General features: G+C 43.0%; 1 protein-coding gene across 1 annotated transcript; it reads left to right on the plus strand.

Moving 5' to 3' along the window:
• Positions 1 to 20511: 20511 nt before the first annotated feature.
• LOC132225566 (melanoma antigen preferentially expressed in tumors-like) lies at positions 20512 to 23454 on the plus strand. The gene is made up of 3 exons (XM_059680662.1): positions 20512 to 20810; positions 21196 to 21801; positions 22899 to 23454. Exons 1-3 carry the CDS (start codon positions 20512 to 20514, stop codon positions 23452 to 23454), a joined length of 1461 nt encoding a protein of 486 aa, XP_059536645.1.
• Positions 23455 to 72089: the final 48635 nt, after the last annotated feature.

Genomic DNA, 72089 nt, shown 5'->3' on the forward strand with positions numbered 1-72089 from the left:
GTGTCTGAGGCTGCCTGTCACTACTTGAGCCAAGTTAAGCAGAGACAGGGTTGAGCCACACAATGAGTGTTTATCCAAGGATGCGGTCAGTATGGGGAGAGCAGTCGCTCACCCTGGAAATTCGGCTCTCAGCCTCTTGGGGGAGAAAATAGCTACCTGTAGCTGCCAGCTGCAAGTGTCACATGCAAAGGGGAGGGGAGGGCCTGCTGTCTGGCCTTCAGGAGCTCAAAGGCAGACCACAAGGTGGCTAATCTGTTACGACTTTAGGAACAGCTCAGCCCCTTCCTGGGATGAGATTGGAATGGTCAGCCTTCCTGAGAAAGACCCCAGGAGGGGGTCAGGGTGGGGACACAGCTGCCAAACGAAAGCATGTCCTGTGCATGGTCTCTTCCCAAAATGCAATTCTTTTCTGGGCAATGGGCCATGGAGGCAGCCGATGTTTTCAGTAGAGACTGTTTCATCCTCCAGTGTCCCAGGGCCTCGTATTTATAGTTTGCAAGTAATGATTAAACAACTGCGGCTCTATTCTTATTACAAGCCCTTCCCCACTATCAGAAGCTGATTTTCAAAGACCCCCAGCAGATGCCTCAGGCCAGCTTGGATGACAGGGATGGGCCTCAGCTTTACTCTTCCCCTCTCCCTCTCTCCTCACAAGCCTGACTTTTGTCTCCTAAAGAAACTATGGACAAGCAGGCAGCAAAACCTGTCAGACTGAGCATGCCAGGCCCCCTGTACCCCCTGGAGGCACCACCTGTGAGGAGAGCCCTGGGTTAAGGTTCAGCTAAGGGGCAGCTCTGCCAGCGCCTGAGCACGAGGCTGTGGCTGGTGCCTTCCCACCTCTCCTCAGCTTTGTTGGCCTGCTCCTCCTCAGGAGCATCCTGCCCACTCCTTCTGCTTTCAGGCCCAGGTGTGACTTTGCCAAAGTGATTTGTTGGTGAGAGGAGAACCCCTTCATGAGGGGGGGTGAAGGCAGGTAGGCTGCCATCACCTGAAGGCTTAGGGGAGGTGAGCAGAGCAAAGGATACATTCGGGGCTTGTCAAAGAGCTCTGGTGACCCAAACCTCAGGGGAAGTCTGAGGAGAGCGAGCACCTGTGGAGAGAGACAATGTAATTGCATCTGGCCAGCTCTTCTCTGTCCCGGGGTTTACTAAAATGTCTGTATCCAGACAGTAGGGAGAGTAGACTAGCCCAGGGCAGGGAGCTCTTTTCCAGACAGAGGGCTGCGGTGGGTGGGAATGGGGCGCCAAGCCTGGCCCAGGGAATGAGGTAGGTCAGTGGCAGCCACAACCACAGAGGGAAAGGGGTCCCCAGAAACACAGACCAGGGGTGGCGAGTGGGAGTTTAGCTGGGGGTCATGGTCTCCTGTTTTTCCCTCCACATCCGCGACCGCCCCCACCCTCCTGACTGGAAGCACAGGGTCCCCCTAACAGCCACCCACCCTCTGCAACCCCTTGCAGCCTGCTGGGTGTGGCACAGGCGCCCCTGTCCTCACCTTCTCTGGGCCTGTTAAAACACGCCCCCCCCTCCTGCCCCCTGATCTTGGTTTGTTCCTGATCTCATGATCTCGCGAGATTTCACCCCCAAAGGAAACAGTGCACAGTCCCAGGAAGCTTGTGAGGCCCCGCACCCTACCTCTTCCTTCCCACCAGCCCCCCTGCTGTGCAGGAGTCCCAGTGGTGAGGAGCACAGCCTGTGGAAAAGGTAAGCACACACTCTGGGTTCTTGCTGTCTCCCGGGTGAACTTGCTGTCTCCATGGGTGAACTTCCTCTAGTCACTGGTCACCCGCAGCCCCTCCCCCACTGGCTTTTTCCATCTGAAAATGAGTTTCCACCTGGTTGGAGTGAAGGTCTGAGTTCCAAACCTGGCTCGCAGGCGTGAGGCCTTCCGCTTGCTGCGCCAGAGTGGGAGCTCGCTGAGGGGACTTACACGCAACAATTCATGGAACTCCGGCGTCGGCCCTTATTTTGTGACCTCAGCTGGCCGCGTTTGCACTTGACCAAGGGCGCCCCCACAGCCCCAGGCGCCAACTCCCCCGGGATCTGGCTCCTGAAGTCTGTGGGCTCTCAGGCCAGCCCAGCCCTGCTCAGCGCGTGGGGCACAGAGAGGGGACAGAAAAGTGGCTGCTGGACGGTGGGCTGTGTCCAGGAGGGAGAGGTCGCTTTCCGCAGAGTACCCGGCCCGTCACTCATCATGGTCCTCTGGTTCAGCTGGTGAGAAAGCGGTGGTCAGGCTGGGAGATAAGAGGTGATTCCCACTGAGAACAGCAGAGCCCTCTCCTGGTGTGAGTGTGCATGTGCCTGAGTGTGCCAGAGTGTGTGTGAATTCTCACCTGATGATATGTTCCTGGGTTCCTTTTCTTTCTTTCTTATTACTGATTAAGGTATTACATATGTGTTCTTATCGCCCACTCTACCCACAACCCCTCCCCCACCACGCAAGCATGCCCTCACGCTCACCCCCTCGTGTCTGCGTCCATTGGCTAGGCTTATAGGCATGCATACAAGTCCTTTGGTTGATCTCTCCCCCTTAGCCCCATCCTCCCCTACCTTCCCTCTGAGGTTGATGGTCTGATCCATGGTTCTCTGTCTCTGGATCTGTTTTTGTTCATCGGTTTATGTTGTTCATTGTAATCCACAGATGAGTGAGGTCATGTGATATTTATCTTTCTTGGACTGACTGACTGGCTTTGCTTATCATAATGCTGTCCAGATACATCCATGCTGTTGCAAATGGTCAGTGCTCCTTCCTTTTTTGCGTCAGCATAGTATGCCAGTGTGTAGATGTACCATGGCTTTTTAACCCACTCATCTGCTGACCAGCACTTAGGCTGTTTCCAAATCTTAGCTATTGTAAATTGTGCTGCAGTGAACATAGAGGTGCATGTATCCTTTCTGATTGGTAATTCTAGGTTCCTGGGATATATTCCTAGAAGTGGGATCATTGGGTCAAATGGGAGTTCCGTTTTTAGTTTTGTGAGGAAACTCCATCCTGTTCTCCATAGTGGCTGCACCAGTCTGCATTCCCAGCAGCAGTGAAGGAGGGTTCCTTTTTCTCCCAATCCTCACCAGCTCTTTGTTGATTTGTTGATGATAGTCATTCTGACATCTTTGAGTTGGTACCTCATTGTCCATTTGATTTGGTTCTCTAGCAAATTGCATCACTAATTTGAGTTAGATTAGTGACTCTGAGCATGTTTTCATGTGTCGGTTGGCTTTCCTTTGTCCTCTCTGGAAAAGTATCTGTTTAGGTCCATTGCCTATTTTTGTGATTGGTTTGTTTATCTTCCTTTTGTTAAGTTGTATGAGTTCCCTGTAAATGTTGGAGATGAAACCCTTATCACAGAGAACATTGGCAAATATGTTCTCCCCTGCAGTGGGCTTTGTTGTTGTATGTTGATGGTTTCTTTTTTTTTTTCCTATGAAGAAGCTTTTTATTTTGATGTCATCCCATTTGTTTATTTTAACTTTATTTTCCATTGCCCCAGGAACTGGGTCAGTGAAGACATTGCTTCAGCATATATCTGAGACTTGCTGCCTGTGGCTTCCTCTAATATTTTTAGTTTCCCGTCTTATGTTTAAGTCCTTTATCCATTTTGAGTTTATTTTTTGTGTATGGTGTAAGCTGGTGGCCTCGTTTCATTTTCGACATGTATCTGACCGAATTTCCCAGCACCATTTATTGAAGAGACTGTTTTGTCTCCATTGTATGTTTTTGCCTCCTTTGTCAATATTAATTGAGCTTAGTGGTTTGGATTGGTTTCGGGGTTCTCTATTCAATTCCATTGGCCTATATGTCTATTCTTGAGTCAATGTCAGGCAGTTTTGAGAACAGCGGCTTTGTAAAACAGCTTGATATCTGGTACTGAGATACCTCCTACTTTGCCTTCTTTCTCAGGATCGCTGCAGCTATTTGGGGTTTGTTAGTTTTTTAAATTTATTTCATTGATTTTATACAGAGAGTAAAGGGGAGGGATAGTGAGTTAGAAACATCGATGACACAGAAACATGGATCAGCTGCCTCCTGCACACCCCCTACTGGGGATGTGCCCCCAACCAAGGTGCATGCCCTTGATCGGAATCAAACCTGGCACCTTTCAGTCTGGAGGCAAACGCTCTATCCACTGAGCCAAACCTGTTTGAGCTCAGGGTCTTTTTTTTTTATTACAGATGGATTTTTGGAGAGTTCATTCTAGGTATGTGAAATATGCTGTTGGTATTTTAATGCGGAGTGTATTGAATCTATAGTTCCCTTTGTGTAGTACAGCCTTTTTCATGATGTTGATACTACCAAGCCATTAACATGGCATGTTCTTTCATCAGTTTTGTCTTCCTCTATTTCTTTTTCAAAGCCTTGCAGTTTTCTGAGTAGAGGACTTTTACCGTCGTAGTTAGGTTATTCCTAGGTATCTTAATTTTTTTGGTGTGATGATAAATGAGATTTTTTTTTCAAACTCTCTTTCTGTAAGTTCACTATTGGTGTATAAAATGCCATAGATTTCTTGGCATTAATTTTGTAGTCTGCTACATTGCTGAATTCACTTACTAAGTTTACTAATTTTTTGAAGGAGTCTGGGGTTTTCTATGTACAGTATCATACCATCTGCAAATCATGACAATTTACTTCTTACTTTCCAATTTGGGAGGCATTTATTTCTTTTACTTGTGTGATCACTGTGGCTAGCAGTTCCAGTACCATTTTGAACAGAAGTGGTGAAAGCAAGCATCCTTGTCTTGTTCCTGTTCTTGAGGGAAATGGCTTTAGTTTTTGCCCATTAAGTATGATGTTGACTGTAGGTTTTTCATATAAGGCTTTTATATGGGGAGGGATGATCCTTCTATTCCCACTTTGCTGAGTGTTATCAGGAAAGGCTGTTGCACTTGGTCAAATGACTTTTTTGCACCAATTGATATGATTGTGTGGTTTTTCTCTCTCAATTTGTTTATGTGCTGTATCATGCTTATTGATTTGCGGATATTGTACCAGCCTTGAGTCCCTGGGATAAATCCCACTTGGTCATGGTGTATGATCTTTCTAATGTAATGCTGGATCCAGTTTGCTAGAATTTAGTTGAGGATAGCAACATCACTGTTCAACTGGAATATTGGCTTGTAAGTCTCTTTCTTTGTGGTGTCTTTTTCTGGTTTTCAGATTATGGTAATGCTGGCTTCATAAAAAGACCTTGGAAGCGTGCCTTCCTCTTGAATTTTTCAAAGAGTGTGAGAAGAGTTGGTTTTATTTCTTCTCTGAATGTTTGGTAAAACTCCCCTGTGAAGCCATCTGGTCCAGGGCTTTTGTTTTCTGGAAGCTTTTTGGTTACTGTTTCAATTTTATCACTAGTTTTCGGCTTATTCACATTGTTTGCTTTTTCCTGATTTTGTATTGGAAGCTTGTATTTTTCTATGAATATGACTATTTTGTCCAGATTGATGAGGGATGTTTAATGAACCAAAGACCCAGAGGTGAGACAAGCACACAGGATGATTGATGCCAGACAGAGGGCTACACCTCGCTCATGCATGTAGCAAACTATGCCCTCTCACCATTGTTTTTATTGGGGTTTGGTACAAGGTCAGTGCATCAGCAGTTAATCAATTAAATCTTGTTTTGTTCTATATTATTACAAGAGCTTATTGAGGACAACTTGCAGCTTTGCCCTCCCTTTCTGTTCTACACCCATGACGATTTAATCCTAGCCTTTCTTACGGAGGCAAATGTTCCTGGAACTCAAGATTTTGTGCAATGTTGACCCAGTGCGAATCACTTGCAAGTCACGCTGTGCTCCTGATAGAACATTCCCTTCTTCTTGGCAGGATTTCAGATCCTCGTTTACAAATGTCCAGCTACGAATCCCCCTTTTTTTCTTGCTTCATTTGATGGAGGATCAGAGATAACACAGCTGTTTTTCTCTTAATTAGTTGCTTGGTTTTCCCGAGTCCTTGGAAGACTAAATATAAAATGATACAGAGATGGAGTATTAATAATAGTATTCCAGCAGAAGCTCCTAAAGTGGCTTGTAAATGGGGTATAGGATTTAATTGTTGCAACCCCTTAACCATATTTTAACACATTTTGCCCAGTTAATTTATGCGATTTCTTTTGAAATATTTTTTGTATATGAGATTGTAAATGTAGACTTTCTTTTGTTAGATTTTTATGATTGAACGAATGTTTTGTAACCTTTTTCCATGGAAACAAACTTTCATTCTAAGGTACAGGAGTAATGCAAATTGATGAATAATTCTAGTTATATTTCATATGCATTTGTCTTTGCAGACTTACAATTTGATCTTCTATCATTAATAAAAATGGTAATCAAACACGGGCTTGTACAAAGGCGGTTTTATTAGCATTGCATTGTAAGGTGTAATTCCCAGAGTTATTTTTATAGATTTGCTCATTTTATGCAAATCTATGCTTTCAGAGAGTGTAAGGCAGACCCCAATTTCCATAAGTCAGATTGAACAGATTGTCCTTCTTGATGATGTGTTTTGTGGGTTGAGGGGGGCAAATTCTCCATCAAGCCATACAATGCTCTCATTTTCTTGCATGGATATGGACTTGTTCTCTCCTCTATGCCATCGTAGATCAGCTCAATTGGCTTTAGAACGGGCAGAACCTGAAGGGCTCCAATCAATGACGCTTCCTAGGAAGTATTAGATAAAAACTGAACTGTCTCTCCTCGACAGGAGTCCCAATGGACCCAATCGGACAAGATCGTAAACGTAGGAACATGACATGGTAGAAGTAATGGAGGAGTACTCTTCTTATTCCAACTAACCTTTTTAAACCCATGGTCCCTCAGAAGAAACAAACGCCTGTTTTTTTTTTTTTTGTTTCAGTAGTAGTGTTTTCAAAATGTTCAGCAGGGCTTGTGCCTGTATTGTTGAACAATGGTCTCCTTGACCTAAGCATGTTGGCACTCCCTGCGTTTCAGTGGTATGATTTTCTATGACTCTACGGTCCTCTTCTGGTTTTAATGGACCTCGATCATCATAAGGTCCGGGTAAGCAATTTGAGTCATTAACATAAATTCGAACCTTTGAATCCAACCAAGAAACACCTCTATTCAGTGGGGTATTAGGAATGTAAGCCCAGTATGTATGATTCTCAGCATTTACCTGAGTGGTTCTTAGTGCAAGCATAGCAAGGAACAAAGTCTATGGCGTCACTTCTTTTCCATGACACCAAACCAGTTGTTCTCCCTCTTGGGTAAGCTTCTTCAACAGACCCAAGGTTGGTACAGATGAATGTTGCATTGACCATAGAGCTTTTCGGATAGGACGCCCCGTCAACGTCATCTCTGAGAATCCTTGGTCAGGTCACTTAAGTAGAACTTCCTTTTGGTTCCCATGTCTCCGCTTAAGATGCCTCTCAGGAAGCCAGAACTTTTCTTTACCTGTGGAAATATAAGCATAACCTTGCCCCCATCGTAGGATCCATGCAGGATCCCACGACTGAGAGGACTCATTATGATAAAACACAGGTTGATTGAATTCTTGTGAATCCTCCTTTTCCCAATGTCGCTGAGCAGCAGTCCTGTCAGTCTCATCTTGATTTAAAAAAATTAAAGTAAATAGAGCAGTTAATAGTCTTCATTTAGGGGATTCTCCCTCTTTTTGTTCTTTGAGCATATCCTTTACGGTGTGAATTTGTCTTTCAATAATAGCTGGTCCTGTATTGTTACAAGGGATGCCAGTGATGTGAGTGATATGATGAAATTGAAAAAAAATGTTTGACATTTGGTAGATAGATATGCAAAACCATTATCAGTCTTAATATTTTGAGGTATTCCCATTACTGCAAAAGCTTTTAGTAAGTGAGTAATTACTGCATATTGAGAATCAGTGACAATATTTACAGCCTGAGGAAAATGTTGTAGTAATAAAGCAATGGAAAATAGTTCTGCGCATTGTACTGAAGTGTATGGAGAGTGAATTACCTTTGTTAGCTGTTGAAAATGAAAACCCGAGCTATTCCTAACTTGTTAGCATTGGTATAAACAATAGGGCCTTGAAATGGTTCGTTAGCTATAATATGATGAGGCCATATTCATTGAGCTTTCCTAAGAAATTGTAACCTTTTATTTGTAGGATAATGATTATGTATTATCTCTAAAAAATGAGCACAAGCAGTTTGCTAACTGTTGCATATTTGAAACAATTTTTGAATTTTTTTGACAGTAAAAGGTACTATAATTTCTTCTGGATCTAAACCACATAATGGTCTTAATCTTAATCTTCCCTTGTAAATAATTTGGCAAATTGTTTGAATATAAGTCTGTATTTTTTCTGTGATTTATGAGGCAAGAAAATCCATTCAATAACATTACTATCTTGAACAAGTAACCCTGTAGGAGAATGCTCAGTGTGGAAAATCACTAATTTAAAATTGTCTGTGGAAAAATTCTATTTAATTGTGTTTGTGGAATATGCTGTTCTATCCAAGTTAATTATTTTTCTGCATCAGGGATTAAAACACGTGGGCTATTTAATTCAGATGGCCCCTTTAGTATTTGAAATAAATTAGTCAATTGATAAGTAGGTATACCAAGGCTGGGTCTCAACTAATTAATGTCTCCTAATAACTTCTGAAAATCGTTCAGAGTCTTTAAACTGTCTCTTCTAATTTGAACCTTCTGTGGAATAATGGAGACATCTGTTAATTTTTGTCCCAGATATTTCCATGACTCCTGCCATTGTTTCTTTTCTGGGGCTACTTCTAATCTATAGTCTTAGAAATTTTCAAGGAGGTATTGGTAAATCTCCTGTAATTGTGATTGAATTTCAGAAGCTATTAAAATATCATTTATGTAATGATAAATTAGAGTATTAGGAAAACTTTTTTGACTATTTTTAAAGGTTGATGCACATATGCCTTACATACAGTGGGGCTGTTGAACATTTCTTGTGGTAAGATGTTCTATTGATACCGTTGAGTGGGGTGAGCCTGATTGAAAGCTGGGACAGTAAATGCAAATTTCTGATAGTCTTGAGGTTGTAAAGGAATAGTGAAGAAACAATCTTTGTGCCTCTTCCTGAGAGATAGCCTTGTTAACAGCTGTTGTTAATCTTGACAGAAAGTCAGTGTAAGGCTCCCCGCTTGTTGAGCAATTTTAGTAAAAGCGGGAGGTGCCTTTCCAGGTGTATCCACTCTCTGCCAAGCTCTTAAACAACATAATTTTATCTGAGTGATATGCAAATCTGAAAAAGATGCCTGTGCTTGCAATCGCCCATCCTGTCCAGACCCAGTTAATTCCTGAAATGTTGGTCCTGGAGGCTGTTTTGCTGCATTTTCTCTAGCCATAAAGTCTGCTTCCCCTCTCCACTATGTTTTAAATTGTAAATATATTCCTGGATCCAGTAGAGTTTTGGCCAAAGCTTCCCAATCTAGGGGAATTAGCAAAAATTCTGAGGCATACATAACTAGTAAGTAATCCCATCACAAAGGGAGAATGCATGCCATAAGAGTTAATTGATTCTTTTAAAATTTTGAGCAATTTAAATTCATGAGGACAATGAGCCACATTAACATAACCATTTGTATATTGGGGATATTGTTGCAGGTCCTGTGGCATTTGCTGCCACTGTATCAGAAATGCAAGGAAATCATCATCTCTTCTCCATGTGGGAGGAACAATCTCATCTCCAGGTTCTAAATCGAATAATATTTTGTTTATTTCAGTAGGCAAGGGCAGCTGGAACTGCCTCTGTGCCCCAATGAATAATGTGGTGAGTCTGGAGGAGGAGCCGTGGGAGTTACTCCGGGCTCCTCCGACAGTGGCTGTTGAACTGGAAAAGCATTTTTGATTAATTCCTGTAACTTATTAGTGGGTTTAACATGAGGCAGTGGGATAGCACATATTAAAGCCCTTATATGAATCAGCAAATCTTTTAATAACTCTTGTTCGTCATCCCTCGTATTGCTTTTCTTTTTTTATCTCTCCTGTTCACTAGAACTAGAATCAGTGCTACTAGTTTCACTTTCTGACAAATCCTGGATGCCCTCTTTATCAGTCTCTTCTATATCTTCATATCCCTTCAACTTCCATTCAAAATCTTTCCTTTTTTGGTCCGTATTATTTTCATGAGGCAAAGAAGATAATGGTCTATTAGGCATGTCTTTATCAGTTTCACAAGCAGAGTGAGAAGGAGAGCTAGTAACTTTAACTGGAGTGGCCTTATAATCTGATTTTGACTGCAAAGATTTAAGAGCCATAGTAATCAAAGTACACAAGGACCAAACTTCCTTTCCTATAGGATCTCCATTCTGATGGGCGTGACGTAGTGCATAAACAATCTGTTTCCAAACCTTTAGATTTACCTATTTCTGCCTGTCGGCTCAAACCAATAACAATGCCTTTTTATTTCTCTAGCTAATTCCCTAAAAGTGTCTTGAGACAGAATAACCCCAGTGCTTTAAAGCACTGAATGCAGCAGAGTCATATATTGAAACTCTGCCGTTGGGGAGTTCCCCATTGAGCTGCCTGGCTTGCCAAAGGTTTTGCATAAACCTTTGTGGACGTCTTCCCTTGCAGTCTTGTGCATTCCCTGTACTCACCTTAAGGTCCCTGTTCCGGCGCCAAGTATTGAGGGATGTTTAATGAACCAAAGACGCAGAGGTAAGACGAGCACACAGGATGATTGATGCCGGACAGAGGGCTACAGCTCGCTCAATCATGGAGCAAACTTTCCATTCTCACCCCTATTTTTATTGGCGTTTGGTATGAGGTCGGTGCATCCGCAGTTCATCAATTAAATCTTGTTTTGTTCTATATTATTACAATAGCATATTAAGGACAACTTGTATGTGTGCCCTCCTTTCTGTTCTACACCTACAACTGTTTAATCTGAGCCTTTCTCAGGGAGGTAAATGTTCTTGGAACTCAAGATTGTGTGCAATGTTGACCCAGCGTGGCTCGCTTGCAATTCCCGCTGTGCTCCTAATAGAACATTCACTTCTTCTTGGCAGGACTTCAGATCCTTGTTTACAAATGTCCAGCTACACAGGTTGTCCATTTTGCTAGAGTAGAGTTGTTTGTTGTAATTTTTTACTATCCTTTGTATATCGGTGGGGTCATTTGTTACTTCACCTCTTTAATTTATAATTTTGTTTATTTGGGTCATCTCTCTTTGTTTCTTGTTGAGCCTGGCTAGCGGTTCATGATTGTTGTGTATCCTTTCAAAGGACCAGCTCTTGGTTTCATTGATATTTTGAAATTTTTTGGTCTCTTTGTTGTTCCTTTCTGCTCTGATCTTTATTATCTACTTCTTTCTGAGGACTTTGGGCATTTCTTCTTGCTCTCTTTGTAATTGATTAAGTTGCAAGGTTAGATACTTCATTTCCATTTTTTTCTTGTTTTTGGAGGTAGGCCTTTAGAGCTATGAACTTCCCTCTCTGGACTGCTTTCATTGTGTCCCATAGATTTTGGATTGTGTGTTTTCATTGTCATTTGTTTCCAGGATGCTTTTCGTTTCTTCTTTGATCTCTTTGGTAACCCAACCATTGTTTAATAGCATGCTATTTAGCCTCCAAGTGTTTGATTTTTTCATTGTTTTTATTGCAGTGGATTTCCAGATTTATGCCATTGTGACCTGAGAAGATGCTTATTATGATTTCTATGCTCTTGAATTTGAAGAGACGTTGCCCGTGTCCTAATCTGTAGTCTGTTTTTGAAAATGTCCCCTGTGCACTGGAGAAGAATGTATATCCAGTAGCTTTGGGATGAAATGTTCTGAAGATATCAAGTCCATCTGAACTGAGAGTCAATTAGGGTTGCTGTTTCTTTGGAGGCTTTTTGTTTAGAGGATTTATCCAGTAGTGTCAATGGGGGATTAAAGTCCCTGACTATGACTATCTTGCTATCTGTACCTTAATACCTTCCAGAAGTGTGTATTTTATGTATTTGGGTGCTCCTGTATTGGGTGCATATATGTTTACCAGAGTTATATCTTTTTGTTGAATTGCCCCCTTTAGTATTATGCAGTGGCCTTCCTTATCTCTTGTTATGGCCTTCACTTTGAGTTCTGTTTTGTCAGATATAAGTATTGCCATCCCAGCTTTTGTCTCATTTCCATGTACCTGAAACACTTTTATTTTCTATCCCTTCACTATCAGTCTGTGTGAATCCTTTGCTCCGAGGTGGGTCTCTTACAGACTGCAAATATATGGGTCATGTTTTCTTATCCATTCACCTACCTTGTGTCTTTTGATTAGAGCATTTAATCCATTTACATTTAATGTTGTTATTGATATGTACTTGTTTGTCATCATTTTTGTTCTTTTATTTTTGTTTCATCTTGCCTTTCTGTTTCTTCTTTGTACAGCAGTCCTTTTCGCATTTCTTGCATTGCTTGCTTGGTGTCAATAACCTCTCTTAGCCCTTTTTTGTCAGTGAGTCTCCAGATTCCATCTTCAATTTTGAATGGTAGACTTGCTGGGTATGTATTCAGTCCCTTGTTTCACATCACTTTGTATATTTTATTCCATCCCATTCTGGCCTGGTGTGTTTCTGTTGAGAAATCAGTTGATATTCTAATGGGAGATCCCTTGTAGGTAACTTTCTCTGTCTCTCTCTGACAGCCTTTATGATTCTTACTTTGGTATTGATGTTTAATTATAATGGGGCTTGGTGTTGGTCTTTTTGGGTTTATCTTGTTTGGGACTCTATGTGGTTCTTGCACTTGCATAGTTTTTTCTGGCCAATATCAGGGAAGTTTTCTGTTATTATCTCTTCCAACATGTTTTCTATTCCTTGCTTCACTCCTTCTCCTTCTGGTATCCCTATGATGCGATGTTGTTTTGTTGGGTGTTATCCCAAAGCTCCCATAGGCTCTCCTCTTGCATTTTAAACTTTCTTAATCTGACATGTTAGTTGCCTCCATTTCATTTAACTCCTTTTCTGTTGATTGCACTTTATTCATTCCTTTGGGGATTGCTTTTTTTGTCTCCCTATGTATTGTTGTAATATTTGCATTGTATCTGTGTGCTAGGTTCAACTGCTTTGCTACCCAGATTCTTTTCGGTGTGTTTCTACTGGTGTGATCTCTCAGGTCTTCTGGGATAGGTAATCCAGTGGAGCTCCCTTCTTGAGCTATTTGGATTCTCTTGAGGTAGTTGGATCTGGATTGTTAGTGTCTTATTTGTGGATGAAGTGTTATCATGGGTTAGCAATGTGACTAACCCCCAGCATTGTTTTGCAAGGTGTTTTGGATGTGATTATTGCTCCGGCTCTTGTGGAAAAGGTTGTCTGAAGTCTACTTGGTATGTGCTCACTGTTTGTTCCCAAAGACCATTGCCTGGGATTAAGGAGTCATGGGGCCTGCGGCTCAGGAACTGTGACTTTAGCTGGTGTGGTGTGACGGTTGCTGGATTAGCATGACTCTGAAACTCACCTTGTGGGCCCAGTGCCCATGAGTGTGCGGAGGCGGGTATCTCGTAGTTTGTGGTTGAGGCAGTGGGATTCTGGCCAAAGTGATTTCCCTCTCTGAATCACGAAGGAGTTTAGGATCCAGCAGCAGACTGTCCTGAGGTAGGAAACCCGGCGCGGATGTGGGGCAGTGCCGTGGATACTACTGAGGGAGCCATGCACCCTTGGTTGGAAAGGCACATGCCCAGTGATCGCACACAGAAGGGCCCAGGAGCTGTGTGCAAGGGGTGTGTGCTTGTGGGGCCCACACACTGGATCAGAGTGATTGTGCTGTGCCTCTGGCCCGTGTAGGTAGAAGTCACATTTTCTGCTTTGGGGGATGAGCTACCATAGTTGGAATTGGATGCCCAATGCCTGCTTACAAAAGTGCCCAAGTATCATCTACTGGGGCACTCGGCTCAGGGGGTCCTTGTGCTGGAGCGACGCTGCTGTGGGGACTGGATGCCAGTATGTTGTGCCTTACAGCAGGCTCAGGGGACTTGTGTGCTGGATTGGTGCAGTGCAGTGACCAGAGGTCTGCAGATGGAAAGGAGGAAGTCCGACTATCTTCTGCTGGGTCGTTCAGCCCTTGGTTGGATACTAGTGTGCCCAACCAGCCAGGGCACATCTCCAGTTTTCAGATTCCTCCATGGTGTTCTCAAAGATTTTCACAGGAGCCCATGGCTTCCTATGTACGTGCATTAACTGCTATTTCCTTGTTTGGGGACCATTTGGTTCTTTCTCTGACCTAGGTTGACACAGGTGACTGAGACCATGGTCCACCAGGGTAACCAAGCACTGGAAGGCGTGAGGCCGTTCTGAGCTGAACCAGCACGGATGGAAGAAATCTTCAGGTGAGCTGGTTACTGGAGCTGCCTTAGGTATCTAGAGAAGCCCTGCGCCTCTTCCATTCTCATCATCAGGGAAATAGTTGGGATCTGCATCCTCAGTCCCCTCCTGGGGGACCAGAAACAGGAGCAGCCATTGTATTCTCAGGTCATGTCCCCCAAAAATCATTTGTTCTCCTGCCTTTTCATGGGGTAAAAGAGAGCGAGCGCGAGACAAGAAGCTGTAGTGTGTTAGGGACCCCATGGTCAGGCAACTCTGCTTGGAGCAGGGCTGGCATGAGGGCCCACAGACTGACTGAACTGGTGTTTGGTGTCAGGTAAGTTTTGGACTCTTCCCCTGAGCTTGCACCACTTAGGGTAAGGGATGGTTCTTGAAACAAAGTAACAGTAGTGCCCAACCTGTCCCCTGGCTACAGCCCAAGGAGGTCAGGGACACCTGGGAGCTAGAGATTGGGGATGGAGAGGCCTCGCCCTCATGCATTGGGAATATCAGGCCTCACACAGATGCTGCTGGTACTAAGGTCACCTGGTGGTAACCTCTCGTGTTACTAGTGTCTCAGCCACATTGAGAGTGGCTATTTCAGGACATACTGGTCCCAGGATCCTGAGAGGAGAGGTCAAGACCATAACTGCAGGGTAATTTGAGGCAGAGAGAATTGTCAACCCTGGGCTGCCAGAAGGTGCCCTCCTTAGTATGATCCACCTGTGCAGAGGATGAGGCGGCGGGGCATAGCGGAGCTCAGGCCAAGAGGGAGACACCCTGGAGCTATGCCTCCTGTGGCCCCAGCACTGAGCTGGGTTCCCCACCCCTTCCTTTTCCTCTACCTCAGCTGTGGGAGGGGCCTCCATGCATAACTGCTACCCAGATCTTGTGCGTGACACCTCATCAGTCAATTTACATACTTGCAGATCATTCCTAGTTCTCCCTGGGAATATCACACCATCACCTCCCCCATCCTCCTGAAGACCTGACCGGGTCCCTACACCAGGGCTGAGCACGGACCTGCCGAGCACCTGGATTGTGGCGGGTGATTGTCACCTAAATGGGCACTCCTGCTGTCTGCACATGACCCTGATGGTGACCACCGCTGCCACACATAGAGTGGCATGTTCCCATTCTCCGGTGACTTCTCTAGGCACACTCCCATCAGGCTGGCCCAGGTGATGGCCATGGGAGCCTCACATCAGGAACCAGGACCTTGTTCTTGGGTCACCGTCCCATGACTCACTCAGAGATACGAGTGCAGGCAACCAATTCAGGCCTCAGTTACTGCACATGGAGAAGGTAGTCCGTAGATGGCCCCGGCCAAGGTCTCTTGTCTGGAGAGAGAAGTAATGAGACTTGGAAAGTGAAGTGCTTCCGTAATTTCTTAAATTCTGCCAAACATGAGGAATTACTTTTACTCATCATCATGACTCTGACCCAGCTTCAGGTTCGCAATGGCCAGCTCCCAGAGGAGTGTAAATGAGCAACATGGTTATGACTAAAAAAAGGATGGAGAGGTCCCAGGGCAAGCCATGAGGCCAAAGAGCTTCACACTAAAGGAACTCTCCCAGAGACAGGTGCCCACGTAGGCAGCAGGAAGGATGGGGCCTTTGAAGCTTATCCAAACCTAGAAAGCAATGTGACAGTTGACCAAGGCATGGAAAAGACTCTCACTCTGTGTGGAAAGTTGTATGAGCAGAAGACCCGCAAGCCATTTTTAAACTACTCTTGAAATAGTTTGCAAAGGTGCATGTCAGTTTTCTAATTCTCAAACATTTAAAATCACAGGGTGCTAAATAGTGATTTTACTACTTTATTTATTTGCATGTATTGTATGTTTCTAACAGTTTTGAATGTTGTGATAAAAATTTGTAATGGCCATTGAAAAATAACAACTTTTCCTATGGTTATTAGGATTGCTGGGCAGGGTATTAGCTGGAGCTACCATTCTGTGAGGCGTGCTCTACAGTGCAGAGCAAGACCACCCTGTGATTTACTCGTTTTCCAGCCCAGTTGTTTTGTTTTTTCGTTTGTCTACTCTGTCAGGTGAGGGTTCGTGCCTCAGAGATACTCTGAGGAAGACCATGACATTCCCAGGAGGTGTCCCTGCATATCACCCGGAATAGCAGTGATTGCACCTTAGGCACTCAGTAAATGTTCTTGAGTAAATCAAGGATTAAAGTGAGAGAGGAGAGGAGTCTGTCTTTGGCGGGCCAGGATCAGCCGTCCCGTGGACATCCCTGAGAACATGTCCACTCTGTGCCAGTGCCTCCTGCCAGCCCTCCAACAGCATCCTTGGCATTCAAGGGTTAGACCCAGGCATGTCCTGGATGTGAGGCATGTTCTCATGGGGGATAAAGAAAGAGAGGCAATCCCTTGTTTAGGTCTAGATGTCATTGGGTCTGAAGTGCAACCAGGTCTTGTTGGGGACAGGCATGTCAGGTCATGCCAGCAGAGACTTGTGAGTTTGAAAAAGGCACAGAGGACAGAATAAGTCAGAGTAGGAAGAGGTCTGACTGCAGAGGGAAAGAAGCCAGCTGGAAGGGTGTCTGCTCAAAGGCTGGGTTAAGAGAGTGGACGATGGGAAAGCCAATGCATGGGGACTAGTCCCCAGGGTCTCTGAAAGCCCACAGAGGCAGGGCTTGCTCTGGAACCCTGGAAGGGCATCCGCCTGCCTCTCTGGTGCCTCTTTGGATCCAGAAAGGCACCTGGGATGTTGATTTTCTTTCTGTACACTGTAGCTTGTCACATTCTCCAGAACAGCTCAGAAGAATTGGGGAGAACTCCTGATTTCTATTATCAGTGGGTGTCCCCAGCATCAGGTTCCTGATGGGCTGAATGACATTCCAGGGATGCATAAATAGGGTCCCATACTTGGAGCACATTCTAAGGACCCCCTTCCTTAAAAAGCGGTCACAAGGGCAGATGACCTGGGATCGCAGTAGGGATTTTGTGACTGGAGAAGGCGGTTGCAGAGGACGGCCCTACTCATCTGCTCAGAGGCTACTGTGTCCTGTACATAAGTGAGGGCCATGATGAGAGCAGGTGGCAGGTGACCAGGATGTGGTGAAAAACATCCCCCAAATTCATGTGTGGGTGCTGGGAGTCGGCACAGCATATCCAATGCTGGGCAGGAAGTTCTCCTGCCCCCAGTGCCACAGCACATGCCCTGGGAAAGCAGGCTCCGTATGGGGGGGCGGGGCTGGATAGAGGAGTATTTCTTGCTCGTGAAGAAGGCATGTTCACTCAGACTTTGTTTCTAGGTCATTCTAAGTGGTCCCTCCTGCCTCCTTGTACCTCCAGGACACGGGGATCTCATAGAAGTTTCCTGAGCTTGGGCTCCTACAATTTTCCAGTTTCTGCCAGTGCATGTAATGTTTGTGTTAAAGAGAAAATCTCACCCCCAGGTGGCACCACTCAGGCTTTAAGCCCATGATACCAAGTCTAGACTCAACTGCTGACCTCATTACAGTTTGAACCTCTTCCAGAAACCTCATCAGCCAGTCTGCAATTTTCAGGTCAACACCACTGTGGTAATCTGTTACATGGTCCCTCTGCCTGGAATATGAAAGTTGTTTGGGCATCACAATGCAGGGCGTACAGAAGAGCCTACAGAAAATTTGCTCCTCTCTGCCTCTGTCTCTCTCTCTCTTTGCCCCCCCTCTCCCCCTCCCCGCGCTCTGTAGCTCTCTCTCTGTCTGTGTCTCCCTCGATTTCATAAGATCCAATGTGTGACTCAGTACAGCATGGGGATATCCCAAACTATGGCAGATCCTTACATGCCAAGTACAGCTTCAAATCTTCTGAAGGGGAAGGTGTATCTGTGCACTGTGCTTTGTCCTGAGAGAGGACATCTTCCCTCACAATCTGAGTAAGAGTTTTAGGCCTGGGCCCAAAAGGAGCTTTTCGAAGCCAAATTTGCATGGATTGTTCCCTGGGGTTGAGCAAACATTAGTTATTTATACAGACTTTGGCAGTCATGTTTAGGGCCCCGGCCCCTGGAACTTGGCTGGGACTAAGCTGCTGCCTGTGTAAGGTTGGGATGTGGAAGAGGATGCCTGAGCTAAAGAGAATGCCCTCTGTAGCAGCTCCTTGGTAAGGATACACAGGTCTTTTTGCCCACATTTATTTTTCTCTGTGCCTCCAAGATTCCCAAGAGCCCACGACTCTCAGCCCTCAGTGGCTTTCAAAAGTGTATGTCACATCCCAGGTTCAGCTGCCACACCCCTCCTCTGGCCTCTCCACAACCCACGTTTTCACATTTAATTTTCTCAAGCTAGGTTGCTGAGCTGATCTGGTTTTTCTGAGAGGAAATGCCCTTTACCTCCACAGAGGGAGGGTGACAGAATCTCCTGCCTATACTCCCCGTCAGCTTGGGTTTAAGGGATCCACCCAGTTTCCTTCTTCACCGCTAGCCTTTTAAGTTCTTAAGTTGATGCAGTCAGTGTCTTTGAGTTTCCCCAATGTTCACCTTGTCCTGGGTAATTCCCTAGGTCCCATTCCAAACGTGCAGCCCCTCCCTTCTCCTGATCAATCCCTAGATGTGATTTTGGCCTGACCTGCTCTGGGGAAGGCTTGCTCCTCAAAATATGGAAGACCAACTATCCCTCTGTTCCTCTTTGAATGGGCACGGGGTTTGCAATTCTAAGTAACCTCAAGTCTCAGGGACTGTTTGGTACTCAATACTGTTGCATTGAAATTCTTTTTCTCTGGAGATGATACCACTGTCTCTCTAAAGGGGTGTTAATGGGAACACTAGGGAATTTTTATGTGGCCCCAACACCCCCATTAAGTCTACTTCCAGGCTGGTTTCCTTTTCTTTTCCTTTCATGAATGGACCTAGGGTTCAGTTGGAGGTGTGGAGAGTGCAAAGCCCCATCATGGTTAAATGCCTGGAGATCCAGGACTAAGGTTTTGCTCTCAGGTGGAAGTAGCCATTTCAGCTAGGACCTCAAAAGGAAGGTGTGGTCAGACGGGGTATAATGGCTTCTGAGGAGGCCGAGGAGGGAACAGAAGCTAGAGCGTGAGAGTCAATGTCCAGGTCTGAGCACAGGGCTCCCTGCACCACGCTGCTCTGGTGAGTCAGGAGCCTAAGGTGGTCCCCAAGGACCTGCAAGCCAAGATCCCAGAGATTTGTCCTTTTTTCCTTACAAATGAGCAGACTTTGCCTTTGCCTCTGGATGCAGGTGTGCCTTAATCCAAAATGTTTTGATTTCTGTTTTGATGTTTGCCATTCATAGAGGTTCACAGGGCAAGTTTTCCCTGTGTCTGAAAGTCGAGTATTGCTAAGGAGCCTATTGTAGGCCAAAGTGGCAAAATCCTTTTTGTAGTTTTGTAGAGGCCGGGCTGTGTGTGTGAAAACCGGTATTAATGAAAGTCTTTCATAACAGCCAATTGATGTTTAGAAAGAGAGGAAGGGAGTGGGCGGAGAGAGAGAGAGAGACATTGATGTGAGAAACATCCCTCAGCTGGCTCCTGCCCACACCCTACGGGGGCTAGGAATGTAGCCCTCAAGTGACATTTGGGGGGCACGAGAGGATGCTCAACGCCGTGAGCAACACTGACCAGGCTTTGCAGTCTCTTATTGAGAGGAGCCTTAGTTGTGACATGTGAGCCCTCTGTTGTCATAGATAAAATGGTCATTCTAATATTCATAGAAGGGACACCCAGTAAAATGTACATGTTGGAATTAACGGTTATTTTTCTCACCTCCAGCTCCCCCATGCTTCAGAAAACGTTTGTGCTGCTTTTATATGCCTCATTTAAAATGTGTCAAAGGCCTCAATGGTACCCATTGTGTGGGTGTTCCTTAATCTTCCCCATCTATTTTATTTCCTGGAACTTAGCAAGAGGCAGTCCTGGGCCACGGGCTGCTCCCTACTCCAGGTGTTTTCAGTCCTTCAGTGATCCTCAGAAATGTTTTCCCTGGAAAGGGTGGGATCATCTCTCTGGTTTCCCAGTCCTCACTGCACAGCAGATTTGCAGCTAGCCAGTGGGCAGATGCGGGAGGGGTCCAGTGGTCATCTCACCCCTCCTTGGTGCCTGGTTCTTGTCCTTCCAGTGGCAGAGTAGAGGCAGGGCTGAGTGGCTTTGCAACCCTAAGCAGAAAACGGAGTTGGGGTAAATTGGGGGTGCTCCAGTTGTTGCCAGAGCAGTGCCTTTGGCCCTCAGCTGGTCCCTCTGAAGGGAGAAGGACCGGGGTTGCTCATGCTCAGCCTGACAAGATGCCTTGCTCCCGGCTGTCTCCCAGGATCTCTTTCATAGCAGCTTCATGGGGATGAGCCTCCCAGCTCCACGCCGACTCCTGGAACTGGCATGTCAGAGCCTGCTGCGGGATGAAGCCTCGGCCATCGCTGCTCTGGAGTGGCTTCCTATGGAGCTCTTCCCACCTCTTTTCATCACAGCCTTCACTGGGAAGCACAGCAGAGTCCTGAAGGCCATGGTGCAGGCTTGGCCCTTCCCCTGCCTCCCTCTGGGGGCCCTGATGAACCATCGGCAGTCTTACCAGGATATCTTGCAGGCTGTGCTCGAGGGACTCGATGCCATGCTTGCCCAGGACCCTCGACCCAGGTATGGGGGATTCAGTAGCCGGGTCGCACCCTGGGGATCTGAGCAGTTACAGCTGGGATCTGGGAGTGGGCAGGGCCAAAGGGAGAGCTGAGGCAGGCCTTGGAGCCACTGCTAGGGTCATTCTAGGAACAGGCTTCGGATATATACGGCTGATGAAATTGTCGAGGGTGACCGAAGGGACACGAGCCCACTCCTTCCTGGTGGCACCTAAAGGTACCAGGAATGGGGACCATGAAGGATCCCAGTAGCACCAGGAGCAGTTGATTCCTGGGGCATGGAGTCAAAGTCCAGTGCGGTGTCTGGCCCAGCTGCCCAGATGCCTAGCTCATGGTCTTACTCATTGTTATCTTAATGCATCCCAGCATATCTCCTATTTTCTCCACAGGAGATGTAAACTGCAGGTGCTTAATTTACAGAAGAGAGTTCATTTGGAGTTCTGGATGGTGTGGGCAGGTACCAGAGCCCATGTGTGCTCACTGCTGGAGCCTGAGGCCCTGCAGCCCATGAGGATTAGGAGGAAAGTACACAGCTTAAGGGCCAGGCCAAATCCACCCTTGGCCCCCGTGGAGGTGTTAATAGACCTTTGCCTCAAGAAAGGTGTCCTTGATGAGTCCCTCAGCTACCTGATTAAGAAAGTCAGCGAGAGGAGAGGTTTGCTGCACCTTTGCTCTAAGAAGCTGAAGGTTTTTGCGATGTCGAAGCAAAACACTAAAATCCTGGATATGGTGCAGCTGGTCTCTGTCCAGGATTTGGAGGTAAACTGTACCTGGAAGCTGTCCACTCTGAGGAAGTTCGCTCCTTACCTGGGCCAGATGGGCAATCTGCGCCGGTTCCTGCTCTCCCACGTCATCACGTCTTCTCACACCACCTTGGAGCAGGAGAAGCAGTGTGTTGGCCTGGTCACCTCTCAATTCCTCAACCTGCCCCACCTCCAGGAGCTCAATTTGGACGATGTCTCCATCCTCAGAGGCCACCTGGATGAAATCCTCAGGTGAGGGGTGGCGAGCTTTCCCTGCCGACCAGAGCGAGTCCCTTTCCATTTCAGTGCACAGTGACGGGCTCTCCTGTGTGCCGTCCCTCAGCAGTGCTAGAGTGCCTGAGCCACTAGACGGGCCACACAGTCAGTGTCTTGTTCACCGCTCTGTCACCTTGCATGTTGTGACGTAACCCCCCAGATAAAGGTAGGACGTATGCACTAGGACAGAGGCTACTAAAGGGACTCCTTGCTAGGAATTCGGGCCAGGGGATGGTAGCTTTGGGCATCCTTGTAAGTGGTGTTGAAGGGAAAATGATGCAATAGAACCAAGTGAGGATTGCAATGACAAGGGGAAAGCCAATCAGAGGTGAGGTTTCAGGGGTTAAGTTCCGCACTTAGAGATTTGGCCATGGCAGCCTTTCAGTCCAAACCTGCCTCAGTCACCTGTCTGCCAAGGGTTGCCATAGGCTCTTGCAAACGGAATGCGTGGTAAATGCAGGATTCAGGAGGGAGGCATTACGAAATGGGATAGGTGGTTTGTAGACAATGCAGTGATCTAAGTTCCTGGAGGGTGGCAGCCCTCGCTGGATGTTGCCTGACTGTGCCCAGGTTAGCCCTTTCTGCACATCTGCCAGAGGCCTCATTGGGCTAAGTGATGGTGGTGACAGGGGTCTAGGCTGTGGCTGGAAGGAAGCCCCAGTTGCAGGCAATTCAGGACATGTCTCCAATACTAAAATGCACTGGTTGCCTCCTGCTTCAGACCCTGGGGCAGGCTCCTTTCTGAGCTCCTCCCACCTTTATGTTCACAACACCTGTGTGTTTGGGCTGGAGGGTATGATGTGCTCCACTTGACGGATGAGTAAATGGAGTGTGTGAGGTTTCATCCAGTTGAATCCATCACGGAGCAGATAACAGATGGAGAAAGATGCCACTCAAATTTGCTCGGACTTGAATGTCACTTTTCACTGTGCAACATCCTGGGTTTGATCATCATCCGGAACACTGTAGGCTTTGGTGACATGGGCCTCTTTACCCTGAAGGCCTGCATTATCCTCACCTGCCTCTGCTCACCAGGTCCATCTCCCACATGTAACTGCTCTATGTCTCCCCAGGTGCCTGAAGAGCCCCTTGGAGACCCTGTCCATCACTAACTGCCTGCTTTTCGAAAGAGACTTTAGACATCTCTCCCAGCATCTGAATGTCAGCCAGCTGAAAAGCCTGAGTTTCAGTGGGCTCAACCTGACCATTATCAGTTCTCGGTCACTCCAATTTCTTTTAGAGAGAGCCTCCCCCACTCTCCAGGACCTGGACTTGGATGAGTGTGGGATCATGGACCACCAGTTCCTGGACATCCTGCCAGCCCTGAGCCACTGCTCCCAGCTCACAACCCTAAGTTTCTGTGAAAACCCCATCTCCATGACCGTCCTGGAGGACCTGCTTCGCCACGTTGTCGGGCTGAGCAAGCTGAGTTGCGTGATTTATGCGGCGCCCGTGGAGAGTTTTGAGGAAACTAGCAGCAACATCAACCTGGGCCGACTTGCCCAGATGCATGCTGTGCTAAAGCATATGCTGCAGGAGTTGGGTCGGCCCGGCATGGTCTGGCTCTGTGCTTACCCCTGTCCTCACTGTGGCTGTAGAACCTTCCATGACCCAACTCCCATTCTGTGATCCTGTTGCTTGAGTGTCTAGCTGGGTGCACATCTCATAGGCTTTACTCTGTGCACTTGGGCACTGAAGCCCAGACATAAGTGTACCGTTCAGGAACACAGCAGCCAGTTTCAGACAGCTACTCAGGGTTGGGGGGAAATGCTCACAGGGGACTGGATGGTTTCTTTGGGGAGATTTGTCCTAAGGAGTTAGAAATATGCACCTGAATCTCTCAGGGGGAGGGATTGAGGCTTGGGTGGTAGATGCGGGAATTACATTTCTTGAATGGTTGTGAATAAATGTCAGTAATAAAGAGAACTGGATGTTAACAGACTGATGTCCTCAATGACATGTTAGCCCAACTCTCCCACCTGCAGTTACTGGCCAAGTAAGAAGGCATGAGCCTTGTGATGCGCAGACATTAGGCTGGTTGAGGTTGATTCCAGGAGATCACATCACCATTTATCCTTTTTGGTTTGGTGGGTTCTTTCTGGTGCACTGGTACCTACTCACCTCTGTGACTGTTCAGTGGGTCAGCGCACACTTGTTGCGTCCACAGGGACTGGAACAAGTGGCTTCCAGTGAGCACCACCGAGGTACAACTACTCTGGGGCCATCACGGGTAACTAGTCCAGTCCCTGGACTCAAACACTCCTCCCCACTGGGAGCCTCCATCTCTGGCCTGTGTCTGCTCCATGGTAGGGCTTCCCTGTGCACAAGTCAGGCCCCCAGTACTGAAAGGGACATCAGCCTGCCAGGGAGCCAGAGCCCTGGCCTCACAAGTCCATGCCTGTCATTCCCCTGGATCCAGCCCCTTCTTGAATTCAAGTTCCTGTAAACACATTTACATTCTTTTCAGCAAAATACTGAGCTGGAATAAACCTCTGCTTTGTTCTGTGTCCTGTCCTAAAAATAGGACATCCTTTGGTAGAGGATGGTCTAATGTTGGAATACTTTCCCCTCATGATCCTCCTTCCCATTAATCAAGGAGGTGGTAAAGCAACTCTGAGCCAGTGACAGGCCCCGCGTCTGAAGAGTGGACAACCCCAAGCCAGTTCCCGGAGAGCACTTAAGTGGACACAGGTGAAGGTCACCCCGGGGAGATGGGGGTATGGAGGGCCACCCTGAGGGTCAATACAACCAAGTGAAGGGGAGATGTCCTAGTGTGCTGTTGGATCCCACAGTCAGTGGACAGTTAGCTGGCCAGGAAGGAATAGGCTCCCTGCCCACCTGCCACTGCATTCTGGCCCTAGGCTGTCTCAGTTTGCTCACTGAGTGGCCTGCCAGAGGAGCACCTAGGGAGAAGGCCACACATCCAGGCCCAGGGGCAGGGCTCCATTTGCCTGTATGTCTCCCTAATTGTGAGGAAGTCAGTCCTGCTTTTTCTCCTTCTACTGCCTCTCATTCAGTGCCAGCCACTCATGTGCTTGCTGCTCTCTGCTGGGTGTCAGCAACTTCCTAGCTTGTCACATACAGCACCTGGTCCTTCGTTCTCTTTTTATTGCCATTCCTTTCTTTTCTTCTACCTTCCAATCTTCTAGCTTGGGTCCATCATCCTACGAGCTCATTTTTCCGTTTCTTAGTACATTTCCTATTGATATCAGAGAGGAAGGGAGAGGGAGAGATGGATAAAACATCAATAATGAGACAAAATCATTGGTTGGCTTTCTCCTGCACATCCACCTGGGGATCCAGGCATAAACTCCAGCTCCTGCTCCAACTGAGAATTGAACTATGTCCTCTTGGTTCATAGGCCTACTGAGCCACACTGGCCAGGCACACTCTGCTTCTTCGAGTGGGAAGAGAAAATGCTGAAGTCTCAGTAACAGTCGGTGAGCTCCCCACCCCCCAAAAAAAGAGGATAAGAGAACAAGGGTCAGAAAATTTATATCTCTTACAGCAAACGCTCTCTTTCTCTTCCTCTCTCTCTCCTATTCCATCTCCCTCTCCCTGTCCCTCTGTCTGACATGCACCTTGTCTTCCCATCCCCGCCTTCACAGGAAATAGTGTCCACAATATGATTCAGAACCTCTATAATTTGAGGAAAAGCATAAAAATTTGCAGGTTCTGAGGGAGGAAGGCCAAAGGCAAAACATCTTGTGGTCTGGGTGTTAATTCCTCCACACATAGAGCTCGTGCCCATTACCTTGTGTGGAGATTCACCTGTGGGGCCAACTTATGTAAAGCTCTTGTCTGCATGTCCTCCTCTGGAATTGCCCACTGTTATTAGCATTGATAGTATTTATTAACCACCAGATGCAAGATAAGGAAGAAAATAGAAGTCAGTGCACCCTGGCCAGTGTTTCTGGGCATTGTCCTGTGCACCAGAAAGTTACCCCATTTGATTTCTGGCCAGGGCACATGTCCAGGTTTCTGGTTCAGTCCCCAGGCATCCAATATTGTTTCTCTCTCACATGAATGCATGCTTCTGTGTCTGTCTCACTCCATTTACCTCTCTCTAAAGAATCAATTTTAAAAACCCACCATATTAAGACAAAACAAAAGGAAACTCATTGCTGTATGTTGCCTCTAAAACAGAGTGTCCTGCACTTGACGCTTTATTTGTTCTGTAGACCACAACTGAGAATTAAAGCAAAATATTGGAATCTGGACTTTTCCATCAAAATATTCAGAAAAGCATAGTATCAAGGCAATGAGGCTTATAAAGCTTAGACAGTGATTGCATCTGTGAAGATGGGCACAGAAGGGGCATGGGTAGGAGGTGACTGCTGGTGCACAAGCATCTTATACATGAAGGCCCTATGGGCAGGGTCTCTAGGATATCAGAAAGCAAGCAGGGAGAGGAAGGCACACATAGTAGGTTCCTTAGTACTAGAATGTACCCCAGAGTCCCCCAAACTGCACAGCAGTAAGGCAGGCTGGATACAGGGCAGCTGGAGCACACGGATTCCAAAGGGAAGACTCTGAATAAAGAAGAGCCAAAGCCTGGACTGCTTGTCTCAGTGGATGAGTTTCGACCTGTGAACCAGGAGGTCAGTTCAATTCCCAGGCTGGGACATGTCCCCATTGTGGGCTCTTTGTCCAGTAGGTGCCTTGTAGGAAGCAGCCAATCAAGGATTCTCTCTCACCATTGATGGTTCTCTTTTTTTTTCTTTTTTTTAAATTTTATTGCTTAAAGTATTACAATGGGTATTACATATGTGTGCTTTCCCCCCCACCCTGCCCTTGACAATACCCTGGCCTCCCGTATCCCCCAGTATCTTATGTCCATTGGTTATGCTTATATGCATGCATACAAGTCCTTCGGTTGATCTCTTACCCCCTTCCCTCCTGCCCCCCAACCATCCTCGGCCTTCCCGCTACAGGTTGACAATCTGTTTGGGGCAGCTCTGCCTCTCTATCTGTTATAGTTCATCAGTTTATAATGGTCTTTATTATCCATATATGAGTGAGATCATGTGGTATTTTTCCTTCATTGACTGGCTTATTTCACTTAGCATAATGCTCTCCAGTTCCATCCATGCCGTTGCAAATGCTAAGTGTTCCTTCTTTTTTACAGCAGCATAGTATTCCATCATGTAGATGTACCGCGGTTTTCTAATCCATTCATCTACTGATGGACACTTAGGCTGTTTCCAGATCTTAGCTATGGTGAATTGTGCTGCTATGAACATAGGGCTGCATATGTCCTTTCTGCTTGGTGTTTCTGGTTTCATGGGTTATATTCCTAGAAGTGGGATCACAGGGTCAAATGGGAGTTCCATTTTTAGTTTTTTGAGGAAAGTCCATAGTGTCTTCCATAGTAGCTGCACCAGTCTGCATTCCCACCAGCAGTGCACGATTGTTCCTTTTTCTCCACATCCTCTCAAGCAGTTGTCTTTGTGGATTTGTTGATGATAGCCAGCCTGACAGGTGTGAGATGATACCTCATTGTTGTTTTGATTTGCATTTCTCATATGATTAGTGACTTTCAGCATGTTTTCAAATGTCTCTTGTTTTTCTGAATGTCTTCTTTGGAAAGGTGTCGATTTAGATGCTTTGCCCATTTTTTGATTGGATTGTTTATCTTCCTTTTGTTAAGTTGTATGAGTTCCCTATAAATTTTGGAGATTAGGCCCTTACCAGATATGATGGTGGTAAATATGTTTTCCCACACACTGGGTTTTCTTGTTGTTTTGTTGATGGTTTCTTTTGCTGTGCACAAACTTTTGATTTTGATGTAGTCCCATTTGTTCATTTTCTCTTTAGATTCAAGTGCCCTGGGTGCTGTATTGGTGAAAAATTTGCTTTGGCATATGTCTGAGATTTTATTGCCTTTGGATTCTTCTAGCATTTTTATGGTTTCCCATCGGACATTTAAGTCCTTTATCCATTTTGAGTTTATTCTCGTGTATGGTGTAAGTTGGTGGTCTAGTTTCATTTTCTTGCATATATCTGTCCAATTTTCCCAACACCATTTATTGAAGAGACTATCTTGACTGCATTGTATGTTCTTGCCTCCTTTGTCAAATATTAATTGAGCCTATTGGTTCGGGCTGATTTCTCGGCTCTCTGTTCTATTCCATTGACCTATATGCCTGTTCTCGTGCCAGTTCAAGGCAGTTTTGAGAACAGTGGCTTTGTAATACAGCTTGATATCTGGAATTGAGATCCCACCTACTTTGTTCTTTCTCAGGATTGCTGCAGGTAATCTGGTACTTTTTTTATTCCAGATGAATTTTTGGAGAGTTCGTTCTAGATCTGTGAAGTATGCCATTGGTATTTTCATGGGAAGTGCGTTGAATTTATCGATTGCTTTGGGTAGTATGGACATTTTAATGATTTTGATTCTACCAATCCATGAACACGGTATGTTCCTCCATCTGTTTATGTCTTCCTCTATCTCTTTTTTCGAAGTCCTGTAGTTTTCTTTTTTTTTTTATGATTAATCACTATGCTTTATTTTTTTATTTTTTTTTATTGCTTAAAGTATTACAAAGGGTATTACATATGTATCCATTTTATCCCCCCGCCCTAGACAGTCCCCTAGCCTCCCCTATCACCCAGTGTCTTATGTCCATTGGTTATGCTTATATGCATGCATACAAGTCCTTTCGTTGATCTCTTACCCCCCTAACTCCTGCCCCCCAACCCTCCCCGGCCTTCCCGCTGCAGCTCGACAATCTGTTTGAGGCAGCTCTGCCTCTGTATCTATTATTGTTCAAAAGTTTATAATGGTCTCTATTGTCCACGAATGAGTGAGATCATGTGGTACTTTTCCTTTATTGACTGGCTTATTTCACTTAGCATAATGCTCTCCAGTTCCATCCATGCCATTGCAAATGTTAAGAGTTCCTTCCTTTTTACAGCAGCATAGTATTCCATCGTGTAGATGTACCACAGTTTTCTAATCCATTCATCTACTGATGGGCACTTAGGCTGTTTCCAGATCTTAGCTATGGTGAATTGTGCTGCTATGAACATAGGGGTGCATATATCCTTTCTGATTGGTGTTTCTGGTTTCTTGGGATATATTCCTAGAAGTGGGATCACAGGGTCAAATGGGAGTTCCATTTTCAGTTTTTTAAGGAAACTCCATACTGTCTTCCATAGTGGCTGCACCAGTCTGCATTCCCACCAGCAGTGCACAAGTGTTCCTTTTTCTCCACATCCTCTCCAGCACTTGTCGTTTGTTGATTTGTTGATGATAGCCAGTCTGACAGGTGTGAGATGGTACCTCATTGCTGTTTTGATTTGCATCTCTCGGATGATTAGTGACTTTGAGCATGTTTTCATATGACTCTTGGCTTTCTGAATGTCCTCTTTTGAAAGGTGTCTATTTAGGTCCTTTGCCCATTTTTTGATTGGATTGTTTATCTTTCTTTTGTTAAGTTGTATGAGTTCCCTATAAATTTTGGAGATTAGGCCCTTATCAGATATGTCATTGGCAAATATGTTTTCCCACACAGTGGGTTTTCTCGTTGTTTTGTTGATGGTTTCTTTTGCTGTGCAGAAGCTTTTTATTTTGATGTAGTCCCATTTGTTCATTTTTTCTTTAGTTTCAAGTGCCCTAGGAGCTGTATCAGTGAAGAAATTGCTTCGGCATATGTCTGAGATTTTCTTGCCTTTGGATTCTTCTAGAATTTTTATGGTATCCTGTCGTACATTTAAGTCCTTTATCCATTTTGAGTTTATTTTTGTGTATGGTGTAAGTTGGTGGTCTAGTTTCATTTTCTTGCATATATCTGTCCAATTTTCCCAACACCATTTATTGAAGAGACTATCTTGGCTCCATTGTATGTTCTTGCCTCCTTTGTCAAATATTAATTGAGCATATTGGTTCGGGCCGATTTCTGGGCTCTCTATTCTATTCCATTGATCTATATGCCTATTCTTGTGCCAGTACCAGGCAGTTTTGAGAACAGTGGCTTTGTAATACAACTTGATATCTGGTATTGAGATCCCACCTACTTTGTTCTTTTTCAGGATTGCTGCAGCTATTCGGGGTCTTTTTTTATTCCAGATGAATTTTTGGAAAGTTCGTTCTAGATCTCTGAAGTATGCTGTTGGTACTTTAATGGGAAGTGCGTTGAATTTATAGATTGCTTTGGGTAGTATGGACATTTTAATGATGTTGATTCTACCAATCCATGAACAAGGTATGTTCTTCCATCTGTTTATGTCTTCCTCTATGTCTTTTTTCAACGTCCTGTAGTTTTCTGAGTAGAGGTCTTTTACCTCTTCAGTTAAGTTTATTCCTAGGTAGCTTAGTTTTTTCGGTGCAATGGTAAACGGGATTGTTTTTATAATCTCTCTTTCTGAAAGTTCACTATTGGTGTATAGAAATGCCTCAGATTTCTTGGGGTTAATTTTGTATCCTGCTACATTGCCAAATTCATGTATTAATTCTAGTAGCTTTTTGATGGAATCTCTAGGGTTTTGTATGTATAATATCATGTCGTCTGCAAATAAGGACAGTTTTACTTCCTCTTTTCCAATTTGGATGCCTTTTATTTCTTCTTCTTGCCGAATTGCAATGGCTAACACTTCCAGTACTATGTTGAACAGAAGTGGTGAGAGGGGGCATCCCTGTCTTGTTCCTGTTCTTAGGGGAAATGGTGTTAGTTTTTGTCCGTTGAGTATGATGTTGGCTGTGGGCCTGTCATATATGGCTTTTATTATGTTGAGGTATGATCCTTCTACTCCCACCTTGCTGAGAGTTTTTATCAAAAATGGGTGTTGAATTTTGTCAAATGCTTTTTCTGCATCAATTGATATGACCATGTGGTTTTATTCTTTCAATTTGTTTATGTGATGTATCACGTTTATTGATTTGCGGATATTGTACCATCCTTGCATCCCTGGGATAAATCCTACTTGGTCATGGTGTATGATCTTTCTGATGTACTGCTGGATCCGATTTGCTAAGATTTTGTTGAGGATTTTGGCATCTATGTTCATGAGGGATATTGGCCTGTAATTCTCTTTCATTGTGTTGTCTTTACCTGGTTTTGGTATTAGGGTGCTGCTGGTTTCATAGAATGAGCTTGGAAGTGTTCCTTCCTCTTGAATTTTTTGTAGTAGTCTGAGGAGGATAGGTTTTAGTTCTTCCTTGAATGTTTGGTAAAACTCCCCTGTGAAGCTGTCTGGTCCTGGGCTTTTGTGTGATGGAAGCTTTTTGATGACTGCTTCAATTTCTTCCATAGTTATTGGCCTGTTGAGATTTTTAGATTCTTCCTGATTGAGTTTTGGAATGCTGTATTTTTCTAGGAATTTGTCCATTTCCTCCAGGTTGTCTAGTTTGTTGGAGTAAAGCTGTCCATAGTATTTTTTAACAATCATTTGTATTTCTGTGGGGTCTGTTGTTATTTCGCCTCTATCGTTTCTGATTTTATTTATTTGGGTCCTCTCTCTCTGCTTCTTGGTGAGTCTGGCTAGAGGTTTATCAATCTTGTTTATCCTTTCAAAGAACCAGCTCTTGGTTTCATTGATTTTCTGTATTGTTTTTTTGGTCTCTATGTCATTTATTTCTGCTCTAATCTTTATTATCTCCTTCCTTCTCCTCACTCTGGGGTTTTCTTGTTGCTCTCTTTCTAATTCTTTGAGTTGTAGAGTTAGATGATTTACTACCATTTTTTCTTGTTTTTTGAGATAGGCCTGTAGAGCTATAAACTTCCCTCTCAGGACTGCTTTCAATGTGTCCCATAGGTTTTGGATTGTTGTGTTTTCATTGTCATTAGTTTCCAGGATGTTGTTAATTTCTTCTTTGATCTCATTGGTAACCCAATCAATATTTAATAGCATGCTATTCAGCTTCCAGGTGTTTGAGTATTTTGGGTTGTTTTTATTGTAGTTTATTTCTAATATTATGCCATCGTGGTCTGCGAAGACGCTTTTTATGATTTCAATCTTCTTGAATTTGGGGATACTTTGCTTGTGACCCAATATGTGGTCTATTTTTGAATATGTCCCATGCGCTCCTGAGAAGAACGTATATTCTCTGGCTTTGGGGTGAAGTGTTCTGAAGATGTCTATTAAGTCCATCTGATCTAGTGAGTCATTTAGGATTGCTGTATCTTTGCTGGTTGTTTGTCTATAGGACTTATCCAGTGCTGTCAATGGTGTATTAAAGTCCCCTACTATGATTGTATTGTTGTCGATCTCTCCTTTGATGTTTTCCAGGAGTTTTTTTATGAATTTGGGTGCTCCTACATTGGGTGCGTATATGTTTACCAGGGTTATATCTTCTTGTTGTATTGATCCCTTTAGTATTATGAAGTGGCCTTCCTTATCTCTTGTTAAGGCCTTCACTTTGAGGTCTATTTTGTCCGATATAAGTATTGCTAGCCCAGCTTTCTTTTCCTTTCCATTTGCCTGAAAGATATTTTTCCATCCTTTCACTTTCAGTCTGTGTGAGTCCCTTCTAATGAGGTGGGTTTCTTGTAGACAGCAGATGTATGGGTCATGTTTTTTTATCCATTCAGCCACTCGATGTCTTTTGGTTGGAGCATTTAGTCCATTTACGTTTAAAGTTATTATTGAAAGGTACTTGTTTGTAGCCATTTCTTTTTTTGTGTGGCTGTTTTCCTTCTGAGATTTTTATTTCTTATTTTTATACCAGTCCCTTTAGCATTCCTTGCATTGCTGGCTTTGTGGTGACAAACTCCCTTAGTCTTTTTTTGTCTGTGAAGCTTCTTATTTCCCCTTCAAGTTTGAATGATAGCCTTGCTGTATAGAGTATTCTTGGATTCAGTCCTTTGCTTTGCATCACTTTGTAAATTTCAGTCCATTCTTTTCTGGCCTGATGTGTTTCTGTTGAGAAGTCATTTGACAATCTAATGGGAGATCCCTCGTATGTAACTTTCCGTCTCTCTCTTGCAGCCTGTAAGATTCTCTCTTTGTCCTGAACATTTGCCATGGTGATTATGATGTGTCTTGGTGTGGGTCTTTTCGGGTTCACCTTGTTTGGGACTCTCTGGGCTTGTGTGACTTTTTTCTTCCCCACCGCAGGAAATTTTTCTGATATTATTTCTTCAAGTAGGTTTTCTAATCCTTGTTCATCCTTCTGTTGTTCTGGTACTCCTATTATTCGTATGTTGTTTCGTTTCATGTTGTCCCAAAGCTCCCTTAGGCTCTCCTCCTGTCTTTTAATTTTTTTCTCCAATTGCAGTACATTTTGGGTGTGTTTTGCTTCCTTGTCTTCTAATTCACTAATTCGGTCCTCCGCTTCTCCTAGTCTACTGTTGATACTTTCAATGGAGTTTTTCATTGCAGCTATATCACTCTTCATTTCTTCTTGGGTCTTACTTAAGTTGTTGATTTTTTCATCTGTTTCTTCTAGCTTTTTCCATATGTTATCGATTTTTTCATCTGTTTCTTCTAGCTTCTTCCATATGTTATCGATTTTTTCATCTGTTTCTTCTTGCTTCTTGTAGAGGTTGTCGATTTTTTCCTCCATCCGGTTTATGCACTCTAGGATCCTTATTCTGAATTCTTTATCTGTCATGTTGCATGCCTCTGTATTACTTAGCTGCTTTTCTGGAGAGTCCTCCTTCTCTTTCCTCTGGGGGTTTCTTTGTCTACCCATGTTTGATCTCACTGACATATCTAGACGTTGAGTTGTTCAGTGGTTGCTCCCTTGGTGGCAGTGACTCCTTGGTCTGTGGTTGCTCTTCGGGCGGTTGCGGTAGCAGCTGCTCTTCAGTTGTCAGCAGCTCCTCTGGTGGGTGCTGTTCACAGCGGTGGTGGCTCTTCCGGCTGGTGGGGCGAGGTTTCACGTACAGCTGCTATTCCTCAGCAGAGGATGAGGTGCTCAGGGGGTTGCTGTTGCTTGGATCTGCTGCGTTGATTTAAAGGCACAAAATACAACACAACAAGGCACCACGTACCAGGCACTATACACAAATATATTCACGATATTAATAACCCCAATTAAAGGTGACCACCTGAATTAAGAGAATTAGGGGATAAGGAAGAAGGAAGAGAAAAAGAGAAAAGAGAAAAAGGAAAAGAAAAGTAGGGACCAAAAAAAGGGAGTGCAAAAATGAAATTGGGAAAAAGGAAGGGGGAAAATAAAAGCGAGAAAGAAAAGAAAGAAAAAAAAAGAGCAAAAAGAGAGAATGAAGTGGAAGAGGGAAGAGACTTTTTATATGAGGAGAATACTCCTATAGAACAGCCATTAATCCCAACAAATTCCAGCAACAGCTCCCTGGATATGAATGCAAACTAGAAACAACCAATAATATAATGATGAAAATAGAATGGTGAACACTAATCCCAAAATAAAATAAAGAAAAAATAAAATGGCACTTTAAAAAATGGTAAAATGGTAGCAGTAATAATACTGGTTAAAAATAAGAAGGTACTAATCAAAAGGGTAAAATCAGGTGATGGAAAAAGAAGAAAAGAAAGAAAAAAAAAGAACAGAAAAAAAAGAATGAAAAAAAATTGGTTTCTTAGTTAAAAAGTGAAAAAAGAAAAAAAATTGCAGTAGTGGAGGTCCTTCGTTTCTTCTATTCTTCAGTGTGGCTCGCCTTAGACCTTCCAGGTATTCAGGAGAGTGTTGAGTTTCCCTGCGATATACTGTTCCTCTGTGTTGTAAACCACAGTCCTTATTTTAAAGCATGCCGCATTTATTTCCCAGGCTGCCTTATTTTGTGTTTAGCAAAGAGTCAGTTTGTGGGTCAGCCTCTGGGTGGCAGTGTTCTGGGGTTGGCCTCTTTGGCTATAGGGCCTCTCTGTCCAGTGGAAGTTCACTGCCCAGAGCTGACTGCGTAATAGTTAGTTACCAGCGCTGTGTTGTTGCTGGGATTGAAAATCCCCCTATAGGCCAGACCCTGTTAACTCCCAGGGACTGATCAGGTTATTCTAATCCTTGATCTCATACAGGGTGGAATCTGGGTGTGGCTGTGCTCCTTGCCTGGGGGCTGGGGGGAGGAGACTCACTCTCAGGAGCGGGTGGCTTCCCCAGTCCTGGGCTCAGGGGTGTCTCAGCACTCAATTCACTACCACCTCTCCCGGCTCCCCCTCTTTCCCCAGTCTCTCCCCAGATTCCACTCCTCAGCACACTCTCCCTCTCTTCAGCACAGGTGAGTGTCTGTATCCGAAATGTCCCATGAACAGGATTCAGTGAAAACAAACAAACAAATGCCGGCAGCGGAAATGGGGAAGGCTTGGTTTCTGTAAGCTTCTTCTCTTACCGGGACTGCATGGTCAGGTCAGCTCTTCAGGCTGCCCCCTTTAGGCTCAGTCCTCCGTGATCACAGAACCCAGCTCTCAATTTCCCTGGCGGCGCCAGGAATCCCGTGGTTCTCCTTTCTCCCGTCAGGGGCTGTGCCTGTCCCAGGGGACGCGGCTGTCTGCCACGTGGTCTCCCTCTGGCTCTCTGGGCTCAGAGGTCTGGCAAACTTTCCTGCCCAAATCCGTGGGTTTTTTTACCTTTCCAGGGGAGTTCTGCTCTTCCCAGCTGCAAAGCCTCTCACCAGCTGAGCAATTTCGCCAATTCGGTGTGAGTGTTACTAGCTTCAGCTGCTCGTTCCATTTGCTCCCAAAGTCCTGTAGTTTTCTGAGTAGAGTTCTTTTACTTCTTTAGTTAAGTTTATTCCTCGGTAGCTTAATTTTTTTGGTCCGATGGGAAATGGGATTATTTTTATAATCTCTCTTTCTCAAAGTTCACTATTGGTGTATAGAAATGCCTCAGAATTCTTGGGGTTAATTTTGTATCCTGCTACATTGCCAAATTCATGTATTAAGTATAGGAATTTTTTGATGGAATCTCTAGGGTTTTGTATGTATAACATCATGTCGTCTGCAAATAAGGACAGTTTTACTTCCACTTTTCTAATTTGGATGCCTTTTATTTCTTGTTCTTGTGTAATTGCAATGCCTAATAATTCCAGTACTAAGTTGAACAGGAGTGCTGAGAGTGGGCATCCCTGTTTTGTTCCTGTTCTTAGGGGAAATGGTGTTAGATTTTGTGCATTGAGTATGATGTTGGCTGTGGGCCTGTCATAAATGGCTTTTATTATGTTGAGGTATGATCTTTCTACTCCCACCTTGTGGAGAGTTTTTATCAAAAATGGGTGTTGGGTTTTGTCAAATGCTTTTTCTGCATCAATTGATATGATCATGTGTTTTTTTTTTTCTTTTAATTTGTTTATGTGATATATCACGTTTATTGACTTGAGGATATTGTACCATCCTTGCATCCCTGGGATAAATCCTACTTGGTCATGGTGTATGATCTTTCTGATATACTGCTGGATCCGATTTGCTAAGATTTTGTGGAGGATTTTGGCATCTATGCTCATGGGGGATATTGCCTGTAATTCTCTTTCATTGTTTTGGTATTAGGGTGATGCTGGCTTCATAGAATGATCTTGGAAGTGTTCCTTCCTCTTGGATTTTTTTGTACTAGTCTGAGGAGGATAGGTTTTAGTTTTTCCTTGAATGTTTGGTAAAACTCCCCTGTGAAGCCGTCTTGTCCTGGGCTTTCGTTGGATGGAAGCTTTTTGATGACTGCTTCAATTTCTTCCATAGTTTTTGGCCTGTTGAGATTTTTAGATTCTTCTGATTGAGATTTTGATTGATGTATTTTTCTAGGAATTTGTCCATTACCTCCAGGTAGTCTAGTTTGTTGGAGTAGAGCTGTCCATAGTATTTTTTAACAAACATTTTGTATTTCTGTGGGGTCTGTTGTTGTTTCGCCTCTATCGTTTCTGATTTTGTTTATTTGGGTACTCTCTCTTTGCATCCTGGTGAGCCTGGCTAGAGGTTTGTTAATCTTGTTTATCCTTTCAAAGAACCAGCTCTTGGTTTCATTGATTTTCTGTAATTTTTTTGTGTGTTTATGTCAATTATTTGGGCTGTAATCTTTATTATCTCCTTCCTTCTGCTCACTCTGGGGTTTTCTTGTTGCTCTCTTTCTGATTCTTTGAGTTGTAGAGTTAGATGATTCACTGCCATTTTTTTCTTGTTTCTTGAGAAAGGCCTGTAAAGCTATAAACTTCAATCTCAGGACTGCATTCATTGTGTCCCATAGGTTTTGGATTGTTGTGTTTTCATTGTCATTTGTTTCCATGATGTTTTTCATTTCTTCTTCGATCTTATTGGTAAACCAATCAATATTTAGTAACATGCTATTCAGCTTCCAGTGTTTTAGTATTTTGGGTTGTTTATATTGTAGTTTATTTCTAATATTATTCCATGGTGGTCTGAGAAGATGCTTGGTATGATTTCAATCTTCTTGAAATTGGGGAGACTTTGTTTGTGACCCAATATGTGGTCTAATTTTGAATCTGTCCCATGAGCACTTGAGTAGAATATATGTTCCGTGGCTGTGGTGTGAAGTGTTCTGAAGATGTCAATTAAGTCCATCTGATCTGGTGATTCATTTAGGATCGCTGCATAATGATTATGAATAAGACAAACTCCCCATTTTCTACCAGAGGCCTAGTGCTCAAATTTGTGCATGGGTGCAGTCTGGCCAGCCCAGCCCCAAACCAGTCCTTCGGTCATCCCTCAATTTGGTCATGATGAACATAGATTCTAAAATTCTCAACATATGGTAAAATCCTTTACCATAATGCTGTCCATGTCCTTCCATGCTTTTTGGAAAGGGAAGAGTTCTTTCCTTTTTACAGCAGTGTAGTATTCTGTTGTGTAGATGTACCCCACCATTTTTATCCATTTATCTGCTGGTGGGCACTTAGTCTGTTTCCAAATCTTAGCTATTGTAGATTGTGCTGCAATGAACATATGGGTGCAAATATGCTTTCTGATTGGTGTTTCTAATTTCTGCGGAAAGACCCCTAGTAGTGGGAGTACTGGATCAAATGGCAGTTCCTTTTTAATTTTTTGAGGAAACTCCATACTGTTCTCCACAGTGGTTTTACCAGACTGCATTCCCACGAGCAGTGCAGGAGGGTTCCTTTTACTCCACATCCTCCTCAGCCCTTGTGGTCTGTTGATTTGTTGATGATAGCCATTCTTACAAGTGTGAAATGGTATCTCATTGTCATTTTGATTTGCATCTCTAGGAAGATTAAGGATTTTTAGCATGTTTTCATATGTCTCTTGGCTTTCTGTATGTGCAATTTTCAAAAGTATCTATTTAAGTCAAATTTTGATTGCATTGTTTATCTTCCTTTTTTTTTTTAAGATGGCTGAGTTCCCTATGAATTTTGGAGATCAGGCCCTTACTGGATATAGCATAGGAAAATATGTTCTCCCAAGCCATGGGCTTTCTTGTTTTGTTTTTTGTTTGTTTGTTTGTTTGTTTTTTGTTTGTTTGTTTGTTGTGTTTTTTTTTTTTTGTGTGTGTGTGTGTGTGTTGCTGATGGTTTCTTTTTCTCTGCAGAAGATTTTTATTTTGATGTCGTCCCATTTGTTTCTTTTCTCCTTATTTTCCATTACCCTAGGAGTTATATTGGTAAAGGGCTTCTTTGAAATATGTCTCATAATTTTCTGCCTATGGATTCTTCCAAGATTTTTATGGTTTCCATCTTACAATTGAGTCCTTTATCTATTTTGTGTTTATTTTCCTCAATGGTGTGAGGCGGTGGTCTAGTTTCATTATTTTGCATGTATCTATCCAATTTCTCCAACCTCCTGTATTGAAAAGACTGTCTTGACTCCATTGTATGCTCTTGCCTCCTTTGTGAAACATTAATTGGGCATAAAGGCTCAGGTCTATTTCTATGTTCTCAGGTGTGTTCCATTGGTCTACTAGTACACGTCTGTTCTTGTGCCAGTACCAGCAAGCTTGAGAACAGTGGCTTTGAAATACAACTTGACATCCGCAATTGTGAACGACCAACATTGTTCTTTTTTCTCAAGATTACTCTGACTCTTGCCCGTCTTTTTATTTTTTATTGTATACGAATTTCTGGAGACTTTGTTCTAGGTCTGAGAAATATGTCATTGGTATTTTAATGGGGGTTACAGTAAATTTGTGGAATGCTTTGTGTAGTGTGGCCATTTTAATGAGATTTATTCTACTAATACATGAACATGGTATATTCTTCATTTGTTTATGTCTTCCTCTACCTGTTTTTCAATGTCCTGTAGTTTTCAGAGTAAAGATCTTTTACTTATTTAGTGAAGTTTATTCCTAGGTATCTTCCTTTTTTTGTTACAATTGTAAATCGGATTGTTGTTTTTGTTTTTTTGTTCCTTTTTCTGTGAATTCTTTATTGGTGTATCAAAAAGCCATAGATTTCTGGGTGTTAACTTTGTATTCTGGTACATTACCAAATTCATTTATTAAATGAAGAACTTGTTTTATGGTACACTGAAGGAGTTCAATACATATTAATCCTTTTACTTTATATTTATATTTTAGTATTTGTCGACAGCCAAGATTTGGATTTGTCTCATGATTTTTCTGCCTTTTTTTTTTTTTCATAGAGCAAATTACTTGATCTTTCTTTTTTTTCCCCAATGATTCTTTTTTCAATTTTTTTATTATTTATTGAAGTATTACAAAGGGTATTACACATGTGTCCTTCCCCCCCCCGCCCCAGCCCTTGACAATTCCCTGACCTCCCCTACCCCCCAGTGTCTTATGTCTATTGCTTATGCTTATATGCATGCATACAAGTCCTTTGTTTGATCTCTTACCTCCCTCCCTCCTGCCCTCCAACCCACCCCGACCTTCATGCTGCAGTTTGACAATCTGTTTGAGTTAGATCTGCCTCTGTATCTATTATTGTTTGAAAGTTTATAATTATCTCTCTTATCCATGAATGAGTGAGATCATGTGGTATTTTTCCTTCATTGACTGGCTTATTTCACTTAGCATAATGCTCTCCAGTTGCATGTCATGATTTTTCTTGAGTTCAGAAGTCCATTTTTTTGATTTATGAAGAATAGTTGATGTTGTGTCTCAAGTGGTAAGCAGTAGAAAATGTAGTTTGTGTACACATTATTCCTAAGTGTCTTCTTTCAAGTGATATTTAGTAGCCTACACACTATGCTGCATAATGATTATGAATAAGACAAACTCCCCATTTATTGGGTAGTTATATTTTACCAGAGGCCTAGTGCTCAAATTTGTGCATGGGTGCAGTCTGGCCAGCCCGGCTCCAAACCAGTCCTTCGGACATCCCTCAATTTGGTCATGCCACACGCAGCCTGATTGATATGGTAGCACTTCCAGCACTCACTCAAACAGGAGTGGTGACAGTGGGCATCCCTGTCTTGTTCCTGTTCTTGGGTGACTTGTTTTTTGTTTTGGCCTATTGAGTATGGTGTTGTCTGTATGTTTTTCATATAAGGCTTTTATTATGTTGAGGTATGATCCCTCTATTCCCAGTTTGCTGAGAGTTTTTACCCAAAAGCGTGTTGGGTTTTGTCAAATTCTTTTTCTTCATCAATTTGTATGATTATGTGATTTTTATCTCTCAATTTGATGTATCATGTGTATTGATTTGGGGATGTTGCACCATCATTTCATGCCCAGAATAAATCCATGTGCTCATGGTGTATGATCTTTCTGATGTAATGCTTGTTCTGATTTGCTAGGATTTTGTTGAGGATTTTTGAATCTATGTTCATCAGAGATACATTGGCTTGTAATTCTCTTTCTTTGCAGTATCTACATCTGCTTTGGGATTAGGGTAATGCTGGCTGCTAGAAATAGCTTGGAATTGTTCCTTCCTCTTGAATTTTTTGGAATAGTGTAAGGAGGAAAGGTTTTAGTTTGAACGTTTTGTAAAACCTCCTGTGAAGCTGTCTGGCCCAAGGATTTGGTTGCTGGAAGTTTTTCAATTACTGCTTCAATTACCTTCTGTTTATCCGTCTATTCAGACTTTTTTATTCTTCTTGATTGAGTTTCAGAAGTTTGTACTTTTCTAGGAATACATCCACTTGTTCTAGGTTGACCAGTTTGTTGGAATAGTATTTTTACAACCCTTTTCATTTCTTTGGGGTCAGTTGTTATTAAGCCCCTTTCATTTCTGATTGTTTATTTGGGATTTGGGTCCCCTGTCTGTGCTTCCTGGTAAGCCTGAAAGAAGTTCATCAATCTTATTTATCCTTTCAAAGAACTAGCTCTTGGTTTTGTTGATATTTTGTAGTGATTTTTTTTTTTTTTGGTTGTCATGTTATTTAATTCTGCTGTGATTTTTACTATTTCCTTCCTTCTGCTCAGTCTGGGCTTTCTTGTTGCTTTCTTTCTAATTCTTTAAGTTGTAGAGTTATATAATTTATTACCAGTTATTTTTTGTGTTTTTGCTTTTTTGTGGCTGTAATGCTATGAACTTCTCTCTCAGATCTGCTTTCAGTATATACCATTGAATTTGAATTATTGTGTTTTCATTGTCATTACTTTGCAGGATGTTTTTAATTTCTTTTTTGATGTTTTTGATAACACAAACAAACATTGTTTAATAATGTACTATTTAGCCTGCCATTATTTGAATTTTTGTTAATTTTTATTGGAGGTTATATCTAATATTAGAGGCCCAGTGCACAAAATTCTTCCATGAGGGGTGGTGGTGTTCCTTCAGACCAGCCTATACCCTCTCCAATCCGGGACTGCTGTCTCCTAATTGCTCACCTGCCGGCCTGCCTCCCTGCCTGGTCACCCCTAACTGCCCCCTGTCCCACCTACAGCCTGGTCGACCCTCACTGCCTCTACTTGCTGCTCTAATCACCCCTAATTGCCCCACCAGCTGGCCTGGTCTCCCCTAACTGCCCTGTGATCGACCAGGTCACCTCCACCTGCCCCCTACCTACTAGCCTGGTCGCCGACAACTGCCCCTTCACCAGCCTAGTCACCTTTCACTGCCCCCCCCACACACACACTGCAGGCCTAATCACCCCCAATGAAGCCCCTGCCAGACTGGTCACCCCTAACTCTCCCCCTGTCAGTTTGGTCACCTCTTACTGCCCCATCACCCGCTAGCCTTGTCATATTCAACTGGTCCTCTAATGCGCTGGTTTCATTCTACAGTCCCCCTGTCTTCCTGGTTGCCCCTCAGAGCACCCCCACAGGCCTGGTTGCCCCACACAACTTGCTGTTCAGTTGTTTGTTTGTCCCTCACTAAGCCGCAACTGGCCTGGTCGCCCCAAGTAGCCTGCTGTCTAGTCGTTTGGTCGTGGCTCATTAAACACCCCCCTCCCCAACCCCCCCTGCTGCCAGTCTGGTCTCCCCATGCAGCCTGCTTGTTCAGTCATTTGGTTGTCCCTCACTAAACTCCCTGACAGCCAGGTCATAGGCAGCCATCTTGTTAGGGTGTGAGGAATAATTTGCATATTACCTCTTTATTATATAGCAGTATGCCTTTGTAATCAGAGAAGATGCTTGATATGACTTCCATCTTGTTTAATTTGAAGAGACTTTGCTTGTGTCTCAAGTGGTCTATCTTTGAAAATCTCCCATGTACACTTAAGTAGAATGTATATTCTGTATCTTTGGGATGAACTGTTCTGAAGATGTCAATTAAGTTTGTCTGATCTAGTGAGCTGTTTAGGATTGTTGTCCCCTGTGGTGGCCTTCATGTTAAAGTCTATTTTGTCAGATATGTTTATTTCTAGTCTAGCTTTTCTTTTCTTTTCCATTTGCATGCAAAATTCCCTCTCATTCTGTATGAGTCTTTTGTTTTGAGGTGGGTCTCTTGTTGACAGCGTATAGGTGAGTCATATTTTTGAATCCATTCTGCAACCCTACGCCTTTTGATTGGAGCATTTAGTCCATTTACTTTAAGGGTTATTATTGATAGATACTGATTTATTGCCATTTTAATTCTGTATGCCTAGGTTTCCCTCTCATTTCTTCTTCTCATTACAGCAGTCCCTTTAGGATTTCTTGTAATTCTGGTCTGTGGTGTTGTATTCTTTAGCCATTCTTTGTCTGGGAAGCTCGTTATTTAAACATCTATTTTGAATGACGGCCTTATTGGATATAGTAATCTTAGTCTCAGAACCTTGCTTTCCATTACATTAAGTACTTCATGTCATTCCCTTCTGGCCTGTAGAGTTTCTGATGAGAAACCAGGTGTCAGCCCTCATTGGAACTTTATTGTAGGAAACACATTTCTTTTCTTTTGCTGCCTTGACAATTATCACTTTTTCTGTGATTTTTGGCACTTTAATTATTATGTGTCTGGGAATGGGCCTGTTTGAGTTCTTCTTGTTTGTGGTTCTCTGTGGTTCCTGCACTTGTGTGACATTTTCCTTTAAGAAGTTAGGGAAGTTTTCTGCCATTGTTTCTTCAAACACCTTCTCTATGCCTTTCTCCCTTTCTGCCTCTTTGGGCACACCCACTACTGTAATATTGTTACATTTCCAGTAGCCTCACAGTTCCTTTAACCTGTGCTCCTGTTTATTAATTGTTTTATTTTCTGGTTTTTCTAATTGAGTGATATTTTCTCTCTGACTAATAATTCACTGATTTGATCCTCAGCTTCCCTAATATGCTGTGTATTTCTTCCAATTGGTTCTTTACTAGTGTTATGTCATATTTTTAACCTAGAACTTTTCTTTTTTATAGCTACTATATTTTTTTTCATGCTATTGAGCATTTTTACCATGATTGCTCTGAACTCTGATTCAGATAAATTTCTTATCTCTACTTCATTTTTCTCTTCTGAGAATTCTCTAGTGCTTTCATTTTGGGATTGTTTCTTTGTTTCCTACTTTTGGCTTTCTGTTTGAGTTTGTGATGATGAGTTATGTAGATCCTCTATCAGTGGTTCTTCATCTTAAGGCCCTTTAAATACACTTCCTCATGTTGTGACCCAACCATATAATTATTGTAATTGCTACTTCATAACTGTAATGTTGCTACTGGTATGAATCGTAATGTAAGTATCTGATATGTAGATTGGTCTTAGGCAACCCCTGTGAAAGGGTCGGCCGAACGTCAAAGGGGTCGCGACCCACAGGTTGAGAACCGCTGTTCTACACCTCTCAGTCTGTCATGCTGGACAGTGTTAAAGGCTGTTTATGACTAATTAGGTCAGGCAAAGACTCAAAGCCTCAGGAGACCACCTCTGGCTACACACTTGTAGGCTTCTGACTTGAATTGCCCCTGTAGGCAGTCATCCTCAGGCAAGAGATTTTTTGCAACATGGCGGGTGGTGGCTTCTACTGGAGACCAATTGTCATTCTTAATCTCTTTAGTGGCCTAGAGAAAATGTTTTACAGTCGGGACTGAATTGCAATATGACTCCGAAATTCCACTCTAAATTTTGCACCGACAATAACTGGAGACTTGGGTATCTATCTTCTGAGCTGTATCCCCTGAGTCCCTAGTCCTGGCTTCTTCCCTCACAGCTCCAGTGCACTTCACCCTCCCTTTGCCAGAGCACAGGGAAATTTGTGTGTTGGTCCTTTAGGAGGATGCCTGAGTATCCATCAGTCTCTCCCTGTTCGATAGCTGGGGGCGAGAAGGGCAGCGTGGTTGGGGGGTGGGAGGACAGTTGGGGGTGAGCAGGCCAGTAGGCATAGTAGTTAGGGGAGATCAGGCAGGCAGGCAGGCAGGCGAGCTGTTAGGAGGCAGTGGTGCTGGATTTCAAGAGGGATATGTGACTTCTGGATCAGGCTCAATTCATAAACTGGCAGTCGGACATCCCCCAAGGGTCCCAGATTAGAGACAGTGCAGGCCAGGTTGAGGGACACACCCTCCTGTGAATGAATTTCATGCACCGGGCCAGTGGTATATCCATAAAGTTATATTTTGTGATTCCAAGAATCATATGCTTGTTGAGGAAATATGGCAACCAAATTAACACATCTTAATAAGTACAATATAAGTATTTTGTCAACAGGCTGAAAAGTGATATGTGTGGGTTCATAGGGTCTGTTTTTAATAAAAATGAGGGTGGAAAGGCACACTTGAAAGAGTCAGGCATTGCAAGGTGGTAAATCACAGAGTGCACATAGTTGTGAAAAAACAAGGCAAATGTGACTCATTCATATCAGTACAGAGATGTCTTAAAGTCTAACATAGAGACTCTCACTATTTATTATGTTGGAAAGTTGAAACCATTGAGGGAATCAGTGTAGTTAAGAACAATATGTCTCTGCAGTTGAATATACACAAACAGCCTATCCATTTAAATTTTGGATGTGCTAGTGAGCACATAAATTAAAGGCTCATTTGTGGACATTTGGGATAAGAATTAGCACTGAAACATGGTAATATTCATGGGAAATGTAATATTTCTCATATTTTGAAGGACATCCGGGGCTCTTCACATGAGCTGTTAAATGCTTGTAGTACAGATTAAGGCAGTAAAATTTATATTGCCATCATTACCAAAACTAAGGTTATACATTTAAACTAGTCAGCATTAGGAGAGAGCCATGCTAAATTGGTGATAAATTATAAAATTATATGTGGAATGAATTTGGCATGTACTGGCCCAAGAAAATATTACTATGCACAGGTGATATCTTGCAAGTATTAGAATAGATCCGAGTGCACCACTAGCACATGTGGCTTTTCCTGAGTCCAAAATGTAGTTGAAAGTGTAGCATAAAAGTTCTAAGGTAAGTGAGACAGTCAATTTTGAAATTAAATGGAAATAACTTGCCTCTATATTGTGGGCATCCAGGAGCAATGAACGTGTTTTAACCGAAATGCTAATAGTTTAATACTTGCGTACCGAAATAACTATTAGTTCTTAGGTGAAAGTGCATGAAGAAGTGAGTGTAACGGGAAAATTAGGAAGTTTTTAGTAATGTTGACAAGAGATTGTGAGCAAGAGAGAGCAAAGTAGAGAAGGAGAAAAGCTGATAGAGGCTTGTCAAGCTATAGGTAGGCACGGATAAATATGTATGTGGACATCATGGAAATTGCTTGCACTTTGTTCAGAATCAGAAAGGTTTTTTCCCACTAATGGTCATTTAAGAAATTAAGGAAGATGTACAGGGAGGACAAGATGTCAAAAGATAATACATTCCAGAGTAACATATCACAGCGCATACAAGCATGAGCCTAAATAGAGCCTAAGAGTAAATTTAAACATTGTTGTGGAAAGAGGAAATAAAGTGTTGTTTTGAATAATTGTTTTCCCTTAAAACATTGCTCTCCAAGATGATATCCTCACGTAAGTACTTGTCATTTACAGGAACGCTGTCACGTGGGAGAGGGAGTTATGCAGGCGTTCCTCGCAAAGAGACAATCCCTTCCAGGAGAAATTACCATATATCTCCAAGAGATGATGATTGCACTACTAGTTATAGGTAATGGGCAATAAAGCGTAAGACACCTAAACTATACTATACACTGTCTGTTGTTGAGGTGAAATTCATCTATCATAACACTAAATATTCACCATTGACCAACTAACATATAGTATATTCAGAGTCTTATGCCACCACCATATCTGAGTAGGTCCAAAACATCTTTATCACCCATAAAAGCTCTTTAGGTAAAGCTCTTTATCATACATAAAAGCTCTGAAGGTAAAGCAGTCGCTACCATTCTCTTCCTCAGTCCAGCTTCTATGAAACAGCAACTAGTGTTCTATCTGTATTGATTCACCTGTTTTCCACAGATCACAGTATCAGCATGAAACAGGATAGGACCTTTTGTGTCTGGCTTGTTTCCGTTACCATAAATGTGTCCAAGGGTCATCCATGTGGCAGTAATCAGTTCACCGCCACTTTAATGGCTGGTTAAATATTCCCTTGCAGCTCTAGTGCACACAGCTCATTTACCACTTCAACCGTTGGGGTCGTTTCCACCAGAGGACTGATGTGAGCATTTTGGACTAGTATTTCATAGAAGTCTCCAGTTATTGTCCGTGCAAAATTTAGAGTGGAATTTTGGAGTCATATTGCAATTCAGTGTTAAATGTTTGTTGTAGGAGTTTCCCTTATTTTCCACAGCAGCCACGCCTTGTGCCCTTTCTGTTCCTTGTGCACAGGATTCCAGTGGCTCTACATTCCCAACAAGCCCTGCTGTTTTCCTCTTCAAACATTGGGACCTACTTAGGAATAAAGTGGTATCTCACTTAGGTTTTGGTTGGCGTTTCCCTAACTACCCATTATTTTGATCCTCTTTCCATGAGCTTGTTAGCTGTTTGGGTATCTTCTTTGGAGAAATGACTCTTGAAGCCTTCTGTCCATTTGCATTTTCCTATTTTTATAGAGGTTCATATGAGAGCTGTGGTAAGTGTCCAGATATACTGCGTGTAAGGGGCAGGATTGGAATTAACAGGCCATCTTGTGTTTAACTCGAATTTTACTTTTATTTGCAACAGGCTGTACTATATGCAGTATGTGTTTTGTATTATCTTGGAAGTCTTGTATTCTTTCCTTAGTCGCTCATTTGGAACAGTCCAAATCTTTCAGGAGGGCAGGATCATACTCATTTATTTTCCTTATTAAAGAAATGAAGTGCAACATTTTTGTTTTGTTTTGTTTTTTACCTGAGGATATATCTCTACTGATCTTGGGAGAGTGGACGGAGGGAGTGGGGCTGAGAGAGAGCTACATCAATGTGAGAGAGATACTTCGATTGGTTTCCCCATGCACAATCCCCAACCCGGGCCAGGGATGGACCCTGCAAACCGGGCTCATGCCCTTAACCTGGAATTGAACCCGGGATCCTGCAGTGCCAAGACTGGTGCGCAGCCCACTTAGGCACACCAGCCAGGGGGGTATTGTATAATTTTTTAAACAGAAAGAGCATTTGACAGCGTGAAACATAAGAATAATACGAAAGTCAGAATTCCAGCCCGTTTTCAGAAAATGTGCCTTCATATGTATTCATAGTCAATTATTTCCGTCAAAACATTATTCTTCAGCAGTATTTTAAGTAATTGTAAGCTCCCTTGTCTACCTCAGCTTTCCTGACATATTTTTAGCACAGGTGTATAAAAGCATAGGTTTGCCAACTTTTTAAGACTTTACTAGGGTCATGTCATACTGACATAAAAATTATTCGTTAAGATGTTAAAGTATTTTTATTTGGTCACTGACTTTACAGGATGCACAGGTGGTGCACCATCAACCCGAGGGCCCCCTCTGACTTATGGTGGAAGGAGTCGCTGGGATGAGTATTACAGCCTCACACGAAATGGGTATGATTGGGGGGCATAACAATTACTGCAACAGCCTGGGACACCTCTGTAAGCGGCCATGAGTGTGATGCTGGTGGGGATCATAGGATTCACCATCTATGCAAGAGAGAGTGAATCATGCAGTGCAGTAGCTCAACTTATTGGGATTCTCAAGAGCTGCCAGGAGGGAAGTCCCTGTGACAGATGAAGTAGAAAATGAACTTAAAAATAATGCTATGTTATGGACGGCTTTTTATTTGAAAAGAAATTGTCTTCTGTTATTTACGAATGAATAGAAGCAAATGGTGGGTTTGGGGAAGAAGCAAGAATTTTAGATCCCTTTGTGAAACTTCTGCATAGAATGCAAAGTTTTAATTCTTCAAGGTTATTTTATGTGTTGATTTTAATAACAACATACTTTAATGTTTAAATTGAATATCTGATTGTTAAAATATTCAGAATAAAGTTTTCCACTAAATGGGATTTCTTGTCTGATTTTACTACAAACACATAAAAGCCATGTGTTTGGATGGTGAGGTGAATTCTTGGCCCTAAATTTCCCAAGGTGTCTTTGACCACAAGTGCATGAAGTCTTTGAAGTGAACTGCATACAAAATGAAGCATTGTGTTACTTCTTCATGGCATGCTGCCCTGTTTGCAATTGTCGGGGGGAGGTAATCAAATGACATCTTCTTGGAAAACCTAAATGGAAAAAAGGGTTGAGGCACCTCCAACAAGGCTGTAAAGCAATTGTTCACCTCCTTCCTGTGGCATTTGGTATGTCCTCAATCTTTAAAGGAATAGTATAAGTAGGATGAAAAATTACATGTGGAATTATATAAATGTTTGAACAAGTCTAAATGTAAGCATCCTTTTGTTAATTGAAATGACATCAGAACCTTTCTGAAGTGGGAATAACACCATTGAAACAGAATTTGCCACTTAACAAGCTTTCCTGACTATACCTCTGAATTAAATAAACAAAAGGGCCCTTTGATTGATATATGTATTTTTCTATAGAAATGCTCCTGCACTTCCTCTTCAACTTTTTGACATTTAATATATGCTCTCCAAACATCGAGTTATCTTGAAGCCTCAGTATTTTTAGGAGTGAATGTCAACAAACGTCCCAAATGGGAAAATTTATAAAAACTCACCTGTTGGACTGTTGAGTGTATAGTTATCAACAAGCCTTCCAAATTCAATTTTAAAAATCTCCCCCAAAATATTTGGTTTCTTAAAGTTATTTTTACTGGAATACTGTATGGGAAATTAATTTTGGAAGCTGGAACTTCAACTTTTTAAGGACCTTAATGTCTAGCCTGTCAAAGTTGGGGATGGTAGTGGGACAAACCCTGGTCCGTATGGCTCAGTGAGCCCCAATCTCATTGCCAGCTGGAATGCTGCTGGATTGGTGAAATACCTAATAAAGCCATTTGGATGCCAAATTTACTCAGCTTAATTTTACCACTGTAGGTTTGTACTGATAACGTACTATGGTGTAGAGAAATACTAGACAAACAATACAAAACTTCGCATCATGAAATAGATCACTTTATATACAATCCCATGGGGAAGTGGACTAAAAAGGAAGATTAAAGGGGAAGAAGGAACAGCATAAAAATCCTGACCATGACAAAAGGCTCCTTCTTGTATTTCTAAATGGATATTCTGGGTATCAAAACCCTAAGCTAAGTACATACTTTTAGACATATTTATTTTCATTGCTTTCCAGAGGAAGGGAAAGGGAGAAAGTGTTAGAACCATCAATGGTGAGAGAGAATCCTTGATTGGCTGCTTCCTATAAGACACCTACTGGGCTAAGAGCCCACAATGGGGACATGTCCCAGCCTGGGAATTGAATCCTGACCTCCTGGTTCACGGGTCAAAACTCATCCACTGAGCCAAACAGGCCAGGCTTTGGCTCTTCTTTATTCAGAGTCTTCCATTTGACATTCGTGTGCTCCAGCTGCCCGGTATCCAGGCTGCCTGACTGCTGTGCAGATTGGTGGACTCTAGGGTACATTCTAGTAGTAAGGAACCTACTATGTGTGTGTCACTCTCCCTGCTTGCTTTCTGATGTCCTAGAGACTCTGCCCATAGGGCCTTCATGTACACGATCTCTGTGTACCAGCAGTCACCTCCTATCCAGGTCTCTTCTGTGCCCATCTTCATAGATGCAGTTCCTATCTAAGCTTTCTAAGCCTCATTGCCTTGATACTATGCTTTTCTGAATATTGTGATGGAAAGTCCAGATTGCAATATAGGATTTTTCTGGATTTCTCAGTTGTGGTCTCCAGAACAAATAAAGCGTCAAGTGCAGGACCCTTGGTTTTAGAGGCAACATGCAGCAATGAGTTTTCTTTTGTTGTGTCTTAATATGCTGGGTTTTTAAAATTAATTCTTTAGAGAGAGGTGAATGGAGAGAGACATGCACAGAATGCTAATGACAGTGGGCAATTCCAGAGGAGGACATGCTGACAAGAGCTTTACATAAGATGGCCCCACAGGTGAATCTCCCCACAAGGTAATGGGCACGAGCTCTATGTGTGGAGGAATTAACACCCAGACCACAGGATGTTTTGCCTTTTCCCTTCCTCCCTCAGATCCTGCAAATTTTTATGCTTTTCCTCAAATGCCAGAGGTTCTAATTCCCATTATGGACACTACTCCATGTCAAGGTGGGGATGGGAAGAGAAGGTGCATGTCAGACAGAGGGACAGGGAGAAGGAGAGGGAGAGAAAATAATAGAGAGGAAGAGAAAGAGAGCGTTTGCTGTAAGAGATATGCATTTTCTGACCCTTGTTCTCTTATCCTCTTTTTTTGGAGGGTGGGGAGCTCACCCACAGTTACAGAGACTTCAGCATTTTCTTTTCCCACTAGAAGAAGCAGAGTGGGCCTGGCCAGTGTGGCTCAGAGGCCTATGAACCAAGAGGACAAAGTTCAATTCTCAGTTGGAGCAGGGGCTGGAGTTTATGCCTGGATCCCCAGTTGGATGTGCAGGAGAAAGCCAACCAATGATTTTGTCTCATTATTGATTTTTTATCCATCTCTCCCTCTCCCTTCCTCTCTGAAATCAATAAGAAATATACTAAGAAACAGAAAAATGAGCTCCTAAGCTGATGGGCCCAAGCTAGAAGAGTGGAAGGTAGAAGAGAAAGAAAGGAATGGCAATAAAAAGAGAACGAAGGGCCAGGTGCTGTATGTGACAAGCTAGGAAGTTGCTGACACCCAGCAGAGAGCAGCAAGCACATGAGTGGCTGGCACTGAATGAGAGGCAGTAGAAGGAGAAAAAACAGGACTGACTTCCTCACAATTAGGGATACATACAGGCTAATGGAGGCCTGCACCTGGGCCTGGATATGTGGCCTTCTCACTAGGTGCTGCTCTGGCAGGCCACTCAGTGAGCAAACTGAGACAGCCTACGGCCAGAATGCAGTGGCAGGTGGGCAGGGAGCCTGTTCCTTCCTGGCCAGCTAACTGTCCACTGACTGTGGGATCCAACAGCACACCAGGACAACTCTCTTTCACTTGGTTGTATTGACCCTCAGGGTGGCCCTCCATACCCCCATCTCCCCGGGGTGACCTTCACATGTGTCCACTTAAGTGCTCTCCGGGAACTGGCTTGGGGTTGTCCACTCTTCAGACCCGGGGCCTGTCACTGGCTCAGCGTTGCTTTACCACCTCCTTGATTAATGGGAAGGAGGATCATGAGGGGAAAGTATTCCAACATTAGACCATCGTCTACCAAAGGATGTCCTATTCTTAGCACAGGACACAGAACAAAGCAGAGGTTTATTCCAGCTCAGTATTTTGCTGAAAAGAATGTAAATGTGTTTTCAGGTCACAGGAACTTGAATTCAAGAAGGGGCTGGATCCAGGGGAATGACAGGCATGGACTTGTGAGGCCAGGGCTCTGGCTCCCGGACAGGCTGATGTCCCTTTCAGTACTGGGGGCCTGACTTGTGCACAGGGAAGCCCTACCATGGAACAGCTAGAGGCCAGCAATGGAGGCTCCCAGTGGGGAGGAGTGTTTGTGTCCAAGGACTGGACTAGTTACCTGTGACGGCACCAGAGAAGTTGTACCTTGTTGGTGCTCACTGGAAGCCACTTGTTCCAGTCCCTGTGGACACACCTTGTGTGTGCTATCCCACTGAAAAATCACAGAGGTGAGTAAGTACCGGTGCACCAGAAAGAACCACCAAACCAGAAAGGATACATGGTTATGTGATCTACTGGAACCAACCTCATCCAGCCTAGTGGCTGTGCATCACGATGCTCATATCTTCTTACTTGGCCAGTAACTGCAGGTGGGAGAGTCATGTTAACATGTCATGGAGGACACCAGATGGTTAACATCCAGTTCTCTTTATTACTTACATTTATTCACAACCATTCAAGCAAAGGTAATCACCGCATCTACCACCCAAGCCTCAATCCCTCCCCCTGAGAGATTCAGGTGCATATTTCTAACTCCTTAGGACAAATCTCCCCAAAGAAACCATCCAGTCCCCTGTGAGCATTTCCCCCCAACCCTGAGTAGCTGCCTGAAACAGGCTGCTGTGTTCCTGAACGGTACACTTATGTCTGGGCTTCAGTGCCCAAGTGCCCAGAGTAAAGCCTATGAGATGTGCACCCAGCTAGACACTCAAGCAACAGGATCACAGAATGGGAGTTGGGTCATGGAAGGTTCTACAGCCAGAGTGAGGACAGGGGTAAGCACAGAGCCAGACCATGCCGGGCCGACCCAACTCCTGAAGCATATGCTTCTGCATGACATACATCTGGGCAAGTCGGCCCAGGTTGATGGTGCCGCTCGTTTCCTCGTAACGAAGATTATTTCTTCACTATTTCTTTACAACCTCAAGACTATGAGAAATTTGCATTTACTGTCCCGGCTTTAAATCAGGCTCAACCCACTCAACGGTATCAATAGAAAGTCTTACCACAAGAAATGTTCAACAGTCCCACTATATGTCAGGCATATGTGCATCAACCTTTAGAAATAGTAAAAAAAAAAGATTTCCTAATACTCTAATTTATCAATATATAGATGATATTTTAATAGCTTCTGAAATTCAATCACAATTACAGGAGATTTACCAATACCTCCTTGAAAATTTCTAAGACTATAAATTAGAAGTAGCCCCAGAAAAGACACAATGGCAGGAGTCATGGAAATATATGAGACAAAAATTAACAGATGTCTCCATTATTCCACAGAAGGTTCAAATTAGAAGAGACAGTATAGAGACTCTAAACGATTTTCAAAAGTTATTAGGAGACATTAATTGGTTGAGACCCAGTCTTGATATACCTACTTATCAATTGACTAATTTATTTCAAATACTAAAGGGGCCATATGAATTAAATAGCCCACGTGTTTTAATCCCTGCTGCAGAAAAACAATTAACTTGGATAGAACAGCATATACAACAAACACAATTAAATAGAATTCTCTCCATAGACAATTTTAAATTATTAGTTTTCCACACTGAGCATTCTCCTACAGGGTTACTTGTTCAAGATAGTAATGTTATTGAATAGATTTTCTTGCCTCATAAATCACAGAAAAAAAAAAGACATATTCAAACAATTTGCCCTATTATTTACAAGGGAAGATTAAGCTTAAGACCATTATGTGGTTAGATCCATGGGTTTAAAAATGTTAGTTGGGATAACAACAGTACACATCCATTACTTCCCCCATGTCATGTTCCAACTTTTATGCACTTGTCTGATTGGGTTCATTGGGAATCCTGTGGAGGAAAGACAGTTCGGTTTTTATCTAATACTTCCTATGGAAGCGTCATTGATTGGAGCCCTTCAGGTTCTGCCCGTTCCAAAGCCAATGGAGCTGATCTATGATAGCGTAGAGGAGAGAACAAGCCCATATCCACGCAAGCGAATGTGAGCATTGTATGGCATGATGGAGGATTTGTTCCCCCAACACCTCATCAAGAAGGACATCCTGTTGAATCTGATTTATGGAAACTGGGGTCTGCCTTACACTCTTTGAAAACATATATTTGCATAAAATAAGCAAATCTATAAAAATAACTCTGGGAATTACACCTTACAATTTTATGCTATCAAAACTGCCTTTGTACAAACCTGTGTTCGATTACCATTTTTATTAATGATAGAAGATCAAATTGTAAGTCTGCAAAGACAAATGCATATGAAATATAACTAGAATTATTCATCAATTTGCATTACTCCTGTACCTTAGAATGAAAGTCTCTTTCCATGGGAAAAGGTTAAAAAACATTTGTTCAATCATAAAAATCTAACAAAAGAAATTCATTAACTTACAATCTCATATACAAAAAATATTTCAAAAGAAATTGCATAAATTAACTGGGCAAAATGTGTTAAAAATATGGTTAAGGGGTTGCAACAATTAAATCCTATACCCCATTTACAAGCCACTTTAGGAGCTTCTGCTGGAATACTATTATTAATACTCTATCTCTGTATCATTTTATATTTACTCTTCCAAGGACTCGGGAAAGCCAAGCAACTAATTAAGAGAAAAACAGCTGTGTTATCTCTGATGCTCCATCTAATGAAGCAAGAAAAAAAGGTGGATTTGTAGCTGGACATTTGTAAACCAGGATCTGAAGTCCTGCCAAGAAGAAGTGAATGTTCTATCAGGAGCATAGCGTGATTGCAAGCGAGTCATGCTGGGTCAACACTGCACACAATCTTGAGTTCCAGGAACATTTGCCTCCATGACAAAGGCTAGGATTAAATAGTCATGGGTGTAGAACAGAAAGGGAGGGCACAGCTGCAATTTGTCCTCAATAAGCTCTTGTAATAATGGAGAACAAAACAATATTTAATTGATTAACTGCTGATGCACTGACCTTGTGCCAAACACCAATAAAAGCAATGGTGAGAGTGCAAAGTTTGCTACATTCCGAAGCGAGCTGTAGCCCTCTGTCCAGCATCAATCATCCTATATGGCCGTCTTACCTCTGCGTCTTTGGTTCATTAAACATCCCTCATCAATCTGGACAAAATAGATATATTCCTAGAAAAATACAATCTTCCAATACAAAATCAGGAAAAGGCAAACAACGTGAACAAGCCGAAAACTAGTGATAAAATTGAAACAGTAATCAAAAAGCTTCCAGAAAACAAATCCCTGTACCAGATGACTTCACAGGGGAGTTTTACCAAACATTCAAAAAGAAGTAAAACTAACCTTTCTCACACTCTTTCAAAAAATTCAGGAGAAAGGAACGCTTCTGAGCTCTTTTTATGAAGCCAGCATTACCCTAATCTGAAAAATAAAAAAAGACACCACAAAGAAAGAGACTTACAAGCCAATATTCCAGTTGAACAGTGATGCTGCAATCCTCAACTAAATTCTAGCAAACTGGATCCAGTATTACATTAGAAAGATCATACACCATGAACAAGTGGGATATATCCCAGGGATGCAAGGCTGGTACAATATCCGCAAATCAATAAGCATGATACATCGCATAAAAAAAATTGAGAGACAGAAACCACACAATCATATCATTAGATTCAGAAAAGGCATTTGACCAAGTGCAACAGCCTTTTCTGATAACACTCAGCAAAGTGGGAATAGAAGGATCATCCCTCCACATATAAAAGCCTTATATGAAAAACCTACAGCCTACATCATACTCAATGGGCAAAAACTAAAGCCATTTACCTCAAGAACAGGAACAAGATAGAGATGCTTGCTTACACCACTTCTGTACAAAATGGTACTGGAACTGCTAGCCACAGTGATCACACAAGAAAAAGAAATACATGGCTCCCAAATTGGAAAAGAACAAGTATATTGTCATGATTTGCAGATACTGTACAAAGAAAACCCCAAAGACCCCATCAAAAAATTAGTAAACTTCATAAATGAATTCGGCATGTAGCAGAGTAAAAAATTAATGTCAAGAAATGTATGGCATTTTATACAAAAATAATGAACTTACACAAAGAGAGTTTTAAAAACAATCCCATTTATCATCCCACCATAAAAATTAAGATACATAGGAATAAACTTAGCTACGAAAGTAAAAGACCTCTACTCAGAAAACTGCAAGATTTTGAAAAACAGATAGAGGAAGACAAAACAGATGCAAGAATATGCCATGTTAATGGCTTGGTAGAATCAACATCTTGAAAATGGCTATACTACCCAAAACGAAGTATAGATTCAATACATTCCATGTTAAAATACCAACAGCATATTTCACAGACCTAGATTGAACTCTCCAAAAATCCATCTGTAATAAAAAAATGACCCTGAGCCCGAACAGGTTTGGCTCAGTGGATAGAGTGTCGGCCTCCAGACTGAAAGGTGCCAGGTTCAATTCTGACCAAGGGCATGTACCTTAATTGGGGGCACATCCCAAGTAGAGGGTGTGCAGGAGGCAGCTGATCCATGTTTCTGTCTCATCAGTGTTTCTATTTCTCTATCCCTCTCCTTTACTCTCTATAAAATATCAATAAAAGATGTTTAAGAAACAAAAAAATCCCAAATAGCTGCAGCGATCCTGAGAAAGAAGAACCAAGAAGGAGGGATCTCAGTACCAGATATCAAGCTGTTTTACAAAGCCACTGTTCTCAAAACTGCCTGACAATGGCACAAGAATAGACATATAGGCCAATGGAATAGAATTGAGAACCCAGAAACCAATCCAAACCACTAAGCTCAATTAATATTGACAAAGGAGGCAAAAACATACAATGGAGACAAAACATTCTCTTCAGTAAATGGTTCTGGGAAATTTGGTCAGATTCATGCATAAAAGGAAACTAGGCCACCAACTTGCACCTTACACAAAAAAAAGCTCAAAATGGATAAAGGATTTAAACATAAGATGGGAAAATAAAAATATTAGAGGAAGCCACAAGCAGCAGAGTCTCAGATATATGCTGAAGCAATATCTTCACCGACCCAGCTCCTGGGGCAATGGAAAATAAAGTTAAAATAAACAAATGGGACGACATCAAAATAAAAAGCTTCTTCATAGCAATATAAATGACCAACATACAACAACAAAGCCCACTGCATGGGAGAACATATTTGCCAATGTTCTCTGTGATAAGGGTTTCATCTCCAACATTTACAGGGAACTCATACAACTTAACAAAAGGAAGATAAACAACCCAATCACAGAAATGGGCAACGGAACTAAAAAGATACTTTTCCAGAGAGGACTAAAGGAAGGCCAAGAGACACATGCTCAGAATCACTAATCCTCTGAGAGATGCAAATCAAAAGGACAGTGAGGTACCACCTCACAGCTTTCAGAATGGCTATCATCAACAAATCAACAAAGGGCGAGTGCTGGTGAGGACGGGGAGAAAAAGGAACCCTCCTTCACTGCTGGTGGGAATGCAGACTGGTGCAGCCACTATGGAGAAAAGTATGGAGTTTCCTCCAAAAACAAAAACGGAACTCCCATTTGACCCAGTGATCCCACTTCTAGGAATATATCCCACGAAACTAGAATTACCAATCAGAAATGATACATGCACCACTATGTTCACTGCAGCAAAATTCACAATAGCTAAGATTTGGAAACAGCCTAAGTGCTGGTCAGCAGATGAGTGGGTTAAAAAGCCGTGGTACATCTACACACTGGCGTGGTATGCTGCCGCAAAAAAGGAAGGAGCACTGTCCATTTGCAACAGCATGGATGTAGCTGGAGAGCATTATGCTAAGCAAAGCCAGTCAGTGCAAGAAAGATAAATATCACATGACCTCACTCATCTGTGGATTATAATGAACAATATAAACCTATGAACAAAAACAGATCCAGAGACAGAGAAGCATGGATCAGACCATCACCCTCAGAGGGAAGGTAAGGGAGTGTGGGACTGAGGGGGAGAGATCAACCAAAGGACTTTTATGCATGCCTATAAACCTAGCCAATGGACGCAGACACCAGGAGGTGAGAGTGAGGGCATGCTTGCGGGCATCGGGGTGGGAGTGTGGGGGCAGTGGGAGATAAGAACACATATGTAATACCTTAATCAGTAATAAGAAAGAAAGAAAAGGAACCCAGGAACATAAGATCAGGTGAGAATTCACACACTCATACTCATGCACACCCAGGCACAGGCACACTCACACCAGGAAAGGGCTCTGAAGCTCTCAGTGGAAATCACCTCTTATCTCCCAGCCTGGCCACTGCTTTCTCACCAGCTGAACCAGAGGACAAGGATGAGTGATGGGCCTGTTGCTCTGTGGAAAGCGACCTCTCACTCCTGGACATTGCCCACTGACCAGCAGCCAATTTTCTGCCCCTTCTCTGTCCCCCTTGCCCTGAGCAGGGCTGGGCTGGCCTGAGAACCCACAGACTTGAGGAGCCAGATCCCTGGGGAGCTGGCGCAGGGGGCTGTGGGGACACCCTTTGTCAAGTGCAAACTCGGCCAGCTGAGGTCACACAATAAAGGCAAACGCCGGAGTTCCATGAACAGTTGCGTGTAAGTCTTCTCAGCGAGCTCCTACTCTGGCACAGCAGGAAACAGCCTCACCCCAGGGAGCCTGGTTTGTACCTCAAGCCTTCACTCCAAACAGGTAGGAACTCATTTTCAGATGGAAAACGCTGGCGGGGTAGGTGCTGTGGGTTACCAGTGACTATAGCAAGTTCACCCCTGGAGACAGCAAGTTCACCCCCGGAGACAGCAAGAACCCAGAGTGTGTGCTTACCTTTGCCAAAGGCCATGCTCCTCAACAGGTGGTCTCCCACTCAGCAGGGAGTCTGGCAGGAAGGAAGCAGTGACAGGTGGCACCTGGCAAGCATCCTGGGGCTGTACCCTGGTTCCTTTGGGGGCAAAATCTCGTGAGATCACGAGATCAGGAGCAAACAAAGTACTGGGGGCAGGAGGGGGGCTGTGGTTTAACAGGCCCAGAGATGGTGGGGACAGGGGTGCCTGTGCTACACCCACCAGGCTGCAAGGGGTGGCAGAGGGTCGGTGGTGGTTAGGGGGACCCTGTGCTTCCAGGTATGAGGGTGGAGGTGGTCTCAGATATGGAGGGAGAAAGAGGAGGTCGCGAACCCCAGCTAACCTCCCACTTGCCACCCCTGGTCTGTGTTTCTGGGAACCACTTTCCCTCTGTGGTTGTGGCTGCCACTTACCTACCTCATTCCCTGGGCCAGGCTTGGCGCCCCACTCCCACCCCAACGCAGCCCTCTGTATAGAAAAGAGCTCCCTGCCCTGGGCTAGTCCACTGTCCCTACTGTCTGAATGGGGACATGTTAGTAACCCCCGGGGCAGAGGAGAGCTGGCCAGATGCAATTACATTGTCTCTCTCCACAGGTGCTCTCCTCAGACTTCCCCTGAGGTTTGGGTCACCAGAGCTCTTTGACAAGCCCCGAATGTATCCCTTGCTCTGCTCACCTCCCCTAAGCCTTCAGGTAATGGCAGTCTACCTGCCTTCCTCCCCCCTCATGAAGGGGTTCTCCTCTCACCAACAAATCCCTTTGGCAAAGTCACACTAGGGCCTGAAAGCAGAAGGAGTGGGCAGGCTAACAAAGCTGAGGAGAGGTAGGGAGGCACTAGCCACAGCCTGGTGCTCAGGCTCTGGCAGAGCTGCCTCTTAGCTGAACCTTAACCCAGGGCTATCCTCTCAGGTGGCACCTCCAAGGGGCACAGGGGTCCTGGCATGCTCTGTTTGACAAGTTTTTCTGCCTGCTTTTCCATACTCTTTAGGAGATAAATTCAGGATTGTGAGGAGAGAGGGAGAGGGGAAGAGCAAAGCTGAGGCCCAGCCCTTTCATCCAAGCTGGCCTGAGGCATCTCCTGAGGGTCTTTGGAAATCAGCTTCTCATAGTGGGGAAGGACTTGTAATAAGAATAGAGCCACAGTTGTTTAATAATTACTTGCAAACTATAAATACGAGGCCCTTGGACACTGGAGGATGAAACAGTCTCTACTGAAAACATAGGCTGCCTCCATGGCCCATTATTCAGAAAATAATTGCATTTTGGGAAGAGACCAGGCACAGGACAGGCTTTGATTTGGCAGCAGTGCCCACATCCTGACCCCCTCCTGGTGTCTTTCTCAGGAAGGCTGACCATTCCAATCTCATCCCAGGAAGGGCCTCAGATGATCCTGAAGTCATAGAAGTTTAGCCATCTTGTGATCAGATTTGAGCTCCTGAAGGGCTAGACAGCAGGCCCTCCCCTCCCCTTTCCATGTTACACTTGCAGCTGGCAGCTACAGGTAGCTATCTTCACTCCTTAGTGGCTGAGAGCCAAATATCCAGGGTGAGCAACTGCTCTCCCCATATTGACCGCATCCTTGGATAAATACTCATTGTGTGGATCAACCCTGTCTCTGCTTAACTTGGCTCTAGTAGTGACAGGCAGCCTCAGACACATTGTGCTGCCTTGCTCTTACTCACTCAGACTTGGGGAATATTCAGACTCTGCAAACTGTGAGACCTTTTCTGAGGGTGAGCATGGAGTGAGGACACTGTGTCCCTGTCATGCAGGTGAGGCTGCATCTCTTCACCAAAGGGTATGGGGAGGTCGTGGGGGCGGAGCATAACAGCAAGGTGGTGAGGCTGGCTTCTTGTGGGTCCCTACCCTGCCATTCCTCCAGAGGTTCCCCATGCCTATGAAGTAGCAGAGTTTAAGGTTTCCAGCTACATAGATGGAGGAATGAGGACAAATGAGGCGACTGCACTCAGCCCCAGTGGATCTGGGATTGTCACCTAGAGCAGAGCAGATAAAAAGCAGAAACAGAAACAACTCCACTATTTCACCTGGGAACTAGAGATTCAGCCTAGCCCTCCCACCTCTCTCCTAGATGCATTTGGCAACTATTTGACCTGGGGTGGCTGCTAATATCATGCTCAGAGCTACACACAGTCTCTCCTCACAGAGTTTAGGACGAAAATAGAAAACACACACACACACACACACACACACACAATCAAACACAGCAAAACCCAAGAAGACCATTGTCTACAAATGGCTCTTTGTAACTAATTCTTTCATGAAAACAAAGGTCCTGGTATGGAAAGATACAGATGCAGGAAGACTCCTGCCTGAGGGTTGTACAAGGAGGGGCCATCAGGGGCTTAGAAGGATCCTGTTCAGGGCATGAGGACAGACTGCACAATTTCTGAGAGAGTAGAGTGCTTGGCCAATTTGAGAATGCAAGAGACACTGGGGCACAGGGGAGGGTCATAGAGTGACACAGACTGCAATGGATGCACCCTGGAAGGTGAAATTCAAAGGGAATCTATTTGAAGTTTGCCACCCTTATGTTCATGATGATCCGGTTGCTTGTCACCAGGCAGAGGTTGATGCACTAAAAAGACAAGGTCTGTTATGTGAAAAGCAAAATGCAGGCCACCCGACTGATTACATAATACAACCCTATTCTTGTAAAATTAAATGTGAATGTAACATTCATTTATTCCAGTCCTTCACCCATTGCCTCACAATGTTTATTATGTTCCTAGGTCACAGTAAGCCTGCATAAGGAAGGGGGAATGAAAGTTCCCGGGCCCCACTCTCCTAGGAAATCAGCAATTCATATTTACGAATCTCTTAAAGCAGTCCACATGTCCACTAAAAATGCTAACGCTAGTTATTGTAAATTATCTTCCTGTTATTTTTTTTACAAGGCTCACTATCACAATTGCCTCTCCTGGACTAGTAATGTAGAGCTGTTTTCATTTTAGAAACATTAAATCTGTAAATCAAACAGCACTGCATTGTAATGTTCACCCTTTTGACTTAAAAACCCTTCAGTGATGGAAGAGAGGGAAGCTGGAATGTTTTTGAAGGAGCTGCTGTCTGTGTGTGTGTGTGTGTGTGTGTGTGTGTGCATGTGTATGTGTGTCCTTGTGTGTGTGTGAGTTGTGTGTGAGTGTGTGTGCGTGCACACACTCCTGCACAGCTGAGAGAGGCTGAGTCTAGCCTATCCTGTGAGGGGATGAAATAGAGATGAGGTGAAAGGGGTACATCCTTTTGTCTACAATCACTTACAGTAACTGTTGGGGGAGAGGTTGGGTGTGTGGAGAGGAACCCTCAGCTGAAAGCCAGCTGCTCACTGACAGGCAGGGTCTCTCATAGCTCCAGGGCCTTGGCCCAGCCTCAAAGCAATTTTTGGGGAAGGCTATGTAGGCTGCCCTACCAGTCCTGGTCCAGTCCTGCCTGGAAAGGGTGTCCACTAGTACCTCCCCATGTTGCTAAGCCTCAAGCTTGTAACAAAATACTTAGAAACCTCAGAGTTCAGGATCAATTTGCATGGAGATCCCTCCTCCCCTGCCAACCTGGTTGGGGAGGGGATGAGAGAGTCAGTGGTGAGTGTCCTTACAAGTGTCAGAGTGTCAGTGGGCAGAGCCCTGAGGTTTCTCCCCCATGGCTGGGCTCTACTCCCCTCTCTCTCCTCAGGACACAGGTGACCTTTCCCAAGGACAGTTCATGTGGGTATCTGCACTGATGCCTCTCCCTCCCCTCCAGGTACACCTGAGTCACCCCCCTCTATTTTCCCCCTCTTCTCCAGGTCCTAGGCCCACCAGCCTGGACCCAGCCTCTGCCTTGTCCAGCTGTGGCTCAGGAGGTGTGCTGGGTGTGCTGGGTGAGCTGAACTGCAGCCGCTGGAAATTGTAACCTTGCTTCTTGGGAACAACAATAACTCTGAACCGCTCCCACACTCCTGATTGATAGTGTCACAGGGGAGGAGGGGAATCTAGCTAATAGACATCTGCTGAAGCCCTCCTGTTTACCATGTTTCATTCCAATCAGGCAAAGGCAACAGCCTTCTGAAGAGGGTCTCTCTCTTGAATCATTTGGGCAGGAGCAGGCAGGGGTTGCCCAAAGGTGCTCTCTGACTCTTGGCTTCTAAATAAACAGCTGAAAATCAATATCCCAAAAGGCAGCTTAGGGTGGAAGAATCTTGGTGGCCTTTTTTCTTAACTATTGGCTAAGAGAGTAGACTTTTGTCAGTCATATATAAATAAATAAATAAATAAATATATATATATATGAAACAATCAAATGAGTAAACAAAAACAAACAATGAAACTTTTAGAGGACTTTAATTGAGAGCCTGAAAACAGGACAGTCATATTAGAAGACTTTTATCACTCCTCTGACTTCACTGGATAGGTCTTCCATGTGACAAAATAATGATACAGAGACTCTAAAGGACACACTGTATCAGATTGATTATTTGACATTTTAGAACATTTCACCCCAACAGAGAATATACATTATTCTCAAGTGCACAGGGATAATTCCCAAAGAGAGACCACATGGTAGGACACATAACAAGTCCCTACAAGTTCAAGAAGATTTAAATCATTTAAGCATCTTCTTGGATCACAGTGGAATGAAATGAGAAATCAAGTAGAGTAAAAACACCCAAAAACATTTAAACACTTAGAGGCTAAATAGCATGCTATTAAACAATGAATTTGTTACAAAGAGTTCAAGAAAATATCAAAGACTTTTTGGATAAAAGGAAAATGAACAAATAACAGCACAGAATCTCTGGGAATCAGCAAAAGCAGTCCTGAGAGGGAAGTTCATAGCACTATAGACATATCTCCAAAAATAACAAAAATCAGCAATAAACTATTCATCCCTACAACTTAAGAATTAGAAAGAGACCAACAAGAAGAGCGCAGAGTAAGTAGAAGGAAGGGAAAAATAAAGATTATAGCAGAAAAAAATAACAGAGACAAAAAATTCAATGAAACCAATAGCTGGTTCCATGAGAGGATAAACAAAATTGATAAACCATTAGCCAGACTCATTAAGAAACAAACACACATGATTCCAATAAGTAAAATCAGAAACAAGAGTGGAGGAGTAAGCACTGGCACCGCAGAAATTAAAGGGATTGTAAGAAAATACTATGAACAACTATATGCCAAAATGCTGGACAGTGTGCATGAAATAGATGAAGTCAGTAAAAAATGCAATCTACCAAAAGTGATTCAGAAAGAATGAAGAAACCTGAATAGACTCATAACAACTAATGAAATAGAAGCAGTAATCAAAACACTTCCAACCAACAAAAGCTTAGGTCCGGACAGCTTCAAATGGGAGTTCTACCAAACATTCAGAATACTACAATCTATACTCCCCAAATTATTTCAGAAAATGAAAAGAGGAAAGAATACTTCCAAACTCTTGGTAGGAGGCCAGCATTATTCTAATTCCAAAACAAGGTATAGACACGACAAAGAAAGAGAATTACAGGCCGATATAGCTGATGATGACAGATACTAAAATCCTCAACCAAGTATTAGCAAATTGCATCCAGCATTATATTAAAGGACCAAATGCCATGATCAAGTTGGATATATTCCAGGGATGCCAGGCTGGTATGATATTCACAAATCAATAAACATAAAACTCATAAACAAACTGAGAGACAAAGATCACGTGATCATATCGATAGATGCAGAAAAAGAATTGAAAAAAAACCCAACACCCAATTGTGATAAAAACTCTCAGCAACGTGGTAATAGAGAAGCATACCTCAACATCATAAAGCTCATATATGAAAAACCCACGGCCACCGTCCTACTAAATTGGCAAAAACTAAAACCATTTCCCGTGAAAGAACAGGAAAAAGACGGTGATGCCAATTTTCACCATTCCTGTTCAACATAGTACAGGAAGTGCTACCATAGTGTTCATGAAGAAATAAAAGTGATCCCAACCAGAAAAGCAGGTAATAAATGAATTTGGTCATGTATCAGGATACAAAATTAACACCCAAAAATATATGTCTTTAGATACACCAAGAATGAACTCACAAAAAGAGAAACTAAGAAAAGAATCCCACTTACCATTGCAGTAAAAGAATTAAGGAAAAAACTCAATGAAGGAAATAAAATAACTGCACTTGGAAAACGACAGAAAATTGAAACGGAGATAAAGATATCAACCAATGGACTAATATACCGTGTTGATGGGTTGGTAGAACTAACATCATTAACATGTCTACAAGTACAGAGAGTCCCATGCAAGGTGAACCCCAAAAGACCCACACCAAGAAACGTCATAATAACGATGGCAAATGTACAAGACAAAGACAGAATCTTAAAGGCTGCAGGAGAGAAACAGAGAGTTACCTACAAAGGATCCCCCATCAGATTATCAAATGATTTCTCAACAGAAACACATCAGGCCAGAAAAGAATGGACAGAAATTTACAAAGTGATGCAAAGCAAAGGACTGAATCCAAGAATACTCTATCCAGCAAGGCTATCATTCAAAATTGAAAGGGAAATAAGAAGCTTCACAGACAAAAAATGGGTAAGGGAGTTTACCACCACCAAGACAGCAATGCACGAAATGCTAAAGGGACTGGTGTAAAAAGAAGAAATAAAAATCACAGAAAGAAAACAGCCACAAAAAAAATAAAAATGGCTACAAACAATTACCTTTTAATAATAACTTTAAACATAAATGGACTAAATGGTCCAATAAAAAGACATCGAGTGGCTGAATAGAAAAAAACAAAAAACATGACCCATATATTTTCTGTCTACACGAGACCCACCTCAGAAGAAGGGACTCACACAAACTGAATGTGAAGGGATGGAAAAATATCTTTCAGGCAAAGGGAAATGAAAAAAAGGGTGGGGTGGCAATACTTATATCGGACAAAATAGACCTCAGAGTGAAGGCCATAACAAGAGATAAGGAAGGCCACTTCAAACACTAAAGGGATCGATACAACACGAAAATATAACCCTGATAAACATATATGCACCGAATGCAGGAGCACCAACATACATAAGAAAACTCCTGGAAGATATCAGGGGAGATATTGACAACAATATAATCATCGTAGGGGACTTGAATATACCACTGTCATCACTGGATAAATCAAGCTAGACAAAAACTCAGCAAAGAAACAGCAATCATAAATGACTCACTAGATCAGATGGACTTAATTGACATCTTCAGAAAACTTCATCCCAAAGCCACAAAATATACGTTCTTCTCAAGTGCTCATGGGACATCTTCAAAAATAGACCACAAATTGTGTCACAAACAAAGTCTCCCCAAATTCAAGAAGATTGAAATCATACCAAGCATCTTCTCAGATCACAAGGCCATAATATTAGAAATAAACTACAATAAAAACAACTCAAAATACTCAAACACTTGGAAGCTGTATAGCATGTTATTAAACATTGATTGAGTTACCAATGAGATCAAAGAAGAAATTAAAAACATTCTGGAAACTAATGACAAAGAAAACACAACAATCCAAAACCTTTGGGACACAATGAAAGCAGTCCTGAGAGGGAAGTTTATAGCTCTACAGGCCTATCTCAACAAACAAGAAAAAATGGTAGTAAATCATCTAAATCTACAGCTCAAAGAATTAGAAAGAGAGCAACAAGAAAAGGCCTAAGTGAGCAGAAGGAAGGAGATAATAAAGATTAAAGCAGAAATAAATGAAATAGAGACCAAAAACACAATACAGAAAATCAATGAAACCAAGAGCTGTTTCTTTGAAAGGATAAACAAGATTGACAGACCTCTAGCCAGGCTCACCAATAAGCAAAGAGAAAGGACCCAAATCAACAAATTCATAAATGATAGAGGCAAAAAAAACAACAGATCCCACAGAAATACAAATGATTGTTAAAAAAAATACTATGGACAACTCTACTCCAACAAACTAGACAACCTGGAGCAAATGGACATATTCCTAGAAAAATACATTACAAAACTTAATCAGGAAGAATCTAAAAATCTCAATAGGCCAATAACTATGGAAGAAATTGAAGCAGTCATCAAAAAGCTTCCAGCAAACAAAAGCCCAGGACAAGACGGCTTCACAGGGGAGTTTTACCAAACATTCAAGGAACAACTAAAACCTATCCTCCTCAGAATACTACAAAAAATCCAAGAGGAAGGAACACTACCAAGCTCATTCTATGAAGCCAGCATCACCGTAATACCAAAACCAGGTAAAGACAACACAATGAAAGAGAATTACAGGCCAATATCCCTCATGAACATAGATGCCAAAATCCTCAACAAAATCCTAGCAAATCGGATCCAGCAGTTCATCAGAAAGATCATACATATAAATCAAGTAGGATTTATCCCAGGGATGCAAGGATGGTACAATATCCACAAATAAATAAGCGTGATACATCACATAAACAAATTGAAAGATAAAAACCACAAGGTCATAGCAATTGATGCAGAAAAAGCATTTGACAAAATTCAACACCCATTTTTGATGAAAACTCTCAGCAAGGTGGGAATTGAAGTATCATACCTCAACATAATAAAAGCCTTATATGACAAACCCACAGCCAACATCATACTCAATGGACAAAAACTAACACCATTTACCCTAAGAACAAGAACAAGACAGAGATGCCCAGTCTCACCACTCCTGTTCGACATAGTACTGTAAGTATTTGTAATTGCAATTGGACAAGAAGAAATAAAAGGCATCCAAATTGGAAAAGAAGAAGTAAAACTGTCCTTATTTGCAGATGACATGATATTATACTTAAAAAACCCTAAGACTTCATAAATAAACTATTAGACTTAATAAAAGAATTCGGCAATGTAGCAGGATACAAAATTAACGCCAAGAAATCTATGGCATTTCTATACACCAATAGTGAATGTGCAGAAAGAGAGACTAAAAAAGCAATCCAATTTACAATCGCACCAAAAAAATTAGGCTACCTTGGAATAAACTTAACTAAAGAGGTAAAAGACCTCTTCTTAGAAAACTACAGGACGTTGAAAAAAAAGATAGTGGAAGACATAAAGAGATGGAAGAACATACCATGCTCTTTGATTGGTAGAATCAAAATCATTCAAATGTCCATACTTCCCAAAGCAATCTATAAATTCAACACACTTCCCATTAGAATACCAATGGCATATTTCACAGACCTAGAACATACTCTCCAAAAATTCATCTGGAATAAAAATCTACCCCGAATAGCGGCAGAGATCCTGAGAAAGAACAAAGTAGGTGGGATCTCAATACCAGATATCAAGCTGTATTACAAAGCCACTGTTCTCAAAACTGCCTGGTACTGGCACAATAACAGACATATAGATCAATGGAATAGAATAAAGAGCCAAGAAATTGGCCCGAACCAATATGCTCAATTAATATTTCACAAAGGAGGCAAGAACATACAATGGAGTCAAGATAGTCTCTTCAATAAATGGTGTTGGGAAAATTGTACAGATACATGCAAGAAAATGAAACTAGACCACCAACTTACACCATACACAAAAATAAACTCAAAATGGATAAAGGACTTAAATATACGACGGGAAACCATACAAATACTAGAAGAATCCAAAGGCAACAAAATATCAGACATATGCCAAAGCAATTTCTTCTCTGATAATGCTCCTAGGGCATTGGAAACTAAAGAGAAAAAAAACAAATGGAACTACATCAAAATAAAAAGCTTCTGCACAGCAAATCAAACCATCAACAAAACAACAAGAAAACCCACTGCCTGGGAAAACATATTTGCCAGTGTCATATCTGATAAGGGCCTAATCTCCAAAATTTATAGATAACACATACAACTTAACAAAAGGAAGACAAACAATCCAATCAAAAATGGGCAAAGGATCTAAATAGACACCTTTCAAAAGAGGACATTCAGAAAGCCAAGAGACATATGAAAACATGCTCAAAGTCACTAATCATCTGAGAGATGCAAATCAAAACAACAATGAGGTATCATCTCACACCTGTCAGACTGGCTATCATCAACAAATCAACAAACGACAAGTGCTGGAGAGGATGTGGAGAAAAAGGAACAATGGTGCACTGCTGGGGGGAATGCAGACTGGTGCAGCCACTATGGAAGACACTATGGAGTTTCCTCAAAAAACTAAAAATGGAACTCCCATTTGACCCTGTGATCCCACTTCTAAGAATATATCCCAGGAAACCAGAAACACCAATCACAAAGGACATATGCAGCCCTATGTTCATAGCAGCACAATTCACCATAGCTAAGATCTGGAAACAGCCTAAGTGCCCATCTGTAGATGAATGGATTAGTAAACTGTGGTACATCTACATGATGGAATACTATGCTGTTGTAAAAAAGAAGGAACTCTTACCATTTGCAACAGCATTGATGGAACTGGAGAGTATTATGCTAAGTGAAATAAGCCAGTCAATGAAGGTAAAATACCATATGTACTCACTCATTTCTGGATAATAAAGACCATTATAAACTTATGAACAAAAATAGATACAGAGGCAAAGCTGCCTCAACCAGACTTTCAAACTACAGCAGGAAGGCTGGGGAGAGTGGGAGGGCAGGAGGGGGGTGGGTAAGAGATCAACCAAAGAACTTGTATGCATGCATATAAGCATAACCAATGGACATAAGACATTGGTGGGAAGGGGAGGCCAGGGGATTGTCAAGGGCGGGGGGGAAAAAGGAGATATATATAATACACTTTATAATACTTTATGAAATAAAAAAAGGAAAAAATATGGAAGGATCAAAATACCAGATATTAAGATATATTATAATGCCACCATTCTCAAAACTGCCTGCTACTGGCACTAGAAAAGACATATACACCACTGAAACAGAACAGAGAACCCAGAAGTGGACCCAAGTCATTACGCTTTATTGTTAATTTACAAAGGAGGCAAGAGCATACAATGGAGTCAAGACAGTATCTTCAATAAATGATGAAAATCAGACAGAAATATGCAAGAAAATGTAACCAGACCACCACCTTACACCATACACAAAGATAAACTCAAAGTGGATAAAGGACTTGAACGTTAGTTGGGAATCTATATAAAAAAATCTTAGCAGATTGCATAGGCAGCAAAATATCAGACATATGTCTTAGCATATCTTTACTGACACAGTTTCGAAGGCAATGCCCACAAAGGGGAAAATAAACAAATGGACTACATCAAAATAAAAATCTTTTGCACGGCAAACTAAATCCTGAACAAAACAACAAGAAAGCCCACTGCATAGGAGAACATATTTGCCAGTGGTATCTCTGATAAGTGTTGAATTCCAAAGTTTACAGGGAACTCACACAAATTAACAATAGGAAGATAAACAATCCGATTAAAACATCGGCAAAGGACTTAAATGGACACTTTTTGAAAGGGGACGTACATAAGGCCAAGAGACATAGGAAAAAATGCTCAAAGGCACTAACAGTCCAAGAGATGGAAATCAAAAGGAGAGAAGTACCAGTCCACACCAGTCAGAATAGCTGTCAGAAAAAAATAAAAAATAAAAAACCACAAGTGCTGGAGAGGATGCGAAGAAAAAGCAACCCTTGTGCAGTGCTGGTGGGAATGCCGACTGCTGCAAAAATTGTGGAAAACAGTATAGAGTTTTCTCCAAAAATTGAAAATGGAGCTCCCATTTGATTAAGTATATATATATATATATATATATATATATATATATATATATATATATATATATATATATATACCAAGAAATGAGTAACATTAATCAGGACAGCTATATGCAACTGTATGTTCATACCAGCCCAATTTTCAATAGCTAAGATTTGGAAACAGTCTAAATGCCCATTAGCAGATGCACGGATTATAAAATGGTGGAACACCTATACAATGGAAAACTCTACTGCTATAACAAAGAATTAACTCTTATAATTTGCAACAGCATGGATGGACTTGGAGAACATTATGCTAAGAAAAATAAGCCAGTCACAGAAAGATAAATATCACATTGTCTCACTTATTTGTGGAATATAATGAACTATGCTAACTGATGAGAAACAAGACATCCAGACACAAAGAAGAATCGATCAGACTGTCAAACCTCAGATTAAGGTGCTGGAGGCAAAGACCGACAGTAGTTAATACATATACATATACATATACATATACATATACATATACATATACATATACATATCCTTTCCAATAACAGACAAAGATGTTAATTAACCGTACCTCTGACATGCTTCCCATTGGCTCATCAGGGCAATATACAAATTAACTGCCAACCATGATGTTGGTTGGCAGCCAGGCAGCTGCAGGGAACAGGAGGCAATCTTGCTCCAGTGAAGGAAGAAGCCAAGGTTCCCCGCCTGCCACTGCTGGGCTGTGTGCTTGCACTCTAAGCAACTATGTTGCAATTATAGACACTAAACAAACCCCATGCTTTCAGCCAGCTGGCAGAACTGGAGTTGCAACAGAGTTTTGATAATAGAACCCTAAGAAACCCAGATACCTGCTTTCAGCAGCCGAGGCCTCCACGCTGGAGCCAAGCCTCAGGGCTAAATTTGGCTTTCAGTTCCAGTGACAGTCATAGAAGGTAAACAAATCCCAAAATAAAAAAGAAAAAACGGACAGGTTGGGCGCTTCAGTCACCCGCTAACCTGAAAACGGCCCTCAGCCCCTCACCCAGACTGGCCAGGCACCACAGTGGGGAACTGGACCCTGAAGGGGGTGTGTCCAGCTGCCAACAGCTATCATCCCCTCATCCAGGCTGGCAAGGCACCCAAACGGGAACCCCACCCTGATCCAGGACACCCTTAAGGGCAATCCAGCCAGCCCCCACCATGCACCAGGCCTCTATTCTACATAGTAAGAGGGTAATATGCCTCCCAGCACTGGGATGAGCAGAGAAGCGAGGCCTCCTGAAACCGGGATCAGTGGAGCCTGCCAGCACCTGGATCAGTGGAGCAGTGAATGCTCACTGCCCCTGTGTCAAGCGGAGCCGCAAAGCCTCCCAGCACCGAGATCAGTGGAGCAGTGTGTCCTAACTGCCCCTGTATCAAGCGGAGCCGCAAAGCCTCAGAACAAAGGGATCAGAGGAGCAGCAAGTCCTCACTGACACTGTGTCAAGCGGAGCTGCGAGGCCTCCCAGCACTCTGATCAGCAGAGCCGTGAGTCCTCCTGGCCCCTGGAGCAGCCTGAGGGGCGGCAGTTCCCAAACCCCATGATCGCCCTGCAGCTCTGTGTGTGACAGGGTGAGGCACCCCAAACCCCCCATGGGCCCTATTCTGTGTGTGACAGGGTGGAGCCACAACCACCTCCAGGGCCCTGCCCTGTGTGTGACAGGGGGTGGTGCTCCAACCCCCTGATCCTAGCTGCTCTGTGTGTGACAGGGGGCGGTGCCCCAACTCCCCTATAGGCCCTATTCAGTGCATGACAGGGGGGAGCTCCCAAACACCCTGATTGGCCCTGCTC

Source organism: Myotis daubentonii, chromosome Y, assembly GCF_963259705.1.
Source record: "Myotis daubentonii chromosome Y, mMyoDau2.1, whole genome shotgun sequence".
In the NCBI taxonomy this organism is placed as follows: domain Eukaryota; kingdom Metazoa; phylum Chordata; class Mammalia; order Chiroptera; family Vespertilionidae; genus Myotis; species Myotis daubentonii.

What these genes read in the sequence shown, in the direction of transcription:
- LOC132225566 (XM_059680662.1), top strand. Translation starts at nt 20,512, where the DNA reads ATGGGGATGAGCCTCCCAGCTCCACGCCGACTCCTGGAACTGGCATGT. An exon ending in GCCCAGGACCCTCGACCCAG is followed by an intron (nt 20,811 to 21,195) that starts GTATGGGGGATT and finishes TTTTCTCCACAG; the next exon opens with GAGATGTAAACTGCAGGTGC. An exon ending in CACCTGGATGAAATCCTCAG is followed by an intron (nt 21,802 to 22,898) that starts GTGAGGGGTGGC and finishes ATGTCTCCCCAG; the next exon opens with GTGCCTGAAGAGCCCCTTGG.